This window comes from Eschscholzia californica, unplaced genomic scaffold (genome assembly GCF_041429995.1).
Source record: "Eschscholzia californica isolate CP2 unplaced genomic scaffold, dmEscCali1.0.p SCAF_5, whole genome shotgun sequence".
NCBI lineage: Eukaryota > Viridiplantae > Streptophyta > Magnoliopsida > Ranunculales > Papaveraceae > Eschscholzia > Eschscholzia californica.
Genome location: NW_028238472.1, coordinates 51,933,160 through 51,994,107, shown reverse-complemented (window position 1 = coordinate 51,994,107; position 60,948 = coordinate 51,933,160). Strand labels below are relative to the sequence as shown.

General features: G+C 37.4%; 3 protein-coding genes and 1 pseudogene across 6 annotated transcripts; 2 read left to right on the top strand and 2 right to left on the bottom strand.

The window, feature by feature from the left end:
* Positions 1–9,756: 9,756 nt before the first annotated feature.
* On the bottom strand, positions 9,757–13,749 carry LOC147540427 (uncharacterized). Its single transcript, XM_086643221.1, has 5 exons — positions 13,573–13,749; positions 12,974–13,205; positions 12,130–12,865; positions 10,279–11,275; positions 9,757–9,816 (listed from the first exon to the last, which is right to left on the bottom strand). Exons 1-5 carry the CDS (start codon positions 13,747–13,749, stop codon positions 9,757–9,759), a joined length of 2,202 nt encoding a protein of 733 aa, XP_086499347.1.
* A 1,075-nt stretch (positions 13,750–14,824) lies between these two features.
* Positions 14,825–15,297, top strand: LOC147540426 (uncharacterized; annotated as a pseudogene).
* A 3,031-nt stretch (positions 15,298–18,328) lies between these two features.
* On the bottom strand, positions 18,329–36,527 carry LOC147540425 (calnexin homolog). Of its 4 annotated transcripts, none has more exons than XM_086644375.1 (6): positions 36,091–36,527; positions 30,859–30,958; positions 29,359–29,478; positions 29,211–29,271; positions 27,600–28,384; positions 18,411–18,935 (listed from the first exon to the last, which is right to left on the bottom strand). In XM_086644375.1, the coding sequence occupies exons 3-6, from the start codon at positions 29,443–29,445 to the stop codon at positions 18,783–18,785; spliced, it is 1,086 nt and encodes a 361-aa protein (XP_086500501.1). In that variant the 5' UTR covers positions 29,446–29,478; positions 30,859–30,958; positions 36,091–36,527; the 3' UTR covers positions 18,411–18,782. The 4 variants fall into 4 exon arrangements, with proteins under 4 accessions (XP_086500502.1, XP_086500501.1, XP_086500499.1 ...); XM_086644373.1 differs by lacking the exons at positions 18,411–18,935; positions 36,091–36,527 and adding exons at positions 26,704–27,489; positions 31,104–31,148 and having other exon boundaries at positions 30,859–31,005; XM_086644376.1 differs by lacking the exons at positions 27,600–28,384; positions 29,211–29,271; positions 29,359–29,478; positions 30,859–30,958; positions 36,091–36,527 and adding exons at positions 19,058–19,830; positions 21,301–21,364; positions 21,461–21,574; positions 21,753–22,246 and having other exon boundaries at positions 18,329–18,935.
* A 550-nt stretch (positions 36,528–37,077) lies between these two features.
* LOC147540424 (calnexin homolog) lies at positions 37,078–40,378 on the top strand. Its single transcript, XM_086644377.1, has 4 exons — positions 37,078–37,135; positions 37,303–37,414; positions 37,495–39,466; positions 39,581–40,378. The coding sequence occupies exons 3-4, from the start codon at positions 39,092–39,094 to the stop codon at positions 39,743–39,745; spliced, it is 540 nt and encodes a 179-aa protein (XP_086500503.1). The 5' UTR covers positions 37,078–37,135; positions 37,303–37,414; positions 37,495–39,091; the 3' UTR covers positions 39,746–40,378.
* The last annotated feature ends 20,570 nt before the right edge of the window (positions 40,379–60,948 follow it).

Here is a 60,948-nt window from a genome sequence, read left to right as displayed (position 1 = left end):
GGATTTCGGTTCCGAGTCGGACTCCAACTCGGGCCAAGCAGCATTTCTCTCAGAGTTAGGTCCACACGTGATAGGCTTAAAAATTTCACGTGCTCCACGTCACCCAAAAAACACACGTGTTAGGTTCAAAGAACGTCACATGTGAGGGGGCGTGTGAGAATAGTCTCACATGAAAGAAGAGGTATCTAGCAACCAAGAATATAAAGTCTAGGTCCTCTTCACACATTCCATTGTGCGGAGAAGATAAGAATTACTTTTGGGTCAAAATGTAGTAGCATTGTCAACCATCCTTGGTTGGAGTAGTTAGTAAGTTGGTTTCTACTTTCTAGGTCTTGGATTTGAGACATCATATATATCAGCATTCCAATTCGAGGATTCAAGTTCCAACAATTACGGAAACGATTAGAGCTCCTTCTACATTTGTAAATACTTTCTAGAATTCTAGGTCTCTCTGAGTTTCTGCAATTTCATTTTTATAACTTGGGTATGTTGTTGCTTCTCTCTTTACGATTAGAAGTTAACATTTTATTTTTGTGCAGAATTCTAGACTAATTTGGCGTTCGTGTATATTGTTGCTTCTCTCTGTATAGATACTTTAGGTATAACCGATTGGATATCCATCTTTTTAGCCATAAGCATTTGTTGTACAAGTTGAAATAGATTGACTATTCGGGAAATGAAAACTCATTTTACCTACCAAACTCAATAATCACAATTTGGGTGCTTCTAAAGGCACCGGGCCAAAAGGCTGTTAGCATCCATCTCTGTTAGCACCAGACCTAACCGCTCCTTTCTCTATTAGCACCGTCTAGCTATGTAGGCACCGCTGAAGTGGAGTTAACCCTAACCCCTCCATCCATCTCTCACAAAATCCAACCAGAATTTGGGACAAAACAATGATGCCCTAAGACATACTAGATGGACTGGACCAAAACACTTAACCGGTTTACACAATGATGCCCTCCTTTCTACTTTCACTGCCCCTAATTAAATCAAATCAAACCTATATAACAATTTAACCTGTCTACACAATTGAAATTCACACATATAAGTAATGGCGAAAAATGGTGAAGATAAGTTAATAGTTGTTGCTCGTCACATAGCCAAAACACCTGGTCATACTGATCGTCAGATCTCGATGTATGTATTAATAGAGTATAAGTTTTATACCTGAGGTTGGACCACTCATTACTACGACAGATACACTGGAGTAGACCTCACATGGGTGGTTATGTTAGTTGGTGTCAGACAACTATTTATCCACTTCAAGAACACAGGATCCTAACTACTTTAGTTTGTTATAAGTTAGTTGAGAGTTGTTGAGAGTTTGTTAGGTTTTATAAGTTTGTTATATTTATGTTTCTAATCTCTCTATATAAAGAGATGTAATCCATTCATTTAGAGTTAATGAGAATGAATTCAACTATGGTATCAGAGCCATTTCTCTCTCTCTCTCTCTCTCTCTCTAACTTTCTGTTCTTCTTCTTCTTTTTCTCTCTAAACTTCTACTTCATCTATTCCTTTCTAAATCTAAAAGCTTTCTAATCAATTTCTGTTTCAGTTTACAAATTATGATGGATCATCCGAAAATCACATCATTAGCTATTACTTCAATGGGAAATGTAATCCCTATTAAACTTCAAAGTGACAATTACTTAGCTTGGAGGTCATTATTTCTGCCAATTCTCAAGAAATATAAAGTCTTGGATCTAGTTGATGGATCTAGACCACAACCTAATCAATTTCTAGATACTGAAAGGTCAGAAGTCAATCCAGAATACACCGATTGGGTTGAAGAAGATCAAACTCTGTTAATATGGATCAATTCTACCTTATCTGATTCTGTTATTCCATATGTTGCTGGAAATACGACTTCACAAGAATTATGGAAGAATCTTGAGGATTCATTTGCCTCTGCATCAACTTCACACATCTTCCAACTTCAAGAAAATCTCAGAGATTTAAAGAAAGAAAATGAGAAGATGCCTGAATTTCTCACCAAAGTGAAGAAAATTTCAGACTCCTTCTTCTTCAATGGCTTATAAAGGAAAAGAAGTCATTTATGCTGCTAATGGTCAAGGTATGGCTATAACTAGAATTGGCAATTCATATTTTCGAAACAAACATAATACTTTCTCTCTCAAAAATGTGTTAATTGTTCCTCAAGCCTCACACAATTTACTTTCTGTTCACAAATTCACTTCAGATAATCATTGTTCTTTAACATTTGATCATTTTCATTACTATGTAAAGGATCTAACTTCGAACCAGACACTTTTCCAAGGGCCAGCTAAAGGAGGACTTTACCCTATTCAACTCAATAAAGATCCTTCATGTACAAAACCACAAATAAAGGCACTCACTGCTCGACCAACATCTGCTGAACTTTGGCACAAGAGGCTAGGTCATCCCTCTTTTCAAACTATGCAGAAGCTTAAACATTTGTTTTCATCTAGCTCAATTAAACCATTCTTCTGTTCAGACTGTCAATTAGGAAGAAGCACAAAACTTTCTTTTCATTCTTCTAGTACAGTAGCTTCTTCTCCTTTAGAATTGTTGCATATTGACCTTTGGGGTCCAGCACCTGTAGCTTCTATCAGTGGATTTCAATATTATGCTAATGTGATTGATGACTTTTCCAAATTTTGTTGGCTTATTCCTGATGGGCCTAAAATAGGTCTATTCCCGCAAGTATACGGGGTCAAGTTATAGTATTTATAATAAGATCGAGTATCGTCCCAAGAGATAGGTAGGTAACTTCGGATATTGAATGCGGGTTTAACCCAATAATCAAGATGTCAATATCTAACTTAGACTAAAACACACACACACCCCACTCATAAATTTGATGATTGATTTGGAAAAACTAAGAAAATAAATAAAACTAACTAAACTATCTATAAGAAAGAGGTGAGAAGATATCTAAGATTATGAAATCCACCGCACAATTTCACTTTATAAAACAAACACTTAATTACTTAAATCTCTTTTGTATTTACTCGGGATCCAATATAATGAACTATTTGGATTCTGGATGATGTTCTAGTTAAAACAATTTTATAATTACTAATTCTAATTGTCTACCTTACAGAGATTCGGATTGCTAAACTATTATTCATCATCTAAAAGCATACTCCATCTAACAACTTAACGAAAGTATGAAATATCTAATTATGAGGCATGAGTAATGGAAAGAAAATCCAATCCATATAGATAAACAATCAATAGACATTAAAGCACATCAAAGGATTTAATTAATCAAGAACAAGTATTATAAAGATCCAAAATGGGTTTCATTCACAACCTTAGATTGCTAAGTTAACTATACATGGAATTTAGAGTAACATTCATTGACATTGTAAAATAAATGAAAATACTAAGAAATTAATGGAAAGAGATCACCAAGAATGTTCAAAATCCATATTCCCATGTATCTTCATTTTATCCAAGATTTGCTTCATTTGTGTTCAAGAATTGTACTCCAAGAAATCCAAGTAATAGCTATTTTATTGCAACCCAAATAAGAAAAAGAAAGAGAAGGAAGAAATTAGATGTAGAAAGAAGAGATGAAAGGGGATAAAGATGATAGAAGAATATGAAAGAAAGAAGGAGATGACTATTAATGGAAGAATAATAGTGGTAGAGAAGAGGTAGTAGTGGTAGTAGAGAAAGATAGAAAAAGAATGGAAAAGATGGATTAGGTTGGAGAAAGAAATAGGTAATAGAGAAGAGGGATTAGGTAAGAAGAGGTGGTTTGGGAATAGAGAAGAAGGGATATTGAGAAGAGGGATTGAGAGGGTTTGCAAGTCTAGAGGGAAATGAAAGAGGTAGAGATTTATTTATAGGTGGGTTGATAGCTAGGGTTTTAGGAGTTAATTGGGAGAAAATGAGAGAAAGAGGGTTAAAATAGGAACTTAGGGTTGCTTTCTACTCAAGAAATGGGTTCTTATTGGTTGAAAACTAAGGAAGGACAAAAAGAGGGGCAAAGTAGTAATTACCAGGGACTTAAAAGTAGAAACCCTAAAGTTAAAGCAATAAAGGACTTTGGTGCGGCTGGGTTGCAAATACGCTGCTATGGTGCTTCGCGGACGCTGATGAACGGAGCGGCAGCAACTGTGGAGCGCCCGATGATGAAACCACGGAGGCTAACGGTTCAGATTAGGCCACGTGTACGGGACTAACTTAATAAGAAGCATCAGGTAACATGGAACAGGAATAAAGAAGGGGACGCACAACAGCCATACGATCGTGAAAGCGCGGAAGGGACCGGCTGAGATTAGAACGTGGGACTGGGATTACCGGATTAAGTTGCAACGGGGTGTACCGGATGACGCTCTAAGGGTCCTTTTCGGTGCTCAGCGCAAACACGGGAATACAATATTCTAGCCTCCGTAATGCGACACGTGTCTGTTGGTGTACCGCGCGCCAAATTTGTTCCCGACACGGTCCCGAATATTGACCAAATATGTATCAAATGTTGACCTGACTTTGACTTTGCATTTTTCACTCATCCGGACTCCGAATTGACTTCCGTTTTCTCCTACGAGCTCGTCTCGACCTCTACTTTTCAACCACGCACTGACCTTGGCCTAATTACCAGAATGTCCTTGACTCCAAATGACCAAAATACCCTTCATGCATCTTTTCCTCGTTTTTAACCGTTTTTCACATCTAACTCCGCAAAAGACACCTAATCAAGAAAACCAACCATTTTATTATAATAAAGACTCGAAACCGACTAACTTGGCTAAATTAAACGACTTAGATGGGACATTTTCATGACCCATCAATTCCTTTACAACACAAGTCTCACTTTGCATCTGCTTTTACTACATTTATCACCTCTATTGAGAATCAATTAGGACATAAGACTAAATCTATTAGAACTGATGGTGGTGGAGAGTTTATTTCTACTTCTTTCAAGGTTTTCCTTCAAAATAAAGGAATTACACATCAGTTCACTTATGCACACACACCTGAACAAAATGGGGTAGCTGAGTCTAAACATAGACACTTACTTGATCTCACCAGAACATTTCTTATTCAGTCCTCTCTCTCTAGTAATTATTGGCTTGAAGCTCTTAATTCTGCTAATTACATTGTGAATAGACTACCAACTAGAAGTTTGAACTCTGTCTCACCATTGGAAAAGCTTTTCTATTCCACTCCAGATTATGATTTTCTAAGAACTTTTGGATGTGCCTGCTATCCATGGCTGAGACCTTATGCCACTAATAAGCTTGAGCCTAGGAGTAAACAATGTGTATTCATTGGGTATGCTCAAAATCAAAAAGGTTACAAATGCTTAGACCCCACTACTGGTAGAGTCTATGTCTCTAGACATGTTACTTTCAATGAAGATCATTTTCCATTAAAATCTGCTAGTTTACCTATCCCTTCTGTCTCTTCCAAGACTTCTTACCCAGTACATATTACCCCTATTCAACCATCTTCTACCTTTTCCCATTCTTCTCCTATTTCAGACATTAGCACATCTGATCCTATTCTCACAAATATCACAGAACCCATCATTCCCATTATTCCTAATGCACCTTCTTCCATTGAGACCTTATCAACACCAATCTCTGACCAAATACCAATCTCTGACCAAATACCTATTCCTCAACCCTTATCAACTCACCCTATGCAAACTAGAGCCAAGTCTGGCATTACCAAACCCAAGACCTACTTAGCTGCTACCAAACATCCTATTTCAGAAGCTCTAAGTGCTATCTCAATTCCTTCTATGCCAACCTGCTTCACTCAAGCTAATAAAGATCCAAATTGGAGAACTGCTATGGCTACTGAGTTCAAAGCTCTTGAAGATCTTCATACATGGTCTCTAGTTCCAGCTTCTCCTGATCAAAATTTAGTTGGGTGTAAATGGGTTTATAAGATCAAGCAGAAGTCAGATGGTAGTATTGAAAGATATAATGCTCGATTAGTTGCAAAGGAATTTCATCAAAGAGAGGGTATTGATTATGCAGAGACCTTTAGTCCTGTAGCTAAACCCACAACTATTAGAGTTCTCCTCAGTCTTGCTGTTCAATTTGATTGGAACATCAAGCAGCTAGATGTAAGTAATGCCTTCCTTCATGGTCATCTCAAAGAGAAAGTGTATATGGCTCAACCTCTTGTATTTCAAGACAAGTCCAGACCTACTCATGTGTGTAAGCTACATAAGTCTATTTATGGCTTGAAACAAGCTCCTAGAGCCTGGTATGAGGAACTAGTGGATTCTTTGCTTGCACTTGGTTTTCAAAAGTCATTATCTGATACTTCCTTATTTGTGTCTTCCCATGATGGAGTTCTTCTTTATGTGCTAGTATATGTGGATGACATTTTGGTCACTGGTAATTCTTCTTCTACCTGTGATGATCTTATCAAAAATTTAAGTTCTACATTTGCAATGAAAGATTTGGGCAATCTACACTATTTCTTGGGTATGGAGGTTCATAGAGATACTTCTGGTTTATTTCTTTCTCAGACTAAGTACACATTGGATCTCCTTAATAAGGCACAAATGTTGGATGCCAAACCTTGTTCCCCCCCATTAGCTCATAGGTTCAAACTCACTCCCACAGAAGGCACTCCTCTTGAAGATCCAACCCACTATAGAAGTTTAGTTGGGGCACTTCAGTACTTAACCTGGACCAGGCCTGATATAAGCTATGTTGTGAATTTGGTGTGTCAATTTATGAGCAAACCCTCTACTTCACACCTTTTGGCTGTCAAAAGAATACTGAGATATCTAAAAGGGACAGTTGATTTTGGAATTCAGTTTACCAAATCTTCCTCTATAACTCTTCATGGTTTTGCTGATGCTGATTGGGCTGGAAGCATCTCAGATAACAATCAACATTTGGTTATGTACTCTATTTAGGAGGGAATCCTATTTCATGGTCGGCTAAAAAGCAACCCACTGTTTATAGGTTCTCCACAGAGGCAGAGTATAGATCTCTGGCACAATCTGCAGCTGAAACTCTTTGGGTGTGTTCTCTTCTTCAAGACCTTCATTATTTTCTTCCTCAACCTCCTCAACTTTAGTGTGACAATGTCTCTGCTCTGGCTTTGGCATCAAACCCAGTGTTTCACTCTAAAATTAAACATCTAGCCCTTGACTTTCACTTTATTCGAGAATTGGTGGGCAACAAGAGAATTCAGCTCTCCTATATCTCTACTAATGATTAAGCAGCTGACATTCTAACCAAGGCACTGCCTGGTCCTCGATTTAGTGCTCTCAGATCCAAGTTAAAGCTATATCCTATACCTTTCACTTGAGGGAGGGTAATAGAGTATAAGTTTTATACCTGAGGTTGGACCACTCATTACTATGACAGATACACTGGAGTAGACCTCACATGGGTGGTTATGTTAGTTGGTGTCAGACAACTATTTATCCACTTCAAGAACACAGGATCCTAACTACTTTAGTTTGTTATAAGTTAGTTGAGAGTTGTTGAGAGTTTGTTAGGTTTTATATTGTTAGGTTTTATAAGTTTGTTATATTTCTGTTTCTAATCTCTCTATATAAAGAGATGTAATCCATTCATTTAGAGTTAATGAGAATGAATTCAACTACGTATCTGATGATTCCTTTGATATGAACCGGTTACACGATAACAAAATTCAAGCTGATAATTGATTTTGAAGATGATGATGATGAAGATGGTGATGATAATGAAGATGGAGAAAGTCAAGCCGGTGGGAATATCTTTTTTCTCTCTCTTCTTCTTCCTCTCCTGCTCTCTCTCTCTCTAACTAATCTCTCTCTCTAAAATCTTGGGAGGAAAGAGAGTGAGATTTCGGAATGGGAGTAGAAGTCTTACCAATTCTCTACCCAAGAATGAATTGAAGGCTATTTCCCCATTTCCTCCTTTGATCTTAGGACTTCAACCTTCTGCTCTTGTTGATCATGTGGCCAGGGTAGATTGTCTTTGCTTAATCAAATCCCTGGTGAAAGTGGTGGTTCTCAACAGGTAATCTATTTCAATCAATACGCATCTCTTCAATTTATCTTGTTTTTAGGTTTGAAATTTATCTTGTGTTGGATATTTACTGAAATTTCTATTCAAATATGGGTTCCTCCTTTTCCAATTCAAAGATGAAGTTCAGTGGAAGTTTTGAATTCATATAATTCTGGGTTATATTTTGGCATTCAGGTCCCACATTAGATGTACTTTTTTATCATTGGAAGTTATTCTTTGTATGTGGGTTTGAAGATGAATTATGTTTTTTCCTTGCAAACTCCCGGTTTTCCCATATTGGTTCTTCTATCTTTCTGTTTGTTCTTCCATTGAAGTTGCTTCTTCTATCTTTCTGTTTGTTCTTCTTCCATTGAAGTTGCTTCTTTCTATCTTTCTGTTTGTTCTTTTGCCATCGTATGTTCTAAATTAACTATTTGTATGTAATATTATGTAAGTTGAAGTTCCATGCACAAGAAGTATAATATTACCCCTCTCTCTCTCTCTTTCTCTCTCTCTTTTAAGAAGATGGATGAAGCAAACGAAGGTGAACGTCACCCATATTAAAAACGGTGCTTATAGAGAACTTGAGTCAATGACCATTGACCCGAGTCAATAAAATTTCCGGATGCTAACAGCCATTTGGCCCGGTGCCTTTAGAAGCACCCTCACAATTTTAACATAATTCTAGTTGCAAACAACCATCCTCGACATCATACAATTATTATGGGTGTTTTTTTGTAAGATACTAGACAATCATATATCATACATCAAACATACTAATTTGATTGATATGCATCATAAAACATCGTTTGACTGATACATCATAAAGATGAATTATGTTCATAACTGTCATAAAATGTTCCTGAAGATTTCATGACTTTGACTTCCCCATATTATTCAATTTCCTAGGGTTGAAAACGGTGGGCAAGAACTGTTTTTTTTCACTTATTTTGGCTCGACCACACTGCTTTCAACTTCCCCAAATGATTCAGCTTCTTAGAGTTGAAATAGGTGGGCAATAACCGATATTTTCCAAGAAATTTGGTCTGTTGTGGTCGAGATATGCTAACAAAGTAGGTAGAACTAGATCCAATGCAAGTTCGTGCACCAGATTTTTTTTCCTTCAAATAACGTACAATATACTTCATCAAACATGTTAGAATGTGTTGGAGAATGTTAATATAACTATTTGGAGTCTGAATCTTGTCCAAAAATCGATTTGGTAAAGAATTTAGACGTTTTCTTAATTGTTTTAGATCTCCCTTCATCTTTTACAAATAATGCACTTTGTAAACCTTGATGATTCCACTGAGATGAAGATGTTGCTTAGGGATTTGGATTTGGGAGATCTACAGATTGAGATGATTTTGAGAGAAACAGAAGAAAGGAGTAAGAAACACCCACAATAACTAACTCGTCTATATTATTTCAGATCTTTTTTTTTTTCTAGAAAAACTGCAATATCATTTAAACATCAAGATAGTTACATATGAGATTGTTGCATCTGGAAAAGACTTGCTTTAAGAACCATGATCTAGATGTTTTATGCGTTCTCGACCACTTAGCAAGTTTGTCCGCTTCTATATTAACGAACGATTTACATACATAAATTTTACATTAACAAAAGTAGTAGTAAGACTCCTAATATTATCCAAAACCTGAACCGCCGTCCAGTGAAAGTGATATTTTCTTCTATCATTCGGTTCATCATGCTAATATTATTTCAGATCTTGATTCATGGGTATGTACTGTTTTTTTTAAGTGAAAGGAGTGATAGCTCCACTATGCTTTACATGACATCCCAACCAGGTTGGCACCTCATGAAGCATCTATCATTAGATATCATCACCTGATATTATTAATAAATGAAAAAGAATCACAAATTAAAGGGGGGACTTAAAGCCTGACCCTGATAACAAGAGATCTCATAACGCACATAAGAATCAAAGTCATCTAAACCTATACGAAGAAATACCATTTACATCTTTGTGGACATAGGGTAGAATAAAATTAGGCGCGACATTCCACCAATTAGCATTTGCTAATGAGCAACCTTCATTTGCTAGCCGATCCGCAACAGCATTTCCTTTTCTGTAAATATGTGAGACTCGAAACTCTATCTCTCTAATCCGATCTAAAATGTTTCTCCAATGATTCTGCAGACGCCAAGGAACTATGGAGGTGTTATTAAGTGCATGGAAAACTAACATAGAATCACATTCCAACCAAATCTTCTTCCAACTTCTGGTCCACGCCATATTTACAACATGTACAACAACCATCAATTCTGAGTAGACCGAGTTTTGAATACCAAAGGTATTGCAAAACAACCTAATACAAAACCTTTATTATCCCTAAATATCCCACCACAATCGGAAACCCCTGGATTACCTCTCGATGAATTATCTGTGTTGACTTTTACCCAGCTGGCTAGAGGCATGTGCCAGTCAACTTGAATAATTTTAGGTGCTTTTCTTGGGCAACCTGTCACTTTAAAGTAACGAAGAATGGTAATTTCTCTCATTGAGTTTTGCATAGAACCGCTAACCAGCCGCCCGGACTCAAAAGTAAGACGAAGAATGACCGAGATAGCTTTGAAGATATCCAGAATGGTATTATAAAAAATGCAAGAGTTCCTGGTCTTCCAAATAGTCCAGAAAGCCGAGATTACTGTCGATAAATATAGGCCTTCAACCTGATATGAGAAGCCAGCTGTGAAGACTCCTTCAATCAATTCTGAGCCAGTTGAGTGTTTGATATTACGACCAAATACAGAACCGACCCAAGCCCAAAGCTTTGATGCAAATGTACATCCATAAAATAAATGAGATATACTTTCTCCCATCTGACCACAGAGGGAACAACGAGATGCTAAAGAGCAACCCATTTTCATAAGAATGTCTTCAGTCAGAAGGCGATTATGCATAACCCTCCATACTAATAGCGATCGGCGAGTGGGTACATATTGTCGCCAGATTCTCTTACCCCACTCTACTGTCGAATGACGAGGACGCATAAACTCATAAGCATCTTTAAAACTTAACTCACCTGAAGGCAGCAAGTCCCTAACTAACTTGTCTTCATGTTGTGTTATAGGGATTACAATATCCTTAATTTGCCTCACCAGGTCTGAAAATCGTAACTCCAACATATTCGGAAAAGACCAATTACCGGATGTAATGAAAGAGGATACTGTAGATTTGAGGCGACTATGAAGTGAATCAGGGATTTTTAACATTTCAACTATGGTGGAATCGAGCCATCGGTCATTCCCAAAATTGATCCCGATACCATTACCAATCAGCCACCTTGAATGAAGAAAAATAAGACCAATTTTATCCTTCAATCCTGACCAAATTGAGGAACATTTATATGAAGTAAATCGTCTGGATGGACAAAATCGAGCTCTCATCCATTTAGCCTAATGAGTGGAAGTGGATGCCATTCGCCATGCTAATCTAATCAAAGGCCCTTCATTCAACGTAAATATGTATCTAATACCAACACCTCCCTCCTTCAATCGGAGCACAAAGTTTATGCCAGGCCACAGTTATTGACTTTGATTCTGAGATGTCACCGCTCCAAATAAAATTACGGATCCAAAGCTGTAGCTGAGAAAGCATGCTTCGAGGCCAACAATATACCGAAAAAGAATATACCAACATACTTAAAATAACAGAATTGACTAGCTGGATCGTCCCATCATCGATAATGTTTTACCTTTCCAAGCACTAAGTTTGAGTTTCACTTTGTCTAGTAATGGTTGTAAATGAATTTTCCGAGGCTTTCTTTTAAATATGGGGATGCCCAAATAAGTGAAGGGAGAAGTGCCTTGTGGTATGCCCAGAATAGAAGAGACAATGGGAATTTTGTGTTTAGCTGTATACCCAATAAGGAAAAAAGATTTTTCTTTACTAACCACTTGACCGGAGATCGCCGCATATTCCTCAAACAAAAGTGTCAGATCCTGTAGATTATATCGTGTACCTCGACAAAAAACCATGAGATCATCGACATAAAAAATATGTGACGGAGCTGTACACCCTCTAGGTGAAGAAATCAGGTTCAATTTACAGTCATAAACTAGTTGAGTGATACCCCGAAATAAAACATCCTCTGCAATGCAAAACAAGAGAGGTGACAGAGGGCCCCCTTGGCGAACCCCTCTAGAACACTGAAAAACCCTGCAGATCTCCCATTAATATTGATTGATAGCTTAGTAGAATGCAGAATCGATGATATCCAAGAAACGAAAATCTCTGCAAAACCAAACTGTCGAAGAACTGCAAGTATGAAGGACCATTCCAGCGTGTCAAAAGCCTTCTTAATATCAAACTTGATTGCCATATTTCCACCATAGCTCTGTTGATTCAAAATATTTAAGCATTCAGATGCTAAGCAGGTGCAGTCTGATATTTGTCTTCCTTTCATGAAACCTCTTTGATTTTCTGAAACAATCTTAGGAACAATTTGTCCCAACCGATCAGCTAATAATTTACATATAATCTTGTAATGAAAATTTGCTAAGACAATAGGTCTGAAGAGTTCAATACGATTTGCATGAGTAACCGTAGGAATCAAAATTAACAGATTAAAATTCATATTAGGCAGAATCCACCCTGTCTGAAAGAATTGGAGCACTGAGTGAAATACATCTCTTCCTACTATATCCCAAAAATGTTGAAAGAAGCAACCACCAAAACCATATGGCCCCGGTGCACTCTGAGCATCCATACTGAACACTGTTTGACGAACTTCTTCTAGAGATGGTGGCATAGTTAACATGTCATTATATGAATCTTCTACCAAACGTGGTATAACTTCAGAGATCAAATCAGAAGTCCCTAGTGTAGCTTTTTTCGAATGTAAATTTTTTGAAAAAATTTCACTGTATGATCCTGAATATCAGACTTCGAAACTAAAATATTCTCCCCATCTTTAAGCAAACTGATTTTATTGCGAGAACCTCTAATAATGGTTGTCCTGTGGAAAAAATGGAGTATTACGATCCCCTTCAGCTACCCACTTCACTCTAGATTTCTCCTTCCAAATTTCTTGAGTTTGCAGCGCTGCTATGACTTCCCGTTGAGCTGTACACTCTTCCTCATGTAAATCATCTGAATACCCTTCACTATTTAGACGAGCTTGAATCTTTGCTAAATTATTTTGTGGTTTAACTGCAATATGTACATCTCCAAAAATATTTTTATTCCAATCTTTCAGTTTAGACTTGAGTTCCTGCAATTTTTTTGTTAGAATAAACATTGGACAACCATAAAATGTCTGATTCCAGACGTCAGATACTAAATCATGTAAAGTATGATGCTCTAACCACATAGACTGAAATCTAAATCTAGAGGGAAAGGGTTGCACCTGGTGTTCTGCTATTAGAAAAAGAGGATAGTGATCAGAGGATACCCGGTTTAAAGTGCAACAATCCGTAGATGTCCAGAATGACCGCTAGGTCAAGTTACAAAGACTACGATCTAGTCTCATCTCAATGTGTCTACTGCCACGTTGACCATTGGTCCAAGTGAACCATGCTCCTCGTGTGTCCATGTGCATTAGGTCACAGACATCTGTCATGATTCTGAAATCTTCACACGATAAACGCAGGAAGCTTTCCACCATTTTTTTCATGAGATCCCAACACTGCGTTAAAGTCTTCTTTAACATTCCAAGGGCCGACAAAATTTTGAGCTTCATTAGCCAGGTCCAGCCAAAGATCTCTACGAGTTATTAGTACTAGCATAAACTGCGGTAAAACGAATAGGAGTGCCATCCACTACAATCTCTATTGTAACCTGTTGACGAGAAAGTGAGACCATAGAAGGCGAAATGTTAGTAGAACAAATACCCCAAAATTGATGGAAATAGATGGGGAACAATTATTAAAAACAAAAGGTTGCATTTGAATAGAGTTCCAAAAACTACTTTGAATTGAAGATACCTCTGCCTTAGGTTCTAATAAGAATAATATATTTGGTCTATGTAAGAGACATAAATTACCAAGTACTGATTGAGTATAAGGGTTACCTATACCACCAACATTCCAATATATTACTTTCATGGAGAAAATGGGCTGGATGATGAGCTCTGTTCATATTCCAAAAAAAGAACCCTAGCCATAAAGTTCAGTCATGAGTCAATTTCCCCAATTTAATCATATGATTTTTCTCATTAATTCACCAAATCAAGGGCTTGATCACAAAACCCATCTCTGTATTGTTCAGATCTTGGTCATCCTGAACAGAAAAGATAAAAAAGATTCTTGGGTTGACAATTTTTTTTAGGGTGCTTCTAAAGGCACCGAGCCAAAAGGCTGTTAGCATCCAGAAATTTTATTGACTCGGGTCAATAGTCATTGACCTGAGTTCTCTATAAGCACATGTTTTTAATGTGGGTGACGTTCACCTTCGTTCTTCTTCCATCTTCTTCTTCCAAGTACAAAATTTTATCACCCAAAATTGGAATCAAGAAAAAAAAAGTGTTAGCTTCTAAGTTTTCATGCTAGTATCGTACGGCCTGCATCTGTGGTCCATATTCTATCGTATGCTTCTTGTAGCTAGTTTTTTTTTTTATATGTTGAAAGCAACTAGTTTCTCTTGATTATAGAGTTTTGAAGCATATCAGTTTAAGTTTGACTGTTGAGGGAATGTCCCAACGATTTCACTCTCTCTAGTTTCAAAAACTGACCTGAATATTAAATATTATTATAAATTTTAGTTGGTAAATTTACTTCTTTGATTCGTGAAAATGTATTCTTTACTGTGATTTTAGGGTTTCTGTTCTTTATATCTTCAATCAAAAGAAATACTCTGCATTTAATCTTTCTTAGGTTATTCAAAATAGCAGTTATGGCGATTCGAATGACATTCCCTTACTCCGGCTACCTCGCTCAAAACCTTGTTTCTTTTGCCGGAAGTAAGAGTATTGCCGGTTTTTCCAGGAATTACTTGGAAGAACTCGAGCTCTGTTACCTAATCAAAATTCTGTTGATATTGATCCTTCATCAAGGAATTTCCAGTCTGATATTGTTAAATTGACACCGGCGGCCTCAATGGATATTGGTTCATTGGATTTCCAGTCTTTGGGTTCTAGTTCAAATGATGAAATCATCTGGTTCTGCCTCAGCCATGGGGTTTCTTCTTCATCTTCTTTAATAGAATTTTTACAAACAAAAAAATGGTTTCAGTCTAATGAGTTAGGTCAGAATTCTATTGTTAATGATGTTGATAAAGGTTGTACAGTAACTATAATTCTTTCTGGTACTAATAAAGATAAGGATTCTTCCATGAGAATCTCGAAAAAAAGTTCTAGAGTGCAGTAAGGTATGCTTACAACTTTGAAGACTTGTTCTGTCGTCCTTTTTCATATTGTTCACTAACTAGATCTCTTATACCAGGTAAGAGAGAGAAACTTCGAAATTGGGAACCCGTGGTAAGAGAAGCTTCGATTTAGATAATCCGGTACTCGGTTTGCTTTGAGAGAGAAACTTTGAAATTGAGATTTCTTGTTGGTTTTGTGAGAGATGGATGGACGGGTTAAAGTTAACTGAGAAAGGACTGGTGCCTACATAGTTTTTTGGTGCTAATAGAGAAATGAGCGGTTGGGTCCGGTGCTAACAGAGATGGATGCTAACAGCTTTTTGGCGCGGTGCCTTTAGAAGCACCCTTTTTTTTATCGTATCAATTTGAAGGTACTCTGTTTCTTTCCTTTTTCATGTAAAAGTAGGTCCCTTTCAGGCTAAAATTAATTAATTTAGGCGGGGGCCGGGGGGGTCAGTCTCTGCTCGTTTCCCGCGTTGGTCCAGACTTTTCTGGTTGGTTGAACAACAACCATCCGATCATTTGATTGATCCCTTTGGTTTACCTCGAGGTTTTCAAGTTATTATCCCAGAAAATGGCTAAAAGCACCTCCTATATTTTTGTCAATTTGAAAACGGTGGAGTCGAGCCATTTGATTACAAAAGTGGTTCAAGTCCACCCATCCCAAATGGGCCATGAACTATTGAATACAACTCAAATCGGTGGACTTAAGTTCCAATTTTGTATTCAGATTTTTGACACATCTTGCTAGTCACCAAAGGATTCCAGTTTTAACACTAGTCAGCATCACGTATCTTAAACTGCTTAGGCAACTCGATTTTTTTTTTTTTGGGTCTGATACATTGTATTATGGGAGAGTCGAGGCAACAAGGTTGCCGACCCGCCTTAGCCCAAGAATCATTTTGATAAAAGACATTGTCAACCCAAGAATCATTTTGATTTTTTCCATTCAAGATGATCAAGATCTGAACAATACAGACATGGGTTATAAGATTAAGCCATTGATTGGTACCATGGGCGGAACTATGTGGAGACCAGGCTGGGCAGTTGCCCGGCCTGATCTCCACAAATACAAGCTAAGCTACAACTATTTACAAACTTTGCTTTAGCTCTAGTGGTGCAAACTTTATCCTTCCAACCCAAACACCCACGTTCAAGTCCTTGAGCCTGCCTCAGCTTTCTTTTAATTTTCATTTTGCTTTGAAAGAGTAAGGGGACTTAAATTAAGTGGCAATTGCTAGAGAAAATCTTGATTTAACTTGGATATACTCTTGACTATGTAATTCTTTTACGTCAAGTGTCATTGAATAATTTGGTACTCAATCGAGCTATCTAATGTAACGTTAATTTATGAATTTAAGTCAAAAGATTACTTTTATTATTTTATTTAGGTTGTTAAGATAAATATAAAAATTATGATATAAAAGACAGAAAGAGTGTTCTTAAAAAACTTGTCTTGTGTTGTATCTTGTAAGACCATATGATTATATTTAGAAGTTTACTTTATAGAGACTTTACGCTTGCCCTCCCTAGTATGAAATCTTGGTTCCGCCCCTGATTAGTATGGTGAACTTGTGAGTAATGTCATGATTAAATTGGGAGGAGTTGACTCTAGACTGAACTTTATGGCAAGGGTTTGTTTGATTGGAATATGAACTTTATGGCAAGGGTTTGTTTTATTGGAATATGAACAGAGGCAAAGCTCATCTAGTAGACGACTTATTGTAATCTAGGCGGGTAGATCTATGCTTGTTTCCCGCGTTTTTTAATTGGACAAAAAGGAATCCAGATTTTTAAGGGATTATGTGGCTTAATAAAAACCATCGGATTTATTTGATTAGGAAGTATCTCGAAGTCACCTATTTATCATCTCTAATTTAATGTAAATCAGCATATCTAACGGCTATAATAGCACTTGGGGTCTTGCCCCCAAAGGCCAAAGCTAATGCACTCGTGAGAAGTCCAAGAATGGTTGAAGACAGGGAGGTAATCACAAGTTTTGGTTGATGGGGGTCGGAAAGATCCGTATTGTAAAAAGTACTACCAAAAAATATAATAAAAATTAAAAATTAAAAATACAAACTCTATCTCCTCAACCAAATCTTGACATTTGATGTGACTCACCGTGGTATGCTTGATCAGAAGCTAATTCACAATATTCACTAAAAGTCCTGAATTCCAATTTGTGATGAGATTGCTCTATCACCTCTGCGTTCCATTGATGATCAACGGTCCAAATAAGATTAAATGAAGGGACGATATCATATGGCCATAGTGGTGGTGCGTGAGAAGATTTCAAAATAATCCGGAGAGATTACGATGAAATATTAATTGTAAAAGTTGTCTTACGCTTTCAACGACACACACGCCAACGATCAACATCTGATGTGAGCCATGTTAGATGTTGAGATTTGTTCAGATTAAGTCAGAATTAAATAAAGTTTTCGGTCAGTAACCAAATATCAAGTAACAGTGACAATTTACACACTATTCGAGATTTATTTAGGCTTCGGATATTTTATAAGCTTGAATTTGTATTTTTAGGTTACTTTAGTGTTAGTTTTGTTGGAATCATCAAGGTTTATTTGTAAACCACCATCGATGAAGGAGACCTAAAGCTATTAGAAAAGTCAATTTTTTTTAACTATTAGAGAAACGCCAAAGTTTTTCAACAAATCGTCTTTTGACATGATTCAGACTCCAACCAGTTATATTGACATTTTCTAACACATATTACATGTTTGATGAAGTATATTGTAGGTTATTTGAAGAAAATTTCGATCGCAACAGACTGAATTTCTTGGAGAAAATCGGTTCTTGCCTACCAATTTCAGCTCTGGGAAGCTGAATAAATTGGGGAAGTTGAAACTGGTGAGTACGAACCGAAATAAGAGAAAAAGATGGTTTTTTCCCATCGATTTCAACTATAATCATGGCACACCAAAATCATCTCTCAATATCTCAACTCAAAATCATCCATATTAACCAGTTTTAAGCATCATTAACAAACTTTTATTAAACTAACACTTGATCTGATATCATCCAAACTTACATATAAAACAAATGATCTTCTCACAAACAAAATATATAATACAAATGTAGTACCTAATATTGACACATACAAATCTAACTCATGACATTCCTTTTTTTTTTTTTTTTTTTTTTTCTTTTTTCTTTTTTGTTTTACATATCTAACATATGCCGTTATACAAGCTACAAAAACACATTATATATAACACATTGAGATAAACTAACACTCGGAGGAGATGGTTCTCATGGGCTTCAAATTTCGGATTCTATGCTTCTGTTCGGTATGTCTCAGGATCTCCTCACAACTTGTCTTGTAAACAATATTCCATCTTCTATCCTCAAAGTGAAAACTCACAAAAATCACATCAAAAAATGATAAATGAACAAACAAAAGCAACCGTACATGAAGATGTACTCAGAAGGAGGAAATGTTTGGTACTTCGGCTCATGTCGCCGTCTAGATTTCATAGCTCCAAGTGAAAAAGCAGAACCTACCATAGCAAACGGTAACTGAAATGACTATACTCTGGGGGCGATGAGTTAGCTTGACTTCATACTTGCACATCTTCAAGAAATCGACGAGCTTGGATAGAAGGTCAAGTATCTTCTTCTGCAAAAAAAAAGGAAAGAAAATTATCCCCAAACTCAGAGTTATATGTAGAGAAAGAAACTCAAAAGTCTATAATCACAAAAACAATGAGTTGAAGAGATGAAGAGGCTAGCACAAATTACCTTGATACTATCTTCGGTCGTATAACTTTTACTTCCAATGGCAACAATTGGCTCGAAATAAGGCTTTTTAAGCTCACAGTAGTCAGGGTTTGGAATCTCCTTAGCCTTCCGTGTGCCGGTGTAGTTTGGGTTGTCGATTGGAGGCGAATGGAATTTTCCTCTGTGAGCCGAATTGCTTACCTTCCTTGGGTTTTCCTGCTCGCAACAGCCAAGTACTGACTCGTGGATGGAGCTCTTGCTCTGTGGTGTCTCAGAATCGCCGGGCTTTACTGTTTCTGTGTCTGAGACTTTTGCTTGTTCATCCCTATCCACAGACTTCTCATTGTTAGGATCCGAAATTGTCTTGGCAGGTATGAGAAGTTGTGGCTCAAAGTCATCTTTGTTCAGAAAATTAGCATGTTTCTTCTGCTTCCCGTCAATAACAATCACCAAGTCATTGTTAGGTTTCAAAATGGCAGTACAGACATGGCAGAGTTCGTCCGAGGTGACAATCAGAGGCGACTTAAGGTGGTGCTCGATGTACTCCCCACTCGTTTGGTTCTTGTGCTTCAAAACAAAGTGAACTTTATTCTTCGATCCACATTTATCAAGTCCAAACATGATTGAGTACGAAGAGTTATCAAATTCTTTCAGTTTGGGTGGAAGGTATTTTAGGTATGCACCACCACATTCAAGTCCCTTTTCTAGACGAATCTCAAACAGTAGGTCAACTAATCTGCCATTAGCACCAAGCTCTCTCATATCCAAGTCTCTTTTGGCATGCTTGGGTACACCTGAAATACGACATCACCTATGCACTTAAAATTTGTAAAGTAGATGGGCGAATTCAAGAAGAGTGGGGCGGAATGAGCCTTAAACTACAGTTTTATTATAAACTCAAACAATCTGTCTAGAAACAAGAAGGAAAATGTATCAATGAGAACGAGCTCACACAACAATAATATGAGCTCTATCTACTTAACAATTGATGATCCCAACATGATATGGTGAACTTAGAACTGTTTTACCATGTTACGACGAAGAACAAGGAAACCAAGAAAAACAAGAATGGAAGTAAACAATCACAGGAACACAAGAGACTTTGGTTGTTTGGTTAGTGAGACCTACTTCACGGCGAGCAATGACCCGCTGATTGTCACCACGAATGAAGAACAAGATTACAAAGATTTTTGAAGGGTTTTAATATTTATAACTCACTAAAAAATCCCAACACTCAGTTGCCTCTAAACTCTCTCTCTCCGAGTCCAAAATTAGGATATATAAGATTAGGCCAAACTATACTAGTAGAGGTTAAACTGTATTATGTGAGCCCAACTCAATCATGGTTCAAAAAGAAGACCTAAATGAATTACCTATGGGCGCGTCTAAAGGCGCCTCTCGAAATGCTATAGGGGCCTCCAATTTCTGTTTGACCGTAGTCAACACCCGACACCTATAGGCGCCCCCCACTCGGACTGACCAGTCCGAGGCTCAAAGTTTTGCCTCGCACTGGCCCAGTCAGAAATAGGTTGGATTGTCCAGTCCGATAGGTCTAGGACTGGCCCAAGCCGAGGCCATCCTTTAGACTTCGGACTGATCACTCCGAGAGAAGATAGACAAAGTATATCTAGGGTTTCTTCATTAATGGTTTGGATCTTCATTAATGGTGAGGTTCTTCATTACACTTGAAATTGGACAGTAGATCTAGGTTTTCTTCATCACACTTTCGAGACAACATATCTAGGGGTTCTTCATCACGCTTTCGAAGTTGGCTGGCAAAATCTAGGATTTTCATTATGTTTTTGAGTTGGTTTAAGATAAAGAAAGTAGAGAGAGAAGGAAGCCGAAAACGATTGAAAACGGGTTTAGAGTTCAGGGTTTAATCTTGTGTTTAATCTTTTTGAAGATTAATGGATTTTAGTTGGTTGATTGTTAGATTGAAAATAGAGAGAGAAAGAAGAAAAACGAAGAAGAGAAGAAGACGATGGAGGTGCTCAAGAGGCCCCTATAGATGTTTTGGGAGGCGCCTACAGAGGGGAGGCCCCTACAGTAGTTTTGGGAGGCGCCTACAGCCGCTCCCATTACCTATTCTGTAAATCCCAAAAATCAAGCTCTTATTCCAGCAACTGATTTAAATCAAACCATAAATATCTTTTACTAATGCCCGATTAGGAAATTTAATAACCACATATTAAATCCATTAATTGAGGAAATGAAAACAGAGAATTAGAATGATTATGAGTAAAAAATAACCAACAAATTACCTTCATATCCATCATTCAATCTCTTCGAAAATGGTTCTTGTAAGAAGGAATCATTAAACACCACCTGTATTTTAAATCAAACCCAACCCATTACTAAGTAATCCAATTTAGTATCAGTTTTTTTTGTGTGATGAAATTTGGTGGGAAATTGAGTTCTTACCACATCAGGATCGCATAACCGAAAAACAGTAGATAAAGCAATCAAACCCAGAAAAGCTCGTAAAGGAATTTGGTATTTCACCATCAATACTAGTTTGAATTTCGATCTCAAATCCTGTAATTTTGAAAAACAATCAAAACCCATTGTCATAATAAGAAGAAGAACTACTAATCTAAAGATCTGAACTCAACCTGATTGAAGAAAAAAAAAATTAAAACTCAGCCATTAAAACTCCATTATTAGATCTTTTTGATTATGGGTTAGAGGAGAAATGAAAGTAAAAAAACCTTACCCAAATTTCTGTATCTGAATTCTCTTCTTCTTCTTCTTGTTCTTATCTTCTCTTTGTTTGTGAGTTGTGGGAAAAAATGGAGGCGAAGTGAGGTTTATATAGCAGGAGATTTAGAGGATTCGGACGGTCAATTTTTGAACTCATACTTTTCGTGAGATTACATCCGTCGATTTGCCGTCCTGACCATTATGGGTCGTTTGAATCTAATTCGATCAAAGCAATACTAATATTTAAATTTTGGCCTAAAAGCGACGTACCTACCCCAAAATCCCAAATGGCAATCGTAGGTGGAATGAGATTCTTTTACTAGAGAGAGAAACAGAGAGTCGGTAACAAATGAACCCTTCTTCTTCTTCATCTTCTTCTTCTTCTTCTTCTTCTTCTTCTTCTTCTTCTTGTGACATTTTTACAGAGCTGCTCATCTAGTAGTACATAGCATATCCATGAATGAGATCTGAAATGACATATAGATGACTAATTACTGTTAGATCTCTGCTTTCTTTCCTGCTGTTTTTTAATTAGAAAGAAAAAGTCTAGATCTGTTATGGCTTCCGTGGCTTAATAAAAAACCATTGGATTATTTGATTCAGGAAGTATCTCCAAGTTAATATAAATCACCATATCTAACGGCTATAATTGTACTTGGGCTCTTGCCCCAAAACTAAATGCACCTAATGAGACAAAACAAGTTGACCAAAAGCATAACCGAAAGGAATCTATGCTTCTTCAATTTTGTAGGTCATTTCTTGTGTTTCTCTCAAATACAAATCCCCAAACAACATCTTCATTTCATGGAATCATCAAGAGTTACAAAGTGCATTTTTGTGTCAACTACCATGGGTGAAGGGACACCTAAAACAATTAAGGAAATGTCAAAATTCTCTACCAAAATTATTTTTTGGACATGATTCAAACTCCAAGTAATTATACTAACATTCTCGGTTGAGTTCAACCGACTTTGCTTGCAAATTTCGATCGCAACAAACTGAATTATTGGTGAAAATCGGTTTTTACCCACCAATTTCAACTTCGGAAAACTAAATAATTTGAGAAATCCGAAATAAGTGAAAAAATTGATTTTTTTTTTGTTTCCCCTGTGATTTCAACCCTAGGAAATTGAATAATCTAGGCAAGTTGAAATCAACCAAATGATGTTCTGATATATGTTCAATGATGTATGATATACGCTTATGATGCATCAACCCAATGATGTTTGATGTATGAGACATGATTTTCTATTGTCGCTATTGAAAAAACATCTATAATAAATCTATATTGTCATGGAACAACAATATCTATATCTATGAACAACAATATAGAGTACTAATGCCGACTTAGTTTGGAATTCTACACAAAAATACACTCTAAGGTATAAAGGTAACATATCAAAGGTTGAGAGCTAATGCTTACATTTATGTTTCGATAAAGTTGAAACATTTAACTTTGATCCACCACTTTGGGTTTTGGCTTGGTAAATGTCCTTCTCTTGAAAATTTACATGTCAAATAAGTTGTGGATATAATGTTGAGAAATTCTATTCATGTATCCATTTTGGTCTCTCTCCCAGTTCTCCGTTGATGTGACGACGTATCACTTGAGTGTGGGCCAATTGGAGAGAAAATGACGAGAAAATATACTCCAATAATATGTCGCCACATTAACGAACGGTTGGAATAGGGACCAGAATGGAGGATGAATAGAACTTTTGTAGAATGTTAAACGCGGACGTACCTATGATAGTTATTACAAACCCAAATACAAGACCTTGTACATCCAAATTAAAGTTGCCAAGCCTTCTCAGCTTTATGTTATATTTCAAAGGCCATGAACTATACTCATGGCACACCGAAGTCATGAAGTAATGATTACCTCAACTCAAATTCATCCACGTTAACCATTTTTAAACATCAATAAATTTTTTTTAATTAAACTACACATTTATTCTCATATCATCCAAACTTACCTATAAAACAAATGACTTTCTCACAAATAAAATATATGATACAAATGTATTAATTAAGAAATATTTCTTGTATACATTATATATTAATACATGCATGATAGCATCAAAGTCGACTCCCCTCTCCAAAGCGCGTATTGTTGTTGCCTAAGAAACTGAAAAATGAGTTTTTTTTTTTTTGTTGAACTAACCGAAAATGAGTTGGAAAAAAAATAGAAAGAAATCAAACTAAAATACAAAAAAGTAATTCCAAAAACAAATCTGGATAAGTGGACCATTTCGCAGAGGATTAGAATAGGGAAAACCATTGTGAAACAAGGGTTTGTGTAAGGCTACAACAAAGGAATTAGGGCATAATTTTGCCTTTTATACTTAGGTCATGTTTGACTAAGTATGACCAGTCAAAGAGATAATCTCTCGGTCAAACCCAGTAGAAACAATTAAAGGCCAGCACAACTGTGAGTAGAGAAGAGTTGATAAAGGCACCATCATAACACCATTTGAGCTGAGACAAAGAAAAGTTAGTTGAAGTCAGTTTCTTATCATAACTAACTTTTCTGTTTTTCTATTTTCTATTTTACTTTCTTCTTTTCTAATTGTATAAATACAGATATCTGTAATTGAAGTACAATTCGATTGAAAATAAAATCAAGTTCTTGAAGAAGGATTTCTTACAACCATATTACTAACCATCTCTCAAAGGATTACAACGAGGAAAACCTAATTCCGTAATATTTGAACCAGATGAATCAAGAAGTTTAAGTGTCTCAGTTATTGTTGATAAATCAAGATCACTAATCATCGTGTATGTGATAAACGCGACCTAGAGATAGGGATAGAGAGTGTAAATCACTAACCATTTAAAATCGAGCCGTCTTGAATAACAACCAAAATCATTCACACTTAGAGTGTTGTTTAAGCTTGTTTGAAATAACTACCTCCACATCTTCATTGAGTATGTCTAATTAAGTGTCCAATTGGAAATGATTTTTCTTAACTAAAACACAAAAAAATCTAATCAATACTCTGTTTTTGAGTTTGACTGTCCAGTTGGAGATGCTTTTAGATAGAAAGTTTCCTTGTCAAATTGAAGATTTTTTTTTTTTGTTGAAAGAAAATCGAACATAGAATGGTAACACAATTCAGACAGAGTATCATTGTGGTTATAAGCACAATTACCACACCTTGTACATTTGTAAAATACTTAGGTGGTGTTTGTTTTTTTTTTAATGTCTGAATCTGAATTAGCTGAATCTGAATTGTCTGAACTGAATTGGTTGAATCTGAATTGACTAAATTAATTTAGAAGTCAGATGTTTGTTTTTTAAATCTGAATTGATAAGTCTGAATTGTTATTTTGACATTTATGCCCTTGTTAAATGTTTTTGAAAAATAAAACCTAAAGCCCAATTTTTCCCCCCTATGGGCCTACCTTATAAACCAAAGACCAAACCCTAAATTCTTTCCCCTCTTTCTATTTCATCTCTTTGCCGTCTCTCCCTAAAACAAGCGTCATCTCTCCAACAAGAAACGTCCGGCAGTGGAGGCACAATGGAGGTCCGGCCATGAAGTCCGGCGAGGTTCAAACTCTCTCTATCTTTCTCTCTTTGTGATTCATTTTCTCCCTCTCTCTGAGACCCTCTTTCTCTCTTTGAAACCCTCTATCTCTCTCTGAAACCTTTTTCTCTCTCTATCTCTCTCTCCGATTCACTTTCTTGACAGATCTGGTGGTTCATGATTCTAGTGGTGACGGTTGGTTTCTAGTGGTGGTGCCGATTTGATTAGTGTTGTGGTGGTGGTCTAGTTCCTGTTCTGGTAGTGGGGGGATTTGTACCTGTGTTGTTGTTGGTGGTAGTCCGGGCAGTTGGTGGTGGTGGCGGTTTTAGTTGGTTGTGGTGGTGGTGGTGGTGGTAGTTTCGGTGGGTGGTGGTGGCGGCGGTTTCAGTGGGATGTGGTGGTTTCAGTGGTAGTATCGGTGGTGGTGGTTTCAGTGGTAGTGTCGGTGGTGGTGGTCTCTGTGGTGGTGGTGGTAGTGGTTTCGGTGGTGGTTTTGTTGGTGATTTTGTTGGTGGTTTTGGTGGTGGTTTTGTTGGTGGTTTTGGTGGTGGTTTTGGTTCTAAATAAAATAATGGTAGAATATTTTGAAAACATATGGGGGCATAAATGCCATTTAACTCATTTCAGCCATGGACTTTTGTTTTCAGACTTGTTTTGAAGTCTGAAAAATATGGACTACTTTTCAGCCAATTCAGACAATAATCCAATTCAGATAACATTTCAGATTTTCTTAAATGAAGAAATCAAACATCTGAAATCTGAATTGATTCCAATTCAGATTTCAGATCTGAAAATTTGAAAAAACAAACAGCACCTTACTTACTTGGAACCAAGTAAGCCCAAAATCAAAGTTATGGAGTACTCTAAGCAGATGTTGTACAGTAAAGGTTATGGAGGCTGAGCTTCGGTATATGAAGTAACTCCGACGGCTATGATTTGAAGTACCATGTTGCCGGAAATGTGTTCAGTTGGACTATTTGAATCCAACGTGGTCAGACTAATAATAATATTTTGAAAAACAGATGATTTAGTTAATACCACCAACCCCAGGTGATAAAGATCTCTTGCCTTTTTTTAATTGGAAAGAAAAAGTCCAGATCTTTAATGGCTTATGTGGCTTAATAAAAACCATTAGATTATTTTATTAGGAAATAGTATTGAATACAACTCAAATTTAGTGATGTTAATTAACCGGTTCAACAATTTTAGTGTTTTTAACTTGGGTTTGTTATTTGTGATTATGAGGTGAAAGTTTATTCACGATGCTTCTAGCTGTTAATCCATGACATTATCTTATTCTTGAGTGATTTTCAAGTTGGTTTCTACCTTCTAGGTCTCTGTTTCTCCAAGGGTGACGAAACTCTACTCATGGCACACCAAAATCATCAAACAAACTTTAATTAAAATCAACTCAATTTTACCCACATTAACCAGTTTAAGCATCATTAACAAACTTTAATTAAAATGGACACTCATTCTTATATATCATCTACATTCATTATATGAAACAAATGATCCCCTCACAAACAAAAAAACATACTCTTGGTACCTAATTTTCACTTACAATCTAACTTATGACAGTACTTTTTTCCTTTTCTTTTCAGTTTTTTTTTTCATTTTTCTTTTCTCAAATCTAACCTGTGATGTTATACAAGCTACAAACACATATAATATATAGCACACTGAGATAAACTTATACAAAAAATACAACAATAAATGGTAAATGAGGTAATCGTAGCACCGTCTGCCTCAAACCTGAAAATGACGTCAAGTAGCTTCTCGTGTATGTAGAATTTCCACAAATTCATTCGGCTTTTCATTTTGTTGATGCTTCCTTAGGTTTTTCATTTTTCGTCCTCATGACCTTCAAATTTCAGATTCCATGATTCCGCTCGGTATGTATCAGGATCTCCTCACTACTTGCAGTCACGATGTTGTAAACAATGTTCCATCTCCCCTCGAAAAGAAAACTCACCCAAAAATGGTAAATGAAAGAACAAAGGCAAACCATATACGAAATTATGTATGCAGAAGGAGCAAATCTTTGGTGCTTTGGCTCATGCATTATCTGATCTCATAGGTCCAAGTGAAAAAGCAGAACTGATTATAGCAAATTGTAACTGAAATTATAGCAGTCTGGGAGCGCCAAGTTAGTTCGGCTTTATACTTGAACATCTTCAAGAATTCGAAAAGTTTGGACAGAAGGTCAAGTATCTTCTTCTGAAAAAAAAAAATTATCCCCAAAGTTAGTTATATATAGAGAAATAAACTCAAAAGACTATAATCACAAAGCAACGAGTTAAAGGGACGAAAAGGCTAGAACAACTCACCTTGATACCATCTCCGGTCGTACAACTTTTAGTTCCAACAGCTGCAGCATTCTCAATATAAGGCTTGTCAAGCACATAGTAGTCAGGATTGGGAATCTCCTTAGCTTTTCGCGCGCCATTGTAGTTTGAGTTGTCAATCGGTGGTGAATGCCATTTTCCTCTGTGAGCCAGATTCCTTACATTCCTTGGATTTTCCCGCTCGCACCAGCCAAGTACTGACTCACGGATGGGGCTCTTGCTCTTTAGTGTCTCACAGTGACCAGGCTTTACTGCTTCTAGGTCTGGGATTTGGTCTTGTTCATCCCAATCCTCAGGCTTCTTGTCATTAGTATTCGAAATTGTCTTGGCAGGTATGAGAGGTGGCTCAAAGTCATCTCCGTTCAGAAAACTAGCATGCTTCTTCTGCTTCCCATCAATAAGAAACACCAAGTCATTGTTAGGCTTCAAAATCGCAGTATAGACATGGGAGAGTTTGTCAAAGGGGGCAGTCGGAGGGAACTTAAGATGGTGTTCGACGTACTCCCCACTCCTTGGGTTCTTCTGCTTCAAAATAAAGCGAACCTTATTCGACCCACATTTATCAATTCCGAACATGATTGAGTACAAAGATTTGTTATCAAATTTATCTGGTTTCCATCCACCATGTTGAGGATTAGGGTATTTTAGATCTGCACCACCACATTCAAGTCCCTTTTCGAGACGAATCTCAAACTGTAGCACAACAAATCTGCCTTTAAGAGTGAAGGAGTTATTGAGGTCTCTCATTGTGGCATATTTAAGTGCACCTGAAATAACACATACATATACATTTTAAGCGTAACGGCCAAGGAAATCACTTTCATGTGTTTTAAGAAAAATTACACTTAATACTTAGATGTTTGCATACAAACTTATCGTGAGATTATTTCAAGACGGAAATAATTTTTGTAAAGAAACTTCAAAAGGTTTTAGGTGTGATGAATAGTGATTGCTTTCTCTAGAAGAATTGCTATAGTTGGTTGGTATCCCAAGATATGAAATACTTCATGATTCAACAATATATTGTTCTTAATACAAGTAAACTAGGACTGTTTTTTGTGCAACGGAGAAGAGCAGTTCTTGATATTGTCTTTACTAAGTTTGAGCATTCACCTATAACCCCAGACTCTGAATGCTCTCTCAAGTGATGTGGGACTATTACAAGTTGAGTGACAAATGACAAAGTCAGAGCTAAACAGGTCGGAAATGTATTTGGCATGATATAACATCACCAATGTACTTAGCATTTGCGAAGTAGATAAGCGGATTCAAGAAGAGTTAGACCAAACTAGCCTTAGAATACAACTTCATAGTTAAACTCCACCAGTATCAATCCTCTCTACCTTCAAACAATCTGTCTAGAAATGGAGAAGGAAAGTGATTCACTGAGCTCGAGGAGCTCACAGTCAAAGATCTTAACAGATTAAATCCATTCCATTCATACTAATAACAGATTAAATCTATATGGTATATTCTCCGTCATTTTACAAATACCCAATTAAGAAATTTAATACTAATAACAGATTAAATCCATTCCATTCATGTAATGAAAACAGAAAAAGAATTAAATAAAAAGAATAACCAACAAATTACCTTCATATCCTGAAACAATCCATGTCCACCCAAATGATTCTTTAAAGCACTCATTAGCAACCTGTTTAAATCAAACCACCCATCACTAATTAAATATCAAATTTATTGGTTTACTCTTTCATAAACATTGATGAAATTGAGTTCTTACCAGATTTGAAGCGCATAATTGGAAAATAGTAGATAAAGCAATCAAACCCAATACAAGTCCAAAAGGGAACTGGTATTTCTTCCCCATTTACTACTAGTTTGAAATTCAACCTCAAAAAACCTGTAATTTTAAAAATCAATCAATACCCATAATCAGAAAAAGAAGAAGTAATATTATGAACTCAACAACAATCAAAGATCCCAACCTAATTGATAAAGGTAAAAAAAACAAGCAATACCCATAATCAGAAGAAGGACTAATATGAACTCGACAACAATCAAAAACCCCAACAAGAAAAGTTGGGTACAAAATTTCATAGGATCAGATTTCTCCTCCTAACACACAACATACACAACATAGGGGTGTCAACGGGTCGGTTCCGGTTCGGGTATTTCACTACCCAGAACCGGAACCTATTAAAAATTACAGTTCCGGATCCTAGCGGTTCCGGGTCCGGTTCCATAATTTAAGGATCCAGAACCGGAACCTATAAAAATTGCGGATACCCGTCGGGTATCGGATATTTATCGGTTCTTTTTAAGACTTCTTATTTAATCATTTTTAACACTAATTAGGAAGGTTATACTTCATTCAAAAACTCAGATATTTTTTGTAAAACCTATTTAATAAAAGATACATGAATGAGTTATTCAAATTTTGTAACAAATCTCATTATAATATATTATAAGTTGCAATAGAATTTGTTATTGGATATAATTTGATTACCAATAAAGAATGTTATGTTAAGTGAGCAACTCAACGACACGATTAGAAAATATTTATCATACAATAAGTAATTAGGACCTTAAAATTTGTGAAAAATTCAACTAATTACGTATTAAAGTCGGGTATCGGGTACCCGTCGGATATACCCAATAAGTATTGAAATCTTATCGGTTCCAATCGGGTAATACCCGTCGGGTATTAAATTCTTATCGGATATCAAAATAAGAATCCAGAACCGGCATAAACAGTTCCGATTCCGGTTCGGTTCCGGGTAAATGGGTACCCGTTGCCACCCGTGTGTCACACCATTCTTTTGATGTAGCCGGCCGACAATTCTCGCCGGAGTTCTTTCTTTTCTCATCTTCTCTCTCTCTTTCCTCTCTGTCCTTTCTCTCTCTCTCTCTCTCTCTTTCCTTTATCTCTGCGTTTCTCTATCTATCTAAGTTCTTGCGAAGGGGTGGGTTCGCCGGGATCCTTGGTCTGTAAAACCAGACGAGGATTCCGGCGTATGGGCCCTCCCCTTAGCCGGAACTTAGATAGATAGAGAAAGAGAGGGAAATTGGAGAGAGAGAGAGAGAGAAGAGAAAAGAAAGAGGGGGAAGAAGAGAGAGAGTTCATCTACTCTACAACTACAAGAAAAAAATATTTAAAGAGATCCGCCATTAAAACTCCATTAGTAGATGAGAAATGCTAGTAAAAACTTTGAAATTCAATCAAAAAAATTCTACTATCATATTGAAAAACAATGGATACCCGTAATAGGAATTTATTTACCTAAGTAAGATGGATCTCTCTCTCTCTTCTTCTTCTTCTTCAGTCGTTAGTTCTGCTTCTTCTTCTGAGGTTGGTGTAAGAGAAATGGAGGCTGACGTTCCTATATAAAGAAACTTGTGGGGTTTAATCCGACGGCCAAGATTTGAACTGATACTTTGTGTACATCAGAGCCGTCTATATTGTAAGAAGACGTTTTTATCCTGAACTACCACCTTAAGCTTGAGGTTAGGCCATTTGAATCCAACATGCATGCATGGTCAGAGTAATAATATTTTATTTTGCCAAACAGAAGTTGGTGGGTTATTCATTTTTGTAGAGAGAGATGTTGAACAAATATTAGAGTAAACAGAACTTGGAGAATGTTATGTCTTTATTCTCATTAACAGGACTTTAAATAGAGTTGTACATAACAAATAATGCTAAAAACTAGGAATCATAATCTCCATGACTAACTAATTCATAAGCTAGTGGACTACTCAGTCTACTCCTAAATACTTGCTAACAAACAACTGCTTCCCTATAGAATAGGTCGACCAAATTTATTGTTTAACACACTAATACTAGTAAATCTTAACACCCTCCCTTAAACTGAATGTGCATACATCAGTTTAACAAGGCACTTGTCCAAAAGAACAAACTCCAAGTAGTTCTCTCAACTTCAGGAATGTTGCTGATTTCAAAGGCTTGGTCATAATATCGGCAACCTGATTCTCACTTTTGCAGAAAACTAAATCGATGACTTTGTCCCTTGTCAAGTCACGCAAGAAGTGGTACCGTACATCAATATGCTTGCTTCTACCATGTAAAACAGGATTTTTTGAGAGTTTTATAGTTGAACTGTTGTCACAATAGACTGTGGTGACTCCTTGATGGTAATGCAGTACTTCAAGCATTCTTCTTAGCCAAATAGCTTAGCAGGCACATGATGCTGCAGCAATAAACTCAGCTTCAGTTGTGGACAAAGAAACAACTTGTTGTTTCTTAGATGACCATGAAATAGCTCCTGTTCCCATCATGAAAACATGACCAGATGTGCTTCTTCGAGTGTCTGGATCACCCGCATAGTCGCTATCTGTGAAACCAATAAGACTTGATTTCTGTCCTTTCTTATAAAAAATTCCGAGATCAATTGTACCTTGCAAATATCGTAGAATTCTCTTTGCAGCAGAGAAATGTAGCTCTGTTGGATTCTCCATAAACCTGCTAATAAGACTTACAGCAAACATGATGTCCGGCCTTGTCGCTGTTAAGTACATTAAGCTCCCCACTATTTGCTTGTACATTGTGTTGTTTATCTTTTCTCCTTCCAAGTCTTTGGTAAGTTTCATCCCTGGTTCAGTTGGAGTGCCTACTGGGTTGCAATTTTTCATTCCAAAGCGTTCCAGTACTTCTTTGACATACTTCTTTTGTGATACAAAAACTCCTGTTGAGGATTGTTCTACTTCAATACCAAGGAAGTAGTGCATTGGCCCAAGGTCTGACATATCAAATTCAGTCATCATGGAGTTTTTAAATTCATCAATCATAGTTTTGTCACTTCCTGTATAAATTAGATCGTCTACATACAAACACACGATTAGCATTTTTCCTTCTTTTCCAGTTTTCGTATACAATGTATGTTCATATGGACACTTTTGAAATCCTTCTTTGCCAAAATAAGCATCTATGCGACTGTACCAAGCTCGAGGTGCTTGTTTTAGTCCATAGAGTGCCTTTTTTAGCTTATATACCTTAGTTTCATTACCTTGCTGCACATACCCAGGTGGTTGATCAACGAACACTTGCTCTTGCAAATCTCCATGTAGAAAGGCTGACTTCACATCTAATTGAAAAATAGGCCAAGAACTTTGAGCAGCAATTGAGAGCACTAGTCGAATGGTGTCTAACCTCGCAACTGGGGCAAAGACTTCATTATAGTCCACCCCGAACTCTTGCTTATAGCCTTTTACAACAAGGCGTGCTTTGTGTTTATCAATTTCACCATTTCTAGTCAGCTTTGTTTTATATACCCATTTAACTCCAATTGATTTTTGACCGGCAGGAAGTTCCGTTAGCTCCCAAGTGTTATTTTTTTCGATGGATTTTATCTCCTCATCCATGGCTTTTCGCCATTTTTCATCTTTTACTGCCTCTTGAAATACAACAGGATCAAATTCTGAAAACAAGGCAAAGTGTGTTAGTTCATCAACATATTCACTCACACCACTAACCTCATAATCTTGCATCCAAGTTGGTCTTCTTTTTTGACGCTGAATTCGTGTATCTTCTGTAATTTCATCAGCAACTCCTTCCAAAGAGCTAGCAGGTTCTACTTCAGTTTGGATAGTTATTGGATGATTGCTTCCTGTGATAGTTGCTGAATTGTCTTCGTCTTCATCAGTTTCAAGGTCAGCTGGAATGTTATGTTGATTTGTGTTGTTATCCATCTGTTTCCACGATCTTTCTTCATCAAATATAACATCACGAGTGATTATGAGCTTTTTGGTGTCGGGATTGTATAACTTGTAAGCTTTTGAATGCTCACTAAGTCCAAGAAAAATACATTTTTCTCCCTTTTCGTCAAGTTTCTTTCGTTTCTCATCCGGAATATGGGCGTATGCTAAACACCCAAAGATTCTAAAGTGACTCACTGATGGTTTCTGCCCACTCCAAGCTTCTTCAGGCGTCATATTCTTTACTGATAAGGTTGGACATCTATTTAATATATGAACAGACCAATTTACCGCTTCAGGCCAAAACTTCTTTGAAACACAACAACTTGCAAACATACTTCGAACCATGTTCAGAATTGTACGGTTTTTCCTTTCGGAAACACCATTTTGTTGAGGTGTGTAGGCTGTTGTAAGTTGCCTTTTAATTCCTTTCATCTCGCAAAAATTGGAAAATTCTTCGGAATTGAATTCTCCACCTCGATCTGTTCGAAGAACCTTAATGTTTCTTTCGACTTCTTTTTCCACAAGAGTCTTGAAGCTTTTGAAAACAGAGAAAGTTTCTGATTTTTCATGTAAGAAATAAACCCAAGTCTTCCTACTATAATCGTCAGTTAAAGTAAGAAAATACCTTTTGTTCCCATTAGACAATGGACGTATAGGTCCACAAATGTCTGAATGCACCAGCTCCAAAGGTTTTTGAGCTCTCCAAGCTTTTTTCTTCGGAAAGACTTCTCTGTGTTGTTTTCCCACAACACACTCCTCACATACTTGTGATGAGCAAGTGATTTCTGGAAGCCCTGTAACCATACTCCGTTGATATAGTGTCTTCAAACCATTGAAGTTCAGATGACCATAGCGAAAATGCCAAAGCCATGATGGATTTTTCTTTCCATTTGCATCATATGAATTATTTGCTTTAGTTGATTGACAAGCTGCATCATCTGGGTCGTTTGGATCATTTGGGCTGCTTACTTCAGTAGTGTGGCAAGCTTCACCTTCTCTCTTAATAGTTTTGAGGCGCAACGGGAACAACCGATTTGTAGACATTTGAACCTGAGCAATCATACCCCTGTTTGTATCATATATTTGACACACTCTGTCTTGAATGATGATGTGATATCCTTTTTCTTGTAGCTGACCAAGACTTAGTAAATTACTTTTCAAATCAGGAACATAAAACACATTAGATATACTTTCAATGTTATTAATGTTTGTTCTGATTTGAACAGTACCTTTTCCCATAACAACAACTTTAGAGTTGTCTCCAAACCTTACAGTGCTGCGAAAATCTTCATCCAAATCAGAGAATGAAGATTTACATCCACTCATATGATTGCTACAACCTGAATCCAGGTACCATAGGTCTGTTTCAGGTTCCTCTTTTTCTTGAAAAGCCATCAACAATGTTTCTTCCACTTCGTTTTTCTCCGCAAAGTTGGATTGTTCTCCTTTTTCTTTATTTCTTGGTAACTTTGTATAACATTCTGAACGATAATGTCCATAATTATGACATCGGAAACATTCAACATTAGATTTATCGTACCTTGGCGCAGGAGCTGATTTTCCAACTTGGTTTTGGTTTTCTGAACCTCGACCTCTGCCTTGTGAATATGAGTTCTGGTAGTTCCTGCTGCGTCCTCTTCCTCGATATGTGCCACCTCGGCCTCTCCCTGACCCTTTTGATGTAAAGGATCCACCATTAATTGAAGCTTTCAAAGCTTGTTCTTCAGTGAGTGCAACTGTCATTCTCTGCTCATGTACTAATAAAGAACTTTGTAGTTCATCAAGAGAAAGTTTATCAACATCCCTTGATTCTTCAATGGAGCAAACCACATAAGCGAACTTTGGTGTCATGGATCGGAGAATTTTTTCAGTCACAGCAACATCATCAAGTTTGTCACCATGAATTCGCATCTTGTTTGCTATTGTCAATGTTCTGGAAAAATAATCATTAACAGACTCACCTTGCTTCATTTGAAGTATCTCAAACTCTTTGCGAAGAGTTTGAAGCTGCTGCCTCTTAACTCTTGTTGTGCCTTGATATTTTTTCTTCATAGAGTCCCAAATCTGTTTAGAGGTATCCTTCTCAAGAATAGTCTCGAGTATTGAGCGATCAATTGCTTGAAATAAGTAGTTCTTTGCTTTAAGATCCTTTAACTTTAGTTCTTCGTATGTTCTTCTTTGAGCTGCTGTTGGCACTTCTCCTGCGGGAGTTTCTCCAATATCATTTTCAATGAGATTCCAATATTCTTTGGATCTCAGAAAATTCTCCATTAGCATGCTCCAATGATCATAATGACCATCGAAGCGAGGGATTGAAGGTTGCACAAAGTTGTTGTCTGATGCCATCTACCCTTGTTGAACACTTGCTGCTGCAAATACTAAGAGCTGCTGCTTTTCTGTTTTCCCTTTGTTTATACTTGTCTCCAGGTCTTTGGATGAAGGCTCGGATACCACTTGTTGAACAAATATTAGAGTAAACAGAACTTGGAGAATGTTATGTCTTTATTCTCATTAACAGGACTTTAAATAGAGTTGTACATAACAAATAATGCTAAAAACTAGGAATCATAATCTCCATGACTAACTAATTCATAAGCTAGTGGACTACTCAGTCTACTCCTAAATACTTGCTAACAAACAACTGCTTCCCTATAGAATAGGTCGACCAAATTTATTGTTTAACACACTAATACTAGTAAATCTTAACAAGAGAGAGAGAGAAAGAGAATACTAGTAAACTCATCCATGCTTAAATTTAACTGAATCAAGAGAGAGAAAGAAAGAGAAAGTAAAATACCCATTAAATTTAACTGAATCCCCCCAAATCAACTCAAGAAGATTTCTACCATTAATCACCACCACCAATGAAAATACCTCTTCTTTTTTCTCTTCATGGATGAAGTGTCTATTTTCAATAGAAAACACAGATCACCCCCCCAAATTGAAATTGATGATTGGGTTTTTTGATTGCTTGCCAGAGAACGATGATATGATTTAGGAATTGGATTAATCATACTAATGGATATTGATTAGGCTTTTTTTTTTTATCAGACCCTTACCCTTAATTTGGTGAAGTAGTGAGAATGATCGATCGTGATTAAATTGGAGGAAAATAGACTTTAAAATGAAACTTGATGATTGAATTGGGTTTTTTTTTTTTTTTCTTGAATATGACCAAAGCTCATCTACCTGTACATACATATATACCCCATGAAATGGGTAAGCTGGGATTGAATGAAATCAAGTAAGAAAGTAGAAGAAGAAGAATAAAGAAGAAACAAGAAGAGAGAATATGAGAATAGATGGGAGAAGGAAAGGGGATAAATTGGTGATGTTAGGTGGTTGTGTTAGGTAAGACAAATACTCCGACTTAATTACTCTAAATTAATTTAGGCGGGGGCCGGGGGGGTCAGTCTCTCCTCGTTTCCCGCGTTGGTATGCCGCGTTGGAAGAAGAATTTACGGACAGAACCTAGGCAGAATAGGCACGTGGCTATGCCACGTCGGCATTCTGGGCCTGGTGGCGCATGACCGTTCCCTCCTCTCTTGAAATTACAAATCGGTCCCTCAGTTGAGGTGGATTTCGCATCAGTCCTTCCATATCGTTTATTACTTTGATCGCCTTAGAATTCAAACGACCCAAATAGACAAGCTGGCAATTTCTTGAAGTATTCGAATCTTCAGAAAAATATCAATTAAAAAAATGACAGTGGGATCATTGGAACCACCAAAAATCCTCCGTATTTCCGTTTATATATAAGAAAGAGAAGATAAGAAAAAGAAACAGAAACGGAAAGAAACAGAAGATAAGAAAAAGAAGAGAATTCAGACAGAGAAATTTGGGTAAGTTTTTTTGCTTGCAATTCTCATGTAACCCATATTCAGAAAGATTTAATATTGGAGTTTTAATGGTTCAATATTTTTTTTATCCAAGAAGGATGAGATCTAGTTGAGTTCAGATTAGTGATTCTTCTTCTGATTCTGGGATTGATTGTTTTTCAAAATTACAGGGTTCTGAGGTCGAATATCGAAGCAGTAATGGTGAAATACGGTTTTCCTTTAGGAGCTTTTCTGGGTTTAATTGCTTTATTTACTATTTTTCGGTTATGCTTTTCGGATGAGGTAAGAAATTTCCCACCAAATTTCATCATAGAAAACTAAAAATAGGATTAATTAGTGATGGGTTGGTTCGATTTAAACAGGTGTTTAATGAGTCCTTTAAAGAACCATTTGAAAAGAGATGGAATGATGGATATGAAGGTAATTTGTTGATTATTCTTTACTCAAAAGTCATTCATATTCTTCTTTGTTTTCGTTTCTTGCATGGGTTTAATCTGTGATTATTAAATTTGCTAATCAGATACTAGTAAAATATAGATTTTATGATTGGCTTGATATCAGTTGATGGAATTAAGAGGCTGATCATTTTTCTGTTGAAGGAATTAAGAGGTTGATCATTTTTCAGTTGATGGAGTTAAGAGGTTGATCATTTTTCAGTTGATGGATTAAGAGGTTGATCTTTTTGCAGTTGGTGGAATTAAGAGGTTGATCATTTTTCAGTTGATGGAATTAAGAGGTTGATCATTTTTCAGTTGATGGAATTAAGAGGTTGATCATTTTTCAGTTGATAGATTAAGAGGTTGATCTTTTTGCAGTTGGTGGAATTAAGAGATTAATCTTTTTTCTGTTGATAGAATTAAGAGGTTGATCATTTTCAGTTGATGGGTTAAGAGGTTGATCTTTTTGCAGTTGGTGGAATTCAGAGGTTGATCTTTTTGCAGTTGGTGGAATTAAGAGATTGATCTTTTTTCTGTTGATGGAATTAAGAGGTTGATCATTTTCAGTTGATGGATTAAGAGGTTGATCTTTTTGCAGTTAGTGGAATTAAGAGGTTGATCTTTTTGCAGTTGGTGGAATTAAGAGGTTGATCATTTTTTGGTGTTAAATTTTTGTAGTGTTTAGTTTCTAAATGTGTTTTGAGTTAGAAATGAGATTTACAGAATAGGTAATTCATTTAAATCTTCTTTCTGAGCCATGATTGAGTTGACCTCACATAATACCGTTTGAGCTCCACGAGTATAACCTAGATTTTAACAGCATATGGTAAGTTGAAAGTGCCTTGAATATGACCCGGTTTGCAATCTTATAAGGGGTTGTTATCAATGAAATGAGTGTATTCTATTTGCTCACGGCAGAGAGTTAGACTGAGTGCTAGGGTTCTTTAACGAGCTACATATACTAAAACCCTTGAGAAACCTTTGTAATCTTATTCTTCATTCATAGTGAAAATCATCGGGCCATTGCTCGCCGTAGAGTAGGTCTCACAAACCGAATCACATAAATCTCTTGGTTTGCTTGTACTTCGTCAAAACATGGTAGAATATGTCTAAGTTCACCGTATCATGTTAAGATCATCAAATGTTAGGTAGAGCTCATGTTACTTTTATTATTCTGTGAGTTCGGACTCAGTGAATCATTTTCCTCCCCGTTTCTAAACAGATTGTTTGAGTTTGTAATGAAATTGTAATTTAAGTCTCGTTCGGCCGAACTCTTCTTGAATTCGTTATCTAATTTACAAATGTTAAGTGCATAGGAGATGTCGTATTTTCAGGTGTACCCAAGCATGCTAAAACTGAGTTGGATGTGAGAGAGCTCGGTGCTAAAGGCAGATTTGTTGTGCTGCAGTTTGAGATTCGTCTCGGAAAGGGACTTGAATGTGGTGGTGCAGACCTAAAATACCTTACACTCCAAAAGGGTGAATGGAAACTTGAAGAATTTGACAGCTCTTCGTGCTCAATCATGTTTGGACTTGATAAATGTGGAGATAAGGTTCACTTTGCTTTGAAGCAGAAGAACCCAAGGAGTGGGGAGTACGTCGAGCACCACCTTAAGTCCCTTCCAACTGTTCCCTCGGATAAACTCTCCCATGTCTATACTGCGATTTTGAAGCCTAACAGTGACTTGGTGATTCTGATTGATGGGAAGCAGAAGAAACTTGCTAATTTAATGAACCGAGATGACTTTGAGCCACCATGTATCCTACCTGCGAAGACAATTTCGGATCCTGATAATAAGAAGCATGAGGATGGGGACAAAGGAGCAAAAATCCCATACCTCGAAACAGTAAAGCCCTATGGTGGAACTAAAAGTTGTACAGCCAGAGATTATATCAAGGTGAGTTGTTCTAGCCTTTTCGTCTCTTCAACTCATTGTTTTTTTGTGATTATAGACTTTTGAGTTTCTTTATCTATATATAACTCTGAGTTTGGGGATAAATTATTTTTTCAGAAGAAGATACTTGACCTTCTATCCAAGCTTGTCGATTTATTGAAGAAATGCAAGTATGATGTCAAGCTAACTCATCACCCCCAGACTACTGTCGTTTCAGTTACCATTTGCTATGAGCAGTTCTGCTTTTTCACTTTGACGTATGAGAGAAAGAGCACGACATGAGCCAAAGTACCAAACCTTTGCTGCTTCTGCATACATATCCATATATGGTTTGCCTTCGTTCGTTTGTTTTCCCATTTTTTGCGTGATTTTGGTGAGTTTTCTCATAGACGGGAAATCTTGATTGATAACATGTTGATGACAACTACCAAGGAGAATGCAGAGCCACACATTGATAAATCATGGAAATTGAAATTTGAAGCTGATAAAGAAAAAAAAAAGGCGAATGAAATCATAAATTTGTTTGAATTCTACATACACGAGAAGCTATTTGACGCCATTTGCAGGTGCAACTACAAAATGGGTGTAACTTGAGGCCAACCGTCGGTACTATTATTACCTCATTTACCGTTTATTTTGGTTGACCGTCTCTTCTGAGGGTTAGTTTATCTCAATTTGTTATATATAGTATGTGTTTGTAGCTTAGGTTGTATAACTTCCTATGTCAGATTTGAAAAACCAAAAAAGAAAAAGAAAAGAAAGAACGTCATAAGTTAGATTTGTATGTGTGAATATTAGGTAGTAGGTTTGTATCATATGTTTTTTGTTTGTGAGAGATCATTTGTTTTATATGTAAGTTTGGATTATATCAGATTAAGTGTTAGTTTAATAAAATTTTGTTAATGATGCTTAAAACTGGTTAATGTGGATGATTTTGAGTTGAGATATTCATTGCTTGATGATTTTGGTGTGCCATGAGCAAAGTTACCATGATTCGTGTTTTCGAAGATTCTGATCCACTGTGCCATGAACACGTATTCACAAATATGCACATATATATATATATATATTTTGTAAGAGGAAGTTTCCAAAGTTTGAATTGTGATTAAAGGCGGTTTTGCAAATTGGCACCAATTATTAATGGTGGTTTTGGAATTGGTTTCTAAATTTTGGTGTTTCCAAAATTTGGTTACAAATTCCTACTTCCTGGGTCGGTGGCTATTATGTATAAATAGGGGTTTGAGTGTTTGTATTCTACACAACAACTCAACAAGCAACTCTTCTTTAGAGAGAGCTAGAGAAGAGAGCTAGAGAGAGAGCAAGTGAGAGAGAAATTTTGTTCATAGGTTTGAGCGGTGTTTTCTCGGTCGTCGAAGATCTAGTATAGGAGGTTATCTATACGGTACAATCTTGGGACGAACTTGCGGGTTGTGTGAGTCGTCTTCATCTATCCTTCAATAAAGTTTTCTTGTTCGCCCGAGGACGTAGGCTTTAGGCCGAACCTCGTTAATTCTGTTCGCATATTTAGTTTTGGCTTAGTTTTTCGATTAATTTTCATAGTCGGATCAATTTCTAGGATATGTTCGATAGCTTCCATGAATTTTAGTTATAACATATATACATATTACACAAATGTCACAGCCCAATGTTGAAGTTTTCACGTATATATGGAGCAAAGAATTTATAAGTAGACCAAAGAATTTGAATAGAACGTTCGAACCCTTAGGGTTGAAGGCAATTTGATTTCTGTAATATCAATAAAATGGGAATTCTAATATCAATATAATAAGAATTCTAATATCAATATAATAAGGATTCAAGTACATCTTCGGTTTGGAAAGAAAACAATCAAGATTCATAATGTGTTTCGAATAGGTTTTAGTAAATAGACGTCTCCAATTCAAACATATATAGAAACAACAAACATGAAAGAAATGAAACTTTGATTCAAGCATATACCATGTCTAATGAAACAACAAACATGAAAGAAATGAAACTTTGATTCAAGCATATACCATGTCTATATGTTTCTGCGACTTCCTGGCTAGTCGCTGTCATCTAACCAGATTGGGACATCTCCGGTCATCCTGAAGTAGTCAGGGTTCAGAATCTCCTTAGCCTGCCAAGTGCCATTGAAGTTTGGGTTGCCAATTAGAGGAGCACACCATTTTTCTCTGTAAGCTGAATTCCCTATCTTACTTGAATTTTCCTGCTTGCACAAACGAAGTACTGACTTGCTTAGAGGACTCTTGATCTTTGGCAGGGACGAAGATTGTCCCAATCCTCTACTTCTTATCATTAGGATCGGAAATCGTCTTGACAGGAACGAAAATAATTGTTTGTGCAAGAACGAAAATTATAAATGTTTAAGCACGCAGTAATTCTTGATTCAACAAATAAAAGTACACTAATACTACTTTAGCGCGATCTTACCTCTGTTGTCAAAGATGCGTCTAGGCGAGCAAGGCGTAGGGTGAGCAAGGTCGTCCACTCTCTTGGCAGCAAGTTCTCCTCGTTTCCCCAGGTCTCGCCTAGGCGCGTAGAGGCGCAATGTTATCAAAATTGTAAGGGAACTTGCTGACCCGAGGCACTCACCTAAGCGCGTTGAGGCGAGTCGGCAGCTTTGTAGCCTCGACTCTCCCATAATACAACATAGAACCTAACCCGAAAAAAGAAGAAGAAAACCAAGTTGTTCTAAGAAGTTTAAAATACCAGATGCTGACTAAACAAGTGTTAAAAACTAGGATCCTTTCCTATGTAGCTAGATGTGTCAAAAATCTAAATTTGAGTTTGATTGTTCAATTATCTGAATACAAAATTTCATACAGAATGGTGTTTTTATTTTTGTCATTGTCTTGAATATGACTTGTCTGTCTCGAACACAAAATCAACCTAAATAAGTCATTCGGATAAGTCAAACATCACAAACAGACACAAATAATACTAGGAAAACTGACTCAATTCAATTTAGAGTTCAAATGAGAGTTCATATTTGGCAGATAATCCATGTAGTTCAGACATAATGGAATTAGGTTTTCCCTAATGTGGGGTTTAAGCATGAACTTGCAATCATAACTATGCATTTATGCTCGGACGATCTGATTGAGTGACTCGAAAATTGGCTCAAATTGGAAGCAAGTACTAGTCGGTCCTTGGCCGAATTCCCGATTCAGTGGTTGCACAAGCAAGTGAGCAACTCAATGAGTTTGGGGAAGTTAATAGCTTGGGGGGTGGGTGATGGATGTAAGGGAGGTTTGATAATAGTCGAATAAAGGGACAAAACTTTAGGTTGATAAATATTAAAACTTTAAAAGAAATATAATATTTTGGTTTAAATGAAGTCTACAGTATTTGCGTTACTAAACTGGTAAAAGACTTTTTTTTTTTTTTGCCAAACGACGTCTAAGTTGTGCCAACCAAAGTAAGATTAAAAGAAAATATAATGTAAATAAAAAAATGCGTTGGATGGGAATTGAACCTAGGTTGTTTGATCTCCTTTACCAAATTATTAATCAACTAAGCTAAAATAAAATATTTGTTATTTTTTGAATTCTTATCTAAACATAAAAGCAAAATCGGAGCCCCTTTTACTTGTCCTGGAGCTACATGGCCTAAAGGCTAAAGCTCTGGACGAAATTAAATGGCCTAAAATCCTATTATATAAATCTTTTTAGATAATAAATAGGCAATCTGGAGATACAAAAAGATCGAGTGAACTGATTCATCCAAGTAAGTCAATTAAAAAAGAGAGATTTTATAGAGCTCCTCGTTTTTGTTAAAAGGCCTTCCTCAATGATTATTTACCAAGTGAAAAGGTTGGAAGCCTTTTAACAAAAAAAAAAAAAAAATAGGGAGGCCTTGTAAAACTTCCCATTAAAAAACGCCGGAAATGAGCATAGACTTTTTTTTTTTTTGATGAAGTATAATAGCATTAACCAAAGAGTCTATTACAACAAGCTAAAAGTCCAGACATAAAGAAAAAACGTCTTGCCAACTTTTCTTTTGGCCATGGGTACGACCCCATTTCGCTAAAGCATCAGCGTACATATTACAATTGCGAGAGATATGAGAAAATATAGTGCTTGTAAATCTGTCTTTGATGTCATTTATCTGGTGGATAATACTCTGAGTTTGCCAGTGCAGGTTTCCTCCCTTCCCATTCAGCGCTAGAATTATCGCTTGATTGTCGCTCTCTATGTGCACATATTGAATTTGGAGTTGCAATGCCTCTTTTAGGCTGTATAATATTGCTAATCTTTCGCATTCCTCCGCATTTTGTCCACGTACTGTATCTGCTACCGCCATTATGTAGTTTGCCTCTGCGTCTCGGATGATGAAGCCAATGCCCGCCAGTTCTTTCATATTTGTAAAAGATGCATCCACATTAATTTTCATATATGGTGTCGATGGAGGTCTCCATGTTTGTGTAGTGGTTTTATCCTTACCTTTCCTGCTCATACTGGGCTCGGTTTTGAGGGGTGTAGTAGAGGTGTTCAAAATTCTTTCTATGATCTGTTCAGGGTTTTGTTTATTCGTAGTGAAGCAGTTCTCGCATCTGGCTTTCCACAGGAACCATAAAATTTTAGCATTGAGATTGATATTGTTCTCATCTAGTAGTTTCCATTGTTGAATCCATTGAATGTTCGTAGTGATCATGTCAGTCCTAATATTAAAATGGAACCATATTGCTTTTGCGAAAGAGCAATGTAATAACGCATGGTCAATAGTCTCCTCCTCATTACAGTTTACACATGAGTAGTTATTCCCGATGAATTTACCTATCTTAGATCTGACTGGTAGACTATTGGTGCAGCATTTCCACAGAAATAATTTAATCCGAGGGATAGTATTCATGTTCCAAATAAAGAACCAGTCCATCTGAACCTCATTATTATAAATAGTTTGATTTCTAAGAAAGTTGTACATGGATTTGAGAGAGAAATTACCTGATTTGGTCAGTGTCCATATGGCATTATCCTCTTTGTTAGGATTAAGGTTGATGCTAAGGATCGAGCTGCATATGTCATTATCAAAGCACATTTGAATTAAATTAATGTTCCAGTTACCATTCGTGATTAGTTGGGAAACCATTTCAATCGTGCATCCTCTTTCATTAGTAATAGGAGGTGGATGATTAGGGATCCAGTAGTCAGTCCAAATATGTATATGTTCACCTGTGTTAATATTCCAAAAAATAAGATTGTCAAGATTATGATGATATTTGGAAATCGATTTCCAAGTCCAAGAGTGATGATTCTTAGGCTGGGTAGGTTTGGTCGAGTTATGAAAGTACTTACCTTTGAGAACTTGAACCCAAATAGCTTCCGGATTGGTTATAATGCGCCAATTAAGCTTATGCAGAAAGGCTTGATTATCTAGATTAGGCAGACGAAGACCTAGACCACCCTGAATGCGAGGTTTGCAAATGGAGTTCCAGTTAATGGTGTGAAAGGTTTTGGATTTTCCCCACCAAAAAGTCCTTTGAATGGACTCAATGCTGTCACTAATGCCTTTAGGAAGGGCAAAGCACTGCATTTGGTATCGGGGAACAGCCGCTGCGATAGTAGAAATGACTACCGAGCGGCCAGCTTGCGAGAGAAGATGAGTTTGCCATTTGGCAAGTTTATTTTTAATCTGAGTGATGAGCGAGTTGAAAGCTTGTTTTTTGTTACGATCTATGAAGAGCTTGGTGCCTAAGTATTTATCCCCAGACGACGACTGATGAACTTTGAGTTCCCGGATAATCATCCGTTTGAATTTCGGGTGCGAATTTTTGGAGAAAAAAATATTCGATTTAGCATAATTAATCATTTGCCCCGAAGCCTCACTGAATTCCTTGAGAATCTGTTTTAGATTGTAGACGTTCTCCAGAGAGTTCTGCCCGAAAATAATACAATCGTCAGCAAAAAGAAGGTGTTTAATCGAGAGGTTGGAATGCGGGATGGGAAAGCCTATGAACGCAGATTCGTTGTGATTACTCTCTAAGAGACGACTAAGACCTTCCATAGCTATGGCAAAAAGAAATGGGGATAGAGGGTCGCCCTGCCGAATTCCCCTGCTCACATTGAAAGTGCCTCCTGGGCGCCCATTAATGAGAACCGCCATCGAGCTAGAAGTGATGCAGGTCTGGATAAGATTGATCCAAGAATTCGAAAAGCCCATCGAGTTCATAACATTTTCCAGATATCTCCATTCGATTCTATCAAAAGCTTTAGACATGTCCAGCTTAAGACCGAAATAACTTTTCGGGCCCTTAACTTTTTTGAAGGAATGGATGAGTTCTTGGCTAATGATGATATTGTCAGTGATTTGCCGACCCGGAACATATGCGCCCTGAAAAGGAGAGATAATGTCAACCAGAACCGGTTTGAGTCTATTAGCCAAAATTTTGGTGATGATTTTGTAAGTGGTGTTTAGTAAGCTGATTGGCCGATAGTCAGCAGGAGTCTGAGGGGTTTTGGTTTTGGGAATCAGGCAGATATGAGTGTGATTGGAATTAATTGGAAGCGAAGCATCCTGAAAGAACGAAGAGATCATCAACCCAATGTCATCTTTCACTGTCTCCCAATTAGTTTGATAGAAATGCGGCGGGAAGCCGTCAGGACCCGGAGCCGCGCCGGGTTTAAGAGCGAAAGTGGCCATTCTTATCTCGTCGAGGCTGGGAATGACCTTGAGCGCTTCATTCTGAATATTAGAGATTTGATGAAAGAAGCAATCTTGAAGCCTCGCGGACATCACGGAACCCGCCGTGGTAGAAATTTGTTGAATATGATTTGTAAAAATCGAAGCAATTTCGGTATCATCATTGGCCCAGGAATTATCTTGTCTTTTAATGGAAAGAATCTTGTTTTTTCTGAGTCTAGTAGTGGCTTTCGCATGAAAGAATTGGGTGTTTCTATCACCTAAGTTAATGTTGGCAACTCTAGACTTTTCCTTCCATAAACTCTCTTGCTGAAGGAGAAGATTTTCAATATGGGAGTAAATGGAGCGGAAATCTTCAGCATTCTTAGTCTTTTGCAGATTATGAGTGAGTTGTTTAATGTTGGTTTCAAGATTACCGAAGACTTCTTTGTTCCATTTGGATAGCTTGATGGCAAGGAAATTGAGCTTAGAGTGAATAGGATTAGGGTTAGGAAGCCAGTTAGATTTGATGAAACTAGCACAGTTGGGATGAGACATCCAAGTTCGAATGAATTTGAAGGGTTTACGACCTTTATTTGTCTGATTATCAGTAGAAAGAAGGATAGGATTGTGATCAGAGCCCAAGGTATCCAGGTGATTTATCCGGGAGTGAGGGTAACTGATGAGCCAACTGTAGTTAGCCATTGCCCGGTCCAGCCTTTCTTCAATCAGATTACCCGCAAATTGTCTGTTCGTCCAAGTAAACGGATAACCAATAAATCCTAAATCATGAAGACCTAGACTATTAATAACATTTTTATGCTGCTGAATCTTGGGAATTTGAGCCGGCTGACCTCCCGACTTCTCAGAAGGGTCGAGAATACAGTTTAAGTCACCTATGACAATCCAGGGAGTGTCATCCTTAGGAGCCACGTTGGCCAAATTATCCCATGGCTTCATCTTATTGTTTGTATAAGGACAACCATAGAAACCAGTGAGATAACTTTTGGTCCCCGAGACCATATGAGTGCTATGAGCATGGATCACATTCTGATCCGCGTAAATAATTTCCACTTCATAGTTGGTATTCCAGAAAAAGCCCAAACCGCCTGCTTTAGTTAATGAGCATAGACTTACCCGCCTACAAATAAGTCGTCACTGTTACCTAACACAACCACCTAACATCACCAATTCTTTCATACCCTTCCTCCTTCCCATCTGCTCTCATATTTTACCCTTCTACTACTTCTTCTTCTTCAACATAAAAAAAAAAAAAAAACCACCCATCAAGTTTCAATCTTGAGGAGTCTATTATCCTCCAAATTAATCATGATATTTCTCACTAGTTTACCAAATTAATCAAGAGATTGATCATAAAACCCTAATCAATCATTCATGGGTATGATTAATCCAATTCCTTAATCAATTCATGGCTTCTTTTTTCCAAGCAAATACCCTCATCAATTTCAATTTGGGGTTGCTCTGTTTTTTCTATTGAAACTATACCCTCAAAGTCAAAGAGATCGACCATGAAGAGGAAGAAGAAGAAGAGGTATTGCAATTGGTGGTCATTAATGGTAGAAACCTTCTTGAGTTGACTTAATTGGGGATTCCGTTAAATTTAATGGGTAGTTTACCTTCTCACTCTTGATTAAAATAGTTCACTATTCTCTTTCTCTCATTAGAAAATGAATTACCAACCAACTACTATATCTCACCTGGGACTGGGGTTGGTGATGTATAACTAAATCCTCTGTTTGTCTAAATAATACTTAAAATTGTCACGACTTTATTCTCTCGTTATATCAACCCGGCATAATACGCTCAAAACACACGGGCCGATAGTGCGGAATATCAATCCTAACGTGTCGTGTGTTTTGAGCGTATTATGCCGGGTCGACCTAACGAGAGAATAAGGTCGTGACAATTGGTATCAAAGCTTGAAGAGCAAGTTAATGTATTGTGTTCTGTTCCCAGTGAGGATTGGATTCAGAGCTTAAAAGCTTACGCGATATGTTCCAGGAGCCTATGTTGTGGAAAATGGATGCATGTTGAGAGCTTGTATGGGCAAGCAAGATTGAGATGCTTTAAAGCATGTGGTATGGGCAAGAGCGTTACTTAAACTGATCAAAGGGGAAGTTGTTGTGTTTGCCTTCGATGTCCACTGAAGCGAGCACGATAGCTTCTCTCCGTGAGAACTACATGGTACCGACCATCCACCACTAGCGTACTCTTGGGAACGTCCTCTTGACCACATCAAGACACACACTTGCCATTGAAATTCATTTGGCGATGCTCCTCAACCAGAGCATCTTGGTAGGCTCGTGTCCCTCTCGAACACATCCGAACATACCACTGCATAAGTTCAAACACATCTCATGCGGCACCATATGGCTTACTACTCAATCTCAAACTCGACGTCTTCATATGTATAATGAGTTGAAACAATCATCCTTGGATGATTTTGGTGTGCCATGAGTATAGTTGAAATCAATGGGCAAGAACTAATTTTTTTCCTCTTATTTCGGTTCACACTCACCAGTTTCAACTTCCCCAAATTATTCAGCTTTCTAGAGCTGAAATTGATGGGCAAGAACCCATTTTCTCCAAGACATTCAGTCCACAATCAAATTTTGCTAACAAATTTGGTGGAACTAGACTGAATTCAATTTTTTTTTTTGTAAACCAAGATTGAGACGATTACCACTAACAAAAGCAGGAAGAACACTAAGCAACGCACGTAGAGACCTCCATCGACACCATACTTAAAGCTGAACGTCGACGCCTCTTTTACCAACTTTACAGATCCGGCCGGTATTGGATGTATCATCAGAGATGAAGAGTCCACCTTCATTATAGCAGCAGCGGACTCGGTGCGATGCCAAAATGCGGAAGAATGTGAAAGCCTAGCCATCCTCTACAGTATCCAATGGGCATTACAATTGGATATCACTCACGCTCATATAGAAAGCGATAATCAATCTTTGATTAATTTTATCAACGGTCACAGTGTCGGACTCCACTGGCAAGCAGTAAAGATTATGCAACAAGTAAAGATCCTTATAGATAAATTCGAGGGCATCATCTTCACGTTTATTCCTAGAGAATGCAATACTCCTGCAGACGCGCTTGCCAAATGGGAAAGAATGAATGCTTGCAGATATGTGTGGAATTCTGTACCTACGTTTATTTCTGATTTGCTTTAGTTTCTTGGTTGTTCTTTGTACTCTTGGTTTTGGTAATGCGATGTTCCTCTCATCAAAAAAAAAAAAAAAAAAAAAAATATTCTATGACACATGTAACTATGTGTTGGAAAATGTCAATATAACACGTTGGAGTGTGAATCATGTCAAAAAACTATTTGTTGAAAAACTTTGACGTTTCTCCAATTGTTAAAATAATTGACGTTTCTAATTGTTTTTTGTCTCCCTTCATCCACGGTGGTTTACAAATACACCTTGACGATTCCAGTGAGAGAAAGATAATGTTTACCAATTTTGGTTTGGAAGATCCAGGATTTGAAATGGTTTTGAGAGAAACACAAGAAATTAGCGCGATAAAGACCTGCAAAGTGAAGTCATAGATTGCCTTCAGCCATACTTGGTCAGCTCCTTTTCATCAGGTCTTGGCTTATTGGCCTTCAATCATTTTTGGACTTCTCATGAGTGCATTAGCTTTGGCATTTGGGGGCAATACCCGAAGTGCCATTATAGCCGTTAGATATGCTGATTTACATTAAATTTGAGATGATAAATAGGTGACTTCGAGATACTTCCTAATCAAATAATCCAACGGTTTTGATTAAGCCACATAAGCCATTTCAGATTTGGACTTCTTCTTTCCAACTAAAAAACGCGGGAAATAAGAGATCTACCCGCCTAGATGAGTTTGCCTCTGTTCATATTCCAATAAAAACCCTAGCCATAAAGTTCAGTCTTGAGTCTATTCTTCCCAATTTAATCATGATTTTTCTCATTAGTTCACCAAATCAAGGACTTAATCATAAAACCCATGTCTGTATTGTTCAGATCTTGATCATCTTGAACAGAAAAGATCAAAAAGTTTCTTGGGTTGACAATTTCTTTTATAGCTTGAATATACACACACTGTCTCGAATCCGAGACCTAGAAGGTAGAAACCAACTTAGTAAAACCAATCCAGCCAAGGATTGTTGACAATGCTGATATGTTTCAGCCCAAAAGTAATTCCTGTCTTCTCCACACAATGGAATGAAAAAGCTTTCCCTATATAAATGAGAAAAAATTGAGTCTGATCAAACAGATTTTACGATTGAATTGATACCAGTTGATGGAAATTATGGAATTAAGAGGTTGATATTTTTCAGTATTAAATGCTTGTAGTTTCTAAATGTGTTCTGAGTTAGAAATTGGGATTTACAGAACAGGTAATTCATTTAGATCTTCTATTTGAGCCATGATTGAGTTGAGCTCACATAGTACAATTTGAGCTCTACTGAGTATAGCCTAGATTTTAACAGCATATGGTATGTTGAAAGTGCCTTGAATATAGATCGATGTCTACCTGGTTTGCAATCTTATGAGTGGTTGTTATCAATGTAAAGGGTGTATCCTAAGTTTGGTTTTGAGGAGAGAGTTAGAGGCGACCGAGTGCTAGGGTTTTCTAGTGAGCTACATATACTAAAACCCTTGAAAAATCTTTGTAATCTTATTCTTCGTTTCTAGTGAAAATCATCACGCCATTGCTCGCCGTGTAATAGGTCTCAACAACCGAACCACATAATTTTCTTGTGTTCATGTGATTGTTTACTTCCATTATTGTTTTTCTTGGTTTGCTTGTTCTTCGTCACAACATGGTAGAATATTTCTTAGTTCACCATATCATGTTAAGATCATCAATGTTAAGTAGAGCTCATATTAAAATTAGGTTTGAGCTCATTGAATGATGTAGAGGAATTGGCCGAGAAATACATGGATGAAATAGAAGCGGCCAAATTCAAAGGTGACAGACTGAAACGGCCAAAACCGAAGCTACGGGTGTCGGAATTGGATGAAATTTTGAGGGATGGTGCGAAATAGCGTTCCGGTCATTCGCAACGGGCCCACTTTGAGGGGCGAATTCCATCGTTTAGGGCCTCAAAACGGACTTTTACTAGTTTTTTTCTATTTTTGGAGTTGTTATCAGTTTAGGATTACTACTATTCTAGTATTTTATTTTATTAGGAGTTGCTATTGGAGTTTGGTCAAGATTAGGAAACCCTAGGTCTATATAAAGAGGGCTTAGAAGTTGTTTCAGTCATCCATTCAATCTATAAAATTCAGTATTTTAGTATTCTTTTTATCAATTTCGGTTCTATAGTCTTTAGACGAAGATCTAAGACTCTTTTATTAGTTTTCCGCTGCATCAGTTGGCATCATTTTCCTTCCCGTTTCTAAATGGATTGTTTGAGTTTGTAATGAAATTGTAATTTGATAACTCTTCGTACTCAATCATGTTTGGATTTGATAAATGTAGATTGAAGAATAAGGCTTACTTTGTTTGGAAACAAAAGAACACAATAGAGTGGGGAGTACATCGAGCACCATCTTAAGTCTCCTCTGACAATTAGAAATCAATTAGTCAGCTAAAATTGACCATTATTTAACAAAGTCTTTCCTAGATGACACTAGTGAGATCCTCCACTTTTTTAATGTATCTAATCCAAATCTGTAAAAGTGTTCACTTATGTGACATTATAATTTTTGTAAAGAAATATCTTTTAAGTGTAAGAGAGTATACAGAGTTTAGAAGGTTGAAGAGGATGGGGAAGATGAAATTAACTACCAACAGAAATACCTGCCGAGCTATACGCACTCTCGGTCTTAAATTAGTTATAACCCATATACACGTTATCTGCACACACAATGAGTGCCTCTTAGCTTTGATCATCTGGACGCTTCTCTTTCTAACTCTTGTTAACTATATAAAGAGAGTTTGAGTTTGATTGTAATTACGGTTGGATTGAGAAGTTTAATACAATTTTAACTTCAAGAAATTCATAGGTTTCATTAAGAATATATGAAGACTTAGATTTCTATTGGTCTAAATTTCAAAAATGATGAATCCGACAACAAGAGATATTTCAATAAGACACTTTAACAATAGAGTGACCCATTGATATATCTCTATTTAACTACCGACCCTTCATCTAAGAGATCAAAGTTGATTTTTGCATTGAGAAAGTGTTTCTAAGAAACAACTCCAAAAATCCTATGTGCCACTTGAAATTTCTAAGATTGCTTCTTGCATTAGAGATACTTTGGCCTCTAGCCCTCACAACTCTCAAAGAAAGAGAAGATGATAATAATAATCTAATAATGAGTTAATATCTATTTGGCCCTCTACTTTGTGACCAGTTTCCTTCTTGGCCTCCTATTTTTTCTAAATTCAAATTTGGCCCCTTTCTTGAAGGTAAATTCCTTAACTATCCTTCCAATAATTTTATATGTTTAAAATAAAAATAATTTTAATCATCCCTCCACCTCACCTCTCTTAATTTCTCTCTCTTTCCACATCACCTCTCTTTCTCTCTCTTTTCACATCACCTCTCATTCTCTCCACCTCATCCCCTCTCTCCCCACCTCAGCTCTCTCTCTATGTATTCTCCGATCAGGTCGCCGGACGAAAATTTTTCCGGCCGACGACCTGTAAAGATTAAAAAAAAAATTCATTCTCTCTCTAAAAACTCTGGCGAAGGGGGCTCCCTTCGCTGGAGATCTGTTGAACCAGGCCTTTGAAGGTCTGTTTCTAACAAACCTCCAGATCTGTTCGGAACAGGCCTTCTGAGGTCTGCTCCGTCTAGACCTTCGAAGGTCTGGTTCAACAGATCTCCGACGAAGGGAAACCCCTTCGCCGGAGTTTTTAAAGAGAGAGAGTGAAACTTTTCTTTTTTGTTCTTAATCTTTCGTCGTCGAACAAAGAGAGCTAAGGTGGGGAGAGAGGAGATGAGGTGGAGAGAATGTGAGGTGATGTGGAGAGAGAGAGGTAAGATGGAGGGATGATTAAAATTAATTTTATTTTAAACATATAAAATTATTGGAAGGGTAGTTAAGGAATTTACTTCTGATTCTGGGTATTATTCAGAAGGACAGGATTTTGTTCTGTTCCCTTTTTCTTTACTTAGGTTGAGATATTTGAGTGTTGTTGAGTTCATATTAGTTTTTCTGATTATGGGTATTGATTGCTTTTCAAAATTACAGGTTTTTGAAGTCGAATTTGGAAGTAGGAATGGTGAGATACCTATTTCCTTATAAGCTCTTCTGAGTTTGATTGCTTTATATACTATTCTCTAGCCAATTTGCGAAAGTAGTAGTACTACCAAAATCAGAATAACATGTTAGTCATGATTCCCTTTCAACAAAAAAAGAAAAAATGTTAGTCATGATTCATCAGTGGAGGTCCACTTTTTTCTTTTTTTGTCTAAACATCACTTTTTTGTTTCACTTTTTAGTTTAAACATCACTTTTTGTGTCGTTGAATTTTAATCTGTACCATGGATTTGATTAGAATATTGAATGATGGAAAACTAATTAAGGATTGTGCATATATAGTAAAACCTCACTGCTATATAAACCTCACTGCCTTAGCTTTTTTATCACAACTTGATGCAGGCGCATCTAAGACGGCCCCACAAGGCCACACGACCATGGCCTAGTTAGCAAAAGATTAGCAGTTTAGTAAGAGTCCTAATTTGAGTATGATTCATAAGGAATCTAGGTTTAGGAAGTTTCTTTATTTCAGTATCTCTATTATTTGGGAAAGTCTAGCTTGTGTCTATCTAGGAAAGTTTAGTAGTCTATAAAAAGAGGTCCAGTCTATTATTGAGATTCATATTGAAGAGAAAAATCAATCAAGTTTATAGTTATTTCAAGTTATTTAATCTTTCTTTTATCGTTCTTCGTTTATTTTATTGTTTTCTTTTAATTCCGCTGCGTCTACATCATGTGGTATTCAGAGCCACCAAAATTTTGGGCTAGTGATTCTGGAAATTTTTTTCCAGACTAGTTAAATCCGTATCAATCGTATTCTATTCGTCAAGATGATTATATTCAATCAGATTATACTCATCAAGGGATAACAAATCGATGTTTATGTGCATCATGTTTGTATGAGAATAAGAATTCGTACGATTATCATTGGAATCCGGGAGAAACAGTACGAGAAAACTCATCACAACCTCCACCCTCTTATTATCCGACCAAAACCGAACCACCACCATCACCACCACCTTCGTACTCTTATACACCACCTCCGTACTCTAATTACACATCACAACCTTATCCTTGTGAATACCAACCGTCACCACCACCACCACCACCACCAGTGCCTTCATCTTATTATTATCAGACACCATACTCACTACCACCACCTCAATACTCTTATTATACACCACAACAGTATTCACCACCTCTTAGACAACCGTATTCACCGCCACCACCAACACAATCATCTTCTCTTTCTTATTCACCACCACCGCCACCACAACCGACTTCTTCCGAAACGGTTCAATCGCTAATATTCGATTTAGCTAAGATTCAACATATGTGTGATGACCTCGGAAAAATAATACGTCAACCATCTTCCTCGCCTACTTTGTCGTACCATCAAAAAAAAGAAAAAGAAGAGTATGAAGACGTTGAAGAAGATGCTCATGACCACGTTAAAGTTGCAGCAGAAGAAGAACAAGATGAAAAAGAAGCATACGAAGAAGTTGTGATTAGTGATTCGATCGATACGACTACTAGGGCAGACGCTATGAATCGATGTGCTAGTGTATTAACTGAAGTAGAGGAAGAGGAGGAGTTCAATGGTATTAATGTGGATAAATTAGATTCAGATAACATCAAAGAAGAACGCGATAAAAATTACGTAACGACGGAGGAAGAAAAAGTAAGTAATCAAGACCCTAGCTTCTTTAATACACTACTGTTGGGTGTGAAAAACTAATTCCACCCCCACCTATCCAAACCAGTTTCATTCCTCTAACAGTTTGGAGTTTAAAAAAAGTTGGTGTTGATGTTGAAATTAAAGGAAGACCAAAGAATGGGTCTGCCACTTATCATTCAACCGGAAAACCTTTGGTTGATTTCTTCTTCTATATTGTACCTGATTCTTGGCTGAAGAGTCTGACCCACCGGCAAAAATTGGCTTGGGATCATGAACCATTAACTTCTCTGAAGTGCATCTGTCCATTGAGTGGAGTCAGAAATACCGGCAAATCGGATAAAGAAGGGTTGTATGTTGCTTTTTTAGGGCTTTACCAAAACCACCCTAAAACCCTAGCTTTCCATATCAAATCTTTTGATAAAGCAGATTATTTTCAAGACTCTCAGATTCTTTATAGCATTCTTGAAGGTCTGCAAGTTCGAAAAATTGATAAAGATGATGGATTAAACAGAGGAAAACACGGAAGATGTCAAATTTATCATGATGACAAACGGCGTTCTATTCAACCAACCGAACCAAGAGAATTTCGAATCATGGCTAAGCTGAAGAGGATTGGGATTGTTAAAGAGGATGCAAGAACTCTAAACAAGGATATAACGAACTCGAAAGCACAAACAACAAGAGATGGATATTGGAATGGTCATCACGAGTATTTACATGATCAAATTTGTGTACTTTTCGCTGAGTTTTTGATCCACGATATAAATTACAGTAAACTGAGTTCTTTCTTGAACACGACCGAGTTCTTTCTTGAACACGACCCAAAGCGATTCAAGGGCTATCTTGATAGTGTGAAACCGAATGAGACGAAACTTGCTGCTGGAGCAACATTACTACACCAGAGTATGACACTGTTATACAAACATGATGATTTCGGAGGAGGTTGTGACATTGTAGAGCTTCAATTGCGCATAATGGTCGATGATTTATTCAAAAGCGGCAAATTGAAGGAGTACATCGTAGGTTGTGATGTCTCCGGGAGTCTCTCAGGAACTCCAATGGATGTTTGTGTTGCTTTCGGGTTACTTCTACTAGATATGAATGAAATTCCGTGTAAAGGGAAGATTATCACATTTAATAGTAATCCTTCACTGCACCTAATCGATGACAACGATTTCCGTTCCAGGACGAATTTCATTAGATATATGGACCAGGGGTATTCAACTGATTTTAGAATGGTTTTCAATTGGATCTTGGATATTATTGTTAAGAGACCACTGCAGGTTGTGCGGTTGATAAGGGCGATAATCGTGTTTCGCGATATGAATGAAGCTTTGAGGAATGATTGGGAAACCGACTACCAAGTCATCGAGCAGAAATATCGACAGAGGGGTTCCATTTATGTGCCGGAAATAATTTTCTGGAACCTTAGGGACTCTAGAGCAACTCCATTACAGAGTAACCTAGAAACCATTGCACTAGTTAGTGGTTTTTCAAAAAATCTATCGCGATTGTTTTTGCAGGGTGATATACAAGATGACGGGAGAGGCATAAGTCTATTAGACGTGGTATATTTCCTACAATTAACTTTGCGACCCTCCTTACAATACGAGAATGAGAATGAGGTTGGCACTTTCTCGCAAATTGGTGTCCTCCACATTCCATGCAAAATTCGTTCGAAGTGGGCATTACGAATCGCCATGGCAAGGTTTATCGTATGCGGGTGCATCAACTTGCTTTCTTCATCGAATCGGTTCGGGACGAACCTTCTAGGGAATGGGGAGCTGATGCAGGCGCATCTAAGACGACCCCACAAGGCCACACGACCATGGCCTAGTTAGCAAAAGATTAGCAGTTTAGTAAGAGTCCTAATTTGAGTATGATTCATAAGGAATCTAGGTTTAGGAAGTTTCTTTATTTCAGTATCTCTATTATTTGGGAAAGTCTAGCTCGTGTTTATCTAGGAAAGTTTAGTAGTCTATAAAAAGAGGTCCAGTCTATTATTGAGATTCATATTGAAGAGAAAAACCAATCAAGTTTATAGTTATTTCAAGTTATTTAATCTTTCTTTTATCGTTCTTCGTTTATTTTATTGTTTTCTTTTAATTCCGCTGCGTCTACATCACAACTCAAAGAAAGTTAAGAAAAAGAAGAAGAAGAAGAAGAAGAGAATTCAGGTAAAGTAATGTGAGAGGCAGTTTCAAAATAGGTAAAGGCGGTTTCCTCCCAAATTGGCATCAATTGGTGGTTTCTAAAAAATAGGCAGTTTCCTCTCAATTGGCATCAATTGGTGAGGGTCGGTTCCACCGACTCCAATTTTTGGGAAATCTTTGGATATATATATATGGGGTTTGAGAGCCTATTGAATATCAACCAACAAACAACTCAACAACAACTCTTTCTAGAGAGAGTTAGATAGAGAGCAAGTGAGAGAGATTTTGTTCATAGTTTTGAGCGGTGTTTAATTTCTCGGTCGTCGAAGATTTAGTATAGAAGGTTAATTTCTATACGGTACCATCTTGGGACGAACTTGCGGGTTGTGTTAGTCGTCTTCATCTATCCTTCAATAAAGATTTCTTGTTCGCCCGAGGACGTAGGCTTTAAAGCCGAACCTCGTTAATTTCTGTTTGCATATTTGATTTTGACTTAGCTTTTCGATTAATCTTCATAATCGGATCAATTTCTAGGATAGGTTCGATAGCTTCCGCAACTTTTAGTTATAACAATTGGTACCCGAGCCTTGTTGAGATTGAACGAAGAGAAGATGGGATCAAGAAGTGGTACGGTCAAATCAGGGAAATATGAGATAGAGAAGTTCAATGGGAAAAACGATTTTTCTTATTGGCGGATGCAGATGAAGAATCTGCTAATCTCGCAGAAATTACACAAGACGTTGACGGGAAAGAAACCATGAGATATGTCAGATGAGGATTGGGAGGAGTTAGATCTCGAAGCACGGGCCACCATTATGTTGTGTCTTGAGAGGGACGTGGTGTTCCTAATAGACGGAGAAACAACGGCGGCGAGTGTGTGGTTAAAGCTAGAAAGCAGTTTCATGACGAAAACTTTAACAAATCGGGTCTACTTAAAATCCAAATTATTCACATGTAGAATGGAAGAGGGTTCTTCTATTCAAGAATATGTGAATAGGTTTGACAGGATTATCTCAGATTTGAAGGATATTGATGTTAAGGTTGAGGATGAGGACCAAGCCCTCATATTGTTACTTTCATTGCCTAAATCCTATGAGAACCTTGTTCAAACTTTGATGCTTGTTGGTGATAGTCTAAGCATGGAAGAGACGAGAAATTCGCTATTAGCGGATGACCTTCTAAAGGTTGCTACTAGCAGTATGGCGTTGGGTGGAGTAGACAAGGAACAAGCATAAGGGTTGTTTGTAACGAGGGGGAGGAGTAATGAAAGGGGAAAGGGAAAGGGCGGTAAATCTAGATCCAAATCTAGAGGCTCTTTCAAGAAAACGTGCTTTAGTTGTGGTGAGCTTGGCCACTTTAAAGCGGCTTGTCCAAAGAGAAAGTTGAAGCAAAAGAACGAAGGCTACAAGGAGAAACAAGAGATGCAAGAGGCGGTATATGTGTCAGAAGAGGCGGACGAATGTTTCTCGGTGACAGAGGTGTCTGAGAAGATCTTCGATAAGTGGATGCTTGATTCAGGGGCGTCACACCATATGTGCCCAAATAGGGAGTGGTTTACTACCTATAGGAGTATAGATGGTGGTACAGTTATACTTGGTGATGATAGTATATGTAAAACGGTGGGACTCGAAACAATACGGATCAAGATGCACGATGGAGTGGTGAGAACATTGACGGACGTAAGACACATACCCGATTTGCGGAAAAATCTAATTTCCCTTGGTGTGTTGGAGCGGAACGGCTGTAAGATAATTATAGAGAATGGCTCCATAAAAGTCGTTAAGGGTTCTTTGGTGGTAATGAGAGGTACTCGTTAAGGAAATTTATACAAGCTTTTGGGGACAACAATTACGGGAGATGTAGCAGTAGGAATCAGTGAAAGGGATCCAACGGCTAGTACGAGGCTTTGGCATATGCGCCTTGGGCATATGTCAGAAAAGGGTCTATCTTTAATGTGCGGGAAAGGCTTGTTGAAGGACATGAAGAAGCCTTGCATAGAGTTTTGTGAGCATTGTGTGTTCGGGAAGGCACACAGGGTGACGTTCTCTACAAGCAAGCACAGGAGCAAAGAGGTGTTAGACTACGTACACACCGATGTCTGGGGACCGGCAAAGTTACCTTCCAAGGGTGCTTCTAGGTATTTTGTTACATTCGTTGATGATCATTCGAGATTTGTCTGGCTTTATTTTCTGAAGCATAAGAATGAGGTATTCAACACATTCGTGGTGTGGAAAGCAATGGTTGAGAACAAAACTGGTCGAAAGCTGAAGACGTTAAGGTCCGATAATGGGACCGAGTACACGGATGGGGCATTCAAGGAGTTTTGTAATCAGGAAGGCATTGTGAGGCACTGGACAGTAGTAAACACACCTCAACAGAATGGAGTCGCAGAGAGATTGAACCATACACTACTTGAGAAGGCTAGATGTATGCGCTCCAATTCGGGATTAGGCGTAGAATGGTGGGCAGAATCTGTTGCTACAGCTTGTTATATTGTGAACAGGTCTCCACATTCTTCTTTAGATGGCGGCATACCTTACGAGGTGTGGTCAGGTGAACATGCAGATTACGAGAGACTTAAGGTTTTCGGTTGTACGGCCTATTACCATGTTAAAGGTAACAAACTTGACAATAGAGCAAAGAAGGCAATTTTCTTAGGATATGCTACAGGAGTCAAGGGTTATCGGCTATGGTGTACGGAAGACAAGAAGTTTGTAATCAGCAGAGATGTGGTGTTTGATGAGTCATCTATTGTAGCTATGGCGAAAGCTACGGTGCCTAGTTGTGGTGATGTTGGGTCTACTAAAGCTCAAGTAGTGGAAGTAGAAACCGAAGACCAACGGGTTTCTAGGAATCATGATCAGGTGGAGCATCAGGATAAAACTCAGGATGAAGAAACTGATGAACCCGATCATGAGGAGGTTCAAGGGGAAGGTACACAAGTTTTACAACAACAACAACAGCAGGATGTTTCGGTACACACTAGGCCGAAACGGTTATATAAGTCGGTACAGAGGTAAGGGTCAGACAAACCTCTTAGGCATTACGGGCAGGCAAATGTGGTTGAATATGCACTTTCGGTGGAAGACGACGAGCCGGTCACCTTCGGAGGAAAGAGAGAGTTGGTTGGTTGCTATGCAAGAAGAGATGGAGTCTCTTCACAAGAACAAGACATGGGAGGTTGTCCCATTGCCCGAAGGTAAGTCTGTTATTGGTTGTAAATGGGTGTACAAGAAGAAAGAGGATTCTTCCGAGATCAAGGGTACAAGGTATAAGGCAAGACTAGTGGCCAAGGGTTATGCACAGAAAGAAGGGGTCGACTACAATGAGATTTTCTCACCGGTCGTGAAACATACTTCTATTCGGGTGCTATTGAGTATTGTTGCTCACAGTGATCTTGAGCTAGAACAACTCGATGTTAAAACCGCCTTCTTGCACGGAGATTTGGAAGAAGAAATTTATATGGCTCAACCTGAGGGATACAAGGTTGAGGGTAAAGAAAATCAAGTATGTCGTTTGAGGAAATCTCTTTACGGATTAAAACAATCCCCTCGCCAGTGGTACAAACGATTTGATTTTTTCATGCTAAAGCATGGTTTTCGCAGAAGTGACTATGATTGTTGTGTATACATCAAAAAGCTTCGCGAAGGTGACTTTATTTATCTCTTTTTATATGTGGATGACATGCTTATTGCTTCTCGAAGCATGGTGGAGATAAATAAGTTGAAATCTCAACTCAGTCAAGAGTTTGAGATGAAAGACATGGGCGCTGCAAAGAAGATACGGGGAATGGAGATTAAGAGAGAG

Bases quoted from the DNA above. Each gene is read 5' to 3' on its own strand.
- LOC147540427 (XM_086643221.1), bottom strand. From the start codon at position 13,749: ATGGCACTCCTATTCGTTTTACCGCAGTTTATGCTAGTACTAATAACT. The intron at 13,206-13,572 runs GTGTGAAGATTT...AAAAAATTGCAG, and splicing joins GAAAGCTTCCTGCGTTTATC to GAACTCAAGTCTAAACTGAA. The intron at 12,866-12,973 runs GTAATACTCCAT...TCTGATATTCAG, and splicing joins GTGGGTAGCTGAAGGGGATC to GATCATACAGTGAAATTTTT.
- LOC147540425 (XM_086644373.1), bottom strand. From the start codon at position 29,445: ATGGGGAAGAAATACCAGTTCCCTTTTGGACTTGTATTGGGTTTGATT. The intron at 29,272-29,358 runs GTAAGAACTCAA...TGATTTAAACAG, and splicing joins AATTATGCGCTTCAAATCTG to GTTGCTAATGAGTGCTTTAA. The intron at 28,385-29,210 runs GTAATTTGTTGG...GTGTTATTTCAG, and splicing joins GATTGTTTCAGGATATGAAG to GTGCACTTAAATATGCCACA.
- LOC147540424 (XM_086644377.1), top strand. From the start codon at position 39,092: ATGTTTGGACTTGATAAATGTGGAGATAAGGTTCACTTTGCTTTGAAG. The intron at 39,467-39,580 runs GTGAGTTGTTCT...TTATTTTTTCAG, and splicing joins CAGCCAGAGATTATATCAAG to AAGAAGATACTTGACCTTCT.